The sequence below is a fragment of the Larimichthys crocea genome, chromosome XII (genome assembly GCF_000972845.2).
Source record: "Larimichthys crocea isolate SSNF chromosome XII, L_crocea_2.0, whole genome shotgun sequence".
Classification (NCBI taxonomy): Eukaryota; Metazoa; Chordata; class Actinopteri; family Sciaenidae; genus Larimichthys; species Larimichthys crocea.
The window spans coordinates 3,998,221-4,070,309 of NC_040022.1; the positions used below are offsets into that span (position 1 = coordinate 3,998,221).

Below are 72,089 nucleotides of genomic sequence, written 5' to 3' on the forward strand. Positions count from 1 at the left end.
ATAAATAAATTAAACAATTAAACCAATGCCTGCTTTATAGTAGAACACCACAACTCGCCAAATAAAGTGAAAATCTGAGTTTTGTTGACTGAAGCACTCACACCAGCGGATTTCCCCCTCGTATGAAATCTATCTTTCAAAATAAAATTCACTCTTTCTTGCAGAAGTCACCCATGGTGTGGTTGCACCAGCACTTTGAGGGGTTTGGATCCATTTTGTGCGCAGGAGCCATTTTCTAAAAACCAAGCGAGCGCAGGAGAGCCACGTCGCCTCCGGGCGCAGTACAGTGAGAGTACAAAGATCTACATGGAGCAAAAGAAAGAGGGGAAAAAATGAAGATTTTTATATATGAAATAAATCCACACTTTACATGGAGGCGTGAGATAGGCGCACACTGGACGTACACACACAGCGCCAATGTGAACCACACTGCATGTATGTGTGTGTTGGAAGAGGGGAGGTGGTGGTGGTGGTGGTGGAGGGGTAGGCCTGTGCAACAGTCACTGCCTCCATTTTGAGAAGCCTCCATCCACGCAGAGGGGCGCGCGGTGGTGTATAGTGCATGTGTGTGTGTGTGCGTGTGTGTGCGTGGCGCCGTAGCCAGGCGACTGCGCCATACTGTCACTTCCTCTGCGGCAGCTCGCAGAGAATAAATGAGAAAACGGGTGAGAGAAGCTAACATGGAAAAGGGGGGAGGGGTGGTTGGATGGGTGGAGGGGACACACACACACACACACACACACACACACTGCTAAAGTTGTATTTTAACTCTGGGGGGTGTAGTCTGTTGGAAGCCGTGACCCTTAACACAGCTACAACCTCAACTACTTCATAAGAAAAGTGCCCTATAAACAGAGGGGCGGTGTCAGTCAACTGTGAGCTGTATAGATCCCCGCCCCGCCGCAACAACAGCCTGGATGTGCTTGTGTTACACTGTATCTCCGCCATATCTGATACATTATTTCAGTTCAAGGGGGTGGGGGGCCGCCGTGGGTGGAAGCTCTAAAGTGTTTCCGCAGGTTCCAGGAGTAGTAACCCCCGCGGCCCCCCAAGGCAAACTTGGGGGCCCTCGGACCTTTTGTTCCCTTTTCCTGCAGCGGTTCACCGGGTCATTTATGTAACCTCATGACGACTCACTTCTCCACCAGCATCATATTCATCCATCCAAACAGGGTGGGAACAGCACAGGGGTGGTGGTGGTGGTGGTGGTGGTGGCGGCGGGGCTTTGCAAAGGCGGTGCCTTGTTATTTAAATGTGATCGTTTTTTCTACCACCTAGGCCTTCAGCTACTCAAGGAAAAGGAGGGGGGGAGGAGGAGGAGGAGGAGGGTGGTGTTGGTGGGGGTCGACTTGTAGCAATCAAAACAAATAGTTAGCTTTTAGCGTACAGTATGTGCGTGCGTGCGTGCGTGCGTGCGTGAGCACTAATCTTTGGGCCGCACGTGTGGCCACGTCGTGTTGCATGAAAAAAAAAAAAACAGCCTCAGTCCGAGCGCACGAACCAGCGCACGGCGCGCACGTACAGTACAGAGCGAGCGCAGGACGGAATTATTAAGGGGGTCTCGGCTTGTGTGTGTGTGTGTGTGTGTGTGTGTCGTGCACGCGCGCGCACACACGCGCGCGCTCATCTGGTGAATACCCTAGGATGAGAAAAAAGGGGGATGCCCCCTCCCCTTCCTCCTCTCTCTAACCTACTCCAAATAGACCACGTGGTTTCCTCTTTGCAAACAAAAAAAAAAAAAAAAACGTGAATTGGAGTCGGTGGAGGGGCGGCGTCACCACTTCACCGGATCATCGCAGAGAGAGAGAGAGAGAGAGAGAGAGAGAGAGAGAGAGAGAGAGAGAGAGAGGGCGGCAGAAACCTAGAGAGAGAGAGAGAGAGAGGGAGGAAAACATTTTCCCGATCTGATCCCGCCATAGTTTTTCCCACTCTTCCACCACAGACCCATCACCAAACCCACCCAGTACAACCCACCCCCTCCACACAGCGATAGAGAGGCTATAGGCTGCTGCTTTATTCGTCTGCTGGGGCCGGCTGCAAGTCAAGGATTTCATTTCTTCTCCTGCTCCACTTATTCAACTGGATTTACAGACAGATTCAACGTTTTTACACTTTGAAAATCTCCCGTTTTTTTATTTTGAGTTTGCCGCCGTGAATTATCGTTTGTTTGCTTTTCTTTCTTTTTTTTTTTTTCCAATTATCATTATTTTATTTTTTAATTTTTTTGCTAGATATTCTTGCCCTCTAGCGTGATTTCTACTTTCCGTTACTGTGACAGGCGCGACAATATCTTGTTGCGCTATTAGCAAAAAAAAAAAAAAAAAAAAAATTCAGGGGAGAAACTTTTTTTTTTTCGGGGCTTCAATTTGAGTTATTCCGGGCTTTTTTTATTCTGTTTTTTTTTGTTTTTGTTTTTCGGGTTTCGGACTTGGAGAAACAGTTTCCACCATGCACAAGCTTTACATTGGGAATCTAGGCGACAGCGTGACTGCTGAGGACTTAGGAAAAACCTTTGACGACCACAAGATCCCATACTCCGGACAGTTTCTCATGAAAACCGGCTATGCGTTTGTGGATTGTCCGGACGATCAGTGGGCCATGAAGGCTATCGAGACGTTTTCTGGTGAGTTAAGGTGGACAACTGACCGCCAAAGACCCCCCCCCCCGCCACCCCCTACACACTTCCACCTTTAGTTTCATTCATTCTGAGTGTGTGTGAGTGAGTGTGTGTGTGTGTGTGGAGGAAGCGCCGGTGTAAGAGCCACGGCTGCATGCTCACCGTCGGCGGTGTAACACCAGTTTCAGTGCCCGTCCACCTCCGGCTGCCTACTACATGAACATGCCGGTGAAAAACACATCCACACAATTATTTTATTGATGCTAGCTTTATGGTGTGTGGAGAGCTATACGCCCTGGGGAGCCATTCAACTTTTGCAGGGGGGGGAGGGACACACGTAGTAAAGCTATAGGCTACCGTATAGCCCCGAGCCGAGCACCACATTACACACAGCACACACAGTGAATATGAACAAGTTGTTCATGGAGTCATTGGTGAACCGGTGGCGGCTTTAGCTCGTGTGTCTCATGCTAGTACGTGCAGGAGAAGAAGGGGGTGAATTTGGATGTGTTGCACGCTAGCATTTGGATTGAGTACACTCTCCTGTGATATAGTATGAAGCCTCGCTGGCTCCCCTCCCCCTTTAAGCCGGCAGTCAGTCCACTATGACAAAGATAGCAGAACCATCTCACCCCCCGGTGTACTTTACCAAAGCAGGCCTCACGCCACCACCAATCCCGAAATGTGAGTGTGAGCAGCACACGGCATTATTGTTGAGCTTGCTTCATGTTTTGCAGCCTGTTTTTCTCATGGTTTCCTTTAACCCCCTCTCTCTCTCTTCATACATACACACTCACAGAGGGCTGTAACGTGAGGAGGGAAGGTCGCCATGCCTGTCAGCTCTCTACTCCTTCTACGTGAAACACCAAAAAAGAAAAGAAATTTTAAAAACTCCACCAAAACAGGCCCTTTATCACAACATGGCGACTTTTAAAAACACACACCAAGAACCCAAAGAGGCTAAATAACCTCGGTGTGTTCGTCATACGACATGTAAGAGCTCATTTTGGGACACACGTCACTTGTTCGGTGACTTTTTTTTTTTTTTTAGTAGCCATGTTTGGGCCCTCGTAACCTTTCACCTTCCACTCAGTTCACTTCCTCTATTTTTTTTAACTTACTGATTAAGTTTCAGGTTTAATAATAATAATAACAAATAAAAAGTTGTAGGCCTGCACTGTATATCCCCTCACAGGCCCTGCAGCAGCTAGTAAACAGTTAGCATGTAGCCACACAGTGTGTTTGAATCCACGCTTCTTCTGGTTTGTATCTTTCAGGTAAAGTGGAACTTCATGGGAAACGTATTGAGGTCGAGCACTCCGTCCCCAAGAAGCAAAGGTACTAAACATTATTGAGCACTATATCACACCCCCACCCAAGCACCAACCTCTCCTGAACACCCCCCACCCCTCTGCTCTCATGTGTTGCATCACCTTGTCCGGGCCCTTTTTTCTTTCATGGTGCAAGTGAACGCAGCGTTTATTTGGACTGGTTGCTCTGTAATAAGTGTTACTCTGAAATGTGTTGAAAGGCATCTGCAGGTCGAGGCTGTTCGACGCAGATAGTTTGTTTCACTTTGTGTGTTTTTTTTAAATATATGTATATGTGTGTGTGTGTGTGACATTGTTGAGCCTCAACTTGGTCGGCCATTGCTGTGAAAGTGAACTGTGACAGCGAAGCTTGACGCCGTGCTGCCTTCACGTTGCTGCTGTTGGCTGGACTGGACTCAGTAAAACATGTCGACAACATATTCTTTGCACAGTCCTCACGTAAGCACGTCCTGTAGCTGAGTGAGGGACTGTGGTCCTGTGGGTGCAGGCAGCAGGGCCCTGCCTGTCATATAACTCCACTTTAAAAAATATATATCTCTCACACAGTCTACATGGAGGAAGTGTGTCTCATGGTTAACACTCGGCAACTTTAAAAAAAAAAACTCCTGCTTTGCGATTCGCTTTTAGGAATCCATTGAAATTAGCACGTTTATTACGTAAACACGTAATTTCCACACATGTGGATTTAGTGTAGTTGACTGTGTGTGTGTGGACTTATTTGGATTAGACTACAATAATTTAAAAAAAGAATCGTCATGAAGGATCCACGTTAAACACACTCTGATAATTATTTATTTAATTAATTTAGGTTTGGTAAAACCAAAATGTAAAAATTTTGAAAGTTTGTGTGATTTGACGGAGGTCGTTGAATTAACGGACATTAAAATCTTTAAAAATAAATACAAAAAACTCAGATGTGTATTTTGAGTTTTTCTGGATAATAATCCTATATTTTAGAAATATTATTTTGAGCCCTTTTGTTTTCGTAGCCAGCTGTGAAATTAAAAATAGCTGTCGGTGTAAATATTCACGTCTTCTTTTATTTTGTAATTTTTTTTTTTTTGATCGAGCTCATGAACCTGTGGCTGTAGACTTTTTGTGTGTGTGTGTGGTGACTCTCAGGACGATAAACTGGGGGTCCACTGTGGATCAGCTGCTCTGTGCTGGGAGCCACACTTGACCTGCTTTTAAACACCATTATGGAATTCGCCTATAGATGATCATTCGTGGCTGTAACCTTTGGCACAGATACGAGGTGAGCAGTGAGCACACCTCTCTCCATGTTCCGCCATTTGGCCACACTGCGCGTGTACATGCGTGTGTGTGGAAATGTGCGTTTTTCGTGATTAAAACGACCAGTGAGCGTAGTTTCTGATCACATTGCTTGTTTGTTGGTTTTAAGAAATGTTAATATTTAATGTAATGTGCTATATGTTCATAACGAGGCCAAATATTTGAGTTAGAGCTGGTTTTTGGAGGCGCTCGCCCTGCGCCATGGAAGGAAGCGTTGCAATATGGCGCACAGATAGCAGCAGTGTGTGTGTGCTGTGCGTGCAGGTGAACGGCGTCACACTCGTGGAAGCTTTAGTTCTTACACACAGAAAAGTGCAGAAGCAGGGGTCAGCCGCCATGTCTGCCCTGTCATTCTTACACCCACCCTCAACAACTAACACACCCTTCCACTAACCCCCCCACCCTTTGCACATGATTCAGATGCGTGATAACCTTGAGGAGCCATAATCATAAAGATGATATGCGAGAAGGGGGTGCATGCAAGCTGAGGCCCCTTGCGTGGCTCCACTTAAAAAAAAAAAAAAAAAAACACGTGGTGCGTCCACGCAGAGGAGAGGAGTCACTCCACGTCAGGCAAAGCGAGGGCAAAATGGCGAAGCTGTGAGTGAAGCAGAAGTGTTCAGGCTACAGGCTGGTGTGTGTGTGTGTGTGTGTGTGTGTGTGTGTGTGTGTGTGTGTGTGTGTGTGTGTGTGTGTGTGTTGTTTTTTTCTCTCTCTCTCTTCCCCTCTCACTGATCCGGGTCTCCTTCAGCACCCCGGCTCAACTAAACTGGCCCACTTCAATTTAGTTTGTGTGTCCTCATGTTGAAACATTAAAATAAAAAGAATGGAAGTGAAGCTCGGGTGGAGACAGTCCCATCAACACCCCCCCATCTTAAAATGGCCGTTCATACACGAGCGCGAGGCCAATTATCCAAATGACGTCTCTCTCTCAAATATTGATGTCACACGCGTCCGCGCGCAAGTTTGACTTTAGCTCAGAAATGGTTGTGTGAACGTTTAAAAAAATAACCAAACACCAGCACCCTGTAGGCTCCGCCACATGTTTGTTTTAGATCAAATTATATATACATATATATATATATATAGATATATGATGCATATTAATATTTGAATCTTGAGCTCTCTGTAGTTGAGTTTGCCCATGCTTCATGGTGGGTGTGTGTGTGTGTGTGTGTGTGTGTGTGTGTGTACATGTCATATGTGTGCCTAAACGTACCATAAAGTTGCTCTGATGCAGTTTCTTAGTGGAGGAGCTGTGGAGGTGTGTGTCTGTGTGGGAGGGGCAGCTATTCAGAGTGGAACAAACCCTTTATTTGAGGAGGGTGAGGGGGGTGAGAGAAGGGGGGGAGGCAGGCCTGTAATGGGAAGTTCTATGGTTCAATTCCTTCTTTCTCTCCTATAAGTGTTTGTGCTGAACCCCCTATAGGCTGCAGGGGGCGCCGCCCATGGCTGCCCCTGACCTCTGACCACAGTGCGTCATGCTGGCTGTGTGTGTGTGTGTGTGTTCAAACGGACTGCTGTGAGATTAAAATTTTGGAGACAGTCGTAATGTTCGTCAGGAAGAGCTGATTGAAATGTGTGTCAGGCTGAGGTCAGGAGTAGAGGGAAGAGTCCTGAGGGGGGACGGTGGAGGTGGAGGTGGGGGTGGTGGCGAAGGGCTCTGAATTGTGTGTTTGGTGTGTGTGTGTGTGTGTGGGAGTGGGGGTGGGGGAGGCGTTCAGAGGAACAAGCCCTCCTCTCTGGGCAGGAAAAATGTATAGAATGTCTGTAGTGAGTGTAAAGCAAAGCTACAACGGCAGGGACTAAATGACAAGGAGGGTCCCATCTGAGGAGCATGTGCAGATTTCAGATTAAATAAAAAAACATCTGCAAAGAAACGCGAAAATACAATCAATTTTAATATACTGGAGGGTTGGTTGCACGTTTTTTTTTTTTAATTGTAAATCAAGCGCAACAAACCAAAAATAAAATTTAATTTAAGATTTTTAGAACATTTTCAATTTGATTCATTATTTTTGAGTCTTTGTGCTTTTTTAATCCTCAAACTTTTAACTCTGATATTAGGTGTATGCTTGAATACACACTTACTCTGTGGTTTTGGTGTGTGTATACAAGGTGGGAATTTAGCAGTTGATTGTGTGATATGAAATAGTTATAATGCAGTTTGATTGTAAAAATCAAACATGCTCTAATCTGTCAGCACTGTGGTGTCCAACTCTGTGCAGGACTGTCCATACGTTGTGTTTAGGTTCAGAGTATCGTGTGTTGTTGACGTCGTTACTGATGATGCTGCGATAAATCCGTGTCACTGTGGAAAAACACGTACAGGACTGTTTACTGCAGTGTACTGAACATGCTAACCTTCTCATCTCCTTCATAAGTGCCCGTAGGCTACTCGTGCACTTTTTAAAAAATGTTGTTTTTTTTTTTTACCTAAATATGTAAAGAATGTTGTCATATAGCCTGATTCCTAATGGACGGACACTAATAAAAAAACACTGTCAGAGAGCTCCTGGTCAGTAGCTGAATGGACTTTCAGGTAGAGCAGATTAATTTGTGTCCACTTTTAACGCACAATTAACCTTTTATCAGCCAGATGTGTTGTGACTTTTCCTAACTTTAGAAGGAGAAAAAATATTTTGAGCCTAGCTTTCAATTTTCTGTGGTAGGCGTTGACAGTACGGAACGGTAGTGCCCTCCCAGATAAATCTGTTTGTATTCTGTAAGACTGGACTTCAAGTACCATCAGTGCAGGACAACATGCTGTATATTATTAGCAAACCAAATAAATGAAAGTTCATGTTTAGCCCATATAACATATAGAAGACTTATTTGTTGTAATAACAAGCTTTATGTGTCATCTCATGATTTCTGCGTGCTGTGTTTTTTAAAGGATTTAGTTGGACTTATGAATACCCCTCACCTCACTGCATTCTTAGTGTGTAGGAGAAACACACTACACACTAGATAAGACGTCTTGAGTGCAAACTCAAGACGTCTTATCTAGTGTGTAGTTTGTCCATTCCGGGCTACGGTACAAACATGGCATGACATAAGGGGACCAAAATGCGATTATTCGTATTTTTTTTAAGTGGTTATACCCTCATAAAAAGATAGTTCTGAATATTATTAAACATTTCTGCCACATATTCTCCTAAACATAGTGGCCATTAGAAGAAAAGACCCTGAAAATAGAACAAAAGGAGAAAAAATTATTGTTTTTGCAATTATGTATTTAGACTTATTATTTTGACTTGGTCTGAGGAAGTCACGATGGTGACCATTAGGGAAGAAGTTTTGCATGTACAGGAAACAGAAACTAACGTGTGTGTGTGTGTTCAGCACAAAATACACCAACATGTTCTTAGCAACATGCATCTGTTATATAACAATATGATAGATAGATTTTAGATATATATAAAAGTGTATCCATACGTATCAGATCATCCGTGCGTCACCTCTCTGTGCCTCCATGTGGCGTTCATAGAATAAACACACCGTGTCCTTTTCTCTTCATTTTTTTGCTGTACCAGGCTCATTTTAAATCACCTTCCCTCCTCTCGTTTGTTAGCTGAAACTTTTTTAGCCAGAGCTCGTCTTTACTTTTGGATTTTGTTATTCGGATTAATTGCTGCATCAGTCTTTCAACTTTGCCTTTTGGTGTAGAAGACAGACCTCTAGTCACCATGAGTGTAGCAGGGATGGTTCCAGTGCCACTAACTTTGTTCAGAAATGTGTGTTTTTTAAAGCGAATTTACAAAAAAGCTAAAAACAGCCAGATGCCATTTATTTTTTGCTTTAAGAAATGGATAATTTTGTAAACTCTAAAAAATCTTGGATTGTAGGGTGAAAAAAAGGACATTTATTATTGGATTTAACATTTTCTACTTTGGTTCTTGAGATCTCAAGTTGTCTGCTGCAGCCAGTTCACATGAGTTCTATTATCACTCCAAGACCACCTTGCCACCATGTCACCATGACTGTGTGTGTGTCTGTCTGTCTGTCCTGACCCTTTGGTCCCATTCTTGGTCCATCGTGTTCCATATTTGCCCGCATAATGTACGGATGAAAATTCAGCCGTGGATCATCACAAACACTCTGTTCTGTAGAGTCGTTCCCTCTGTTAGGCTGATAGATTCTGTCACATTCGTGTCGACTTTTTTTTTTTTTTGCATTTTTAATATGTACTTTAAAAAATATATTTTTATTGTCACTTTTCAGCTTTTGCGGAATTAGTAACAGACAGAATGAAAAGCTGTTGTGGATCTTGAAAAAAGTAGGGCGCGTCAGCTGTCATCAGACTCCCTCTGATTTTTTTCTTTTCTTCTTCTTTTGTAATGAAACAAAACAAAAAGAATCATGGAGGACAGTTTTCTTGCCACTGAAAAAAGACGCTTGGTGATGGTCTAGCCTGTGACGTCACTTCCAAATAACAGTTTGTAGTGTTAACAAGCCACAAATATCCTCTATGAACCGCATATTCCCACACATATCATTTTAAATGTCAGACTGTGTGATGATATGACATATTTAGTTTCTGCTTTTTACACTGGATGAAATGCTCAGACACAAGATGTCATTTGACAGTTGCACTACGTATCATTTCTAGTCATTTTACAGGCATTCTGTTTGATAGCTACTGACAAATCTTCTACTTCTCTAGAATAAAAAAAAAAAAAACAAGTTGTGGAAAGTTAGATTGGAGTCTGCTGTGAATAACCCACAGTTGGTTTAAGCAGGGTAGAGGAAGAACCAAGTACGAGCTTGAATGGTTTTCTGTTGTTGAGAAGTTTGTATTCTCCAAGCCGGATGCGTCTCTGTGTTTCTGGGATTTAATAATCTCCCCTAGACAGTTGGCATCAGATTGCAGACCCGCCTTCCTCTGCTCAAAGCTCGTCATATGTGCTGTTCAGTTTTATGATTACAACGAGCCAAAACATGGTGGATTCCAACCTTTCTGGCCCCTGAAATGAAGCAATGTCTTTTTTTTTTTTAGCCTTGCAGATTGTGGACTTTTCATTCTTCATTTGAAGGATTTTTACACCCCCTCCTAGCACCCAATGTTTCATGAGAAAAGTAGAAGTTTAAATGAGAAACACAGTGCGTCTTGTCCCTTTAATCATCCTCCAGCTCTCGCTGTAAGGTCCACCACAATATACACTCAATTAGATTCTAATGTTATGTCTGCATATAAGATAGTTTCTCTGTATTTAAGGGTCAGCATTGTTGGTGTGCTTTAATCTGATTGGACGGTCTGGGTCAAGTTGACCTCACCTGGAGAGCCCGAATGCTTCCTGTTTGTCGTTCACACGCCCCTGAAGGAGTGTATTTGCTTTTTGCTCCAGAGCGTCCATGACATCCATCACCATCGCTCCGATAAGCTTGGAAAGATATCCTGCACGCTGAAGGCTAAAGTGTGATCCCACGCCGACGTCAGGGGGCCGTCTCAAAAGCGCGTTTTGAAAATGGGCAAACGAGCTCATCGGATCTTTTTGTTAAGAAGTATCTGGCTTCAGAGCAGCTTCACCTTCATGTGGGCCTCTCCATGTTATCTACACAGCCTCCAACTTTTGAAGAAAATGCAGTCCTGCCGTCTTTTCCCACTGTTACTGTTCTGTTTCCATTATTCACGTCCCCCCGGACCATCAGCAGTAACACAGCTTTTATTCAAAATCACTTCAGACCTACTTTCTTTTTGAATGTGGCGTTCGTTTTATATTTTTGTTAGCAGATAGACATATATTTTAGGAGTATACATTTGATTATCATGATACTATAAAGAGTATGATCTAGACCTGCTCTGAAAGTGCACAGGAATAACTCCTGTTGTGATTCGGTGCTCTATAAATAGAATAAAATTGAATTCAACCCAGAAAAATTGAGCAATTCTAAATTTGTAGCACCTTCTGACGTAGACCACCCCTCCCGGTCCCCACCTCTATCAATACGACATTTTTCTGCCCGGATCCAGATGCAGATCGTAGCTTTTGCCGCACTTTATACGTCACGCGCCCAACAAAAGAGTGTAACTGCTGAAAAAGAAGAATCGTCTCTGGCCGGAGCGTTTAGAGGACGCGTCCTTCTCTGTGTGACACCGCATGATTTATACCTGGTGGCTTCACTTTTACCTGCAACCAGGGTTTAAACACTGACTGACATAAGTAGCAGTTGTGTTAAACATCGTCTGTGTGCGTGTGTGTGTGAGCGTAAACACACTGCAAACACATACTGCCGCCTTCATTTGGTCCATTACATAGACGCTCGTTCTTCTTTTTGTTTTTTGTGTTGGTTCGTTTGCATGACTCGGCGTGTTTTACTTGATGTTCGGAGGAAGGTCAGAGTGGTGTGCACCCCCACGGAGCTGGTACAAGTGCGTTGCTCAAGGACACTTCAGCAGAGAGACCCCTCCCATGAAGAAACTTAGAATATGACGTCCAGGGTTGTCTGTAGTTGCCATCTGCATATGTGCATAACATGATTGTTTATATAAAATAATTATACTTGTTAGTAATGTCTACTCTGCTAGAAAAATGCTCCTCGGTGCCCTTTTCTCTGGTCAACATCGGTGCACAAAGTATTTTCTTGGAAGCGATAGATTTAAGTGATTCAATTTGTCTAAATCTCAGTCAGCCGTTCACAAATCTGTACATCCTTCCACTCAAAAGAACTGATCTGTTATGTCCTAACAGTCACATTTTAAAAAAACGTTTCTGTGCTGAGGAGAATTCCTGTTTTCACTTTCTGTCCTCTGAATCAGATTTTGTCACAACTTAAGCTTTTTTTAAAAAGAATTTAAATTTTTGTTTCCTCCTTGTAACTAACGCTGTTCTGTTCTCTGCAGCCAGGTTCCTTATTTCTCAGCGTTGTGTAAAGCGTGTCGTAACGTTAAACGCAGTCAAATTTGTATCATGCATGTGAGGAACTGTGTGTGAGTGTGTGCAGCTTTTACACAGAGAGAGGCTCAGAGGAGAAGTAGCACGCCATGGTTACTCTTCCTCTCCTCTGGTCTCATGGCTGGCGAGGAGGAGGAGGAGGGGTCGGTAGGCGGAGGGAGCAAAGGGGGGTGCGACCAATCGTCTGGCAGCAGCACCTGCGAGCAGCGAGGGGAGGCGGCCGCTCGGCTCGGAGACGGGAGGAGCTCAGAGGTCCTCCCTCTCTGGCTGCCTGCCTCCCTCGCCCGCACGCATGCTCTGACTTCATTCTCTCTCTCTCTCCATAATTTCTTGCTCTCTCTTTCTCTCTCTCTCCCTGGTACAGCATGTTCATTTCTCTCTCCCTCTCGCTCGTTTTCCCTCCCTTTCTCTCTCTCTCCCTCCCTTGGCATGTTTCCATGTTCTCTGCACCATGTTTCGTGAGTGAGCCAGTGGGTGACAGACAGACACACAGACACACAGACAGACAGACAGTGTCTCAAATACAGATGCATGTGTTTTAAATTTGACGTCAGCTGAACTGCATTTCTCCAGCGTCTTGGACAGAGTGTTGTAATCTGATTAGACATGTTGGTCTGTGGTCAGTGGATGCATTCTGTGGTTCTTCTATTTGCATTAAACCATCAGTTATCTCTGTTCTGAGATTTAGTGGAGAGGACACGGGCTAGATCTGTGCGATTTCACTGCTTAACCCGGACAGTTTGTGTGCGGCGGAGAGAGGTGGGATCAACTTAAAGAATAGATGTGCTGAATACATCAGCGTGGAGTTATGGGTCACTGGAATCATTCACACGACTACTCTGCAGGAAATGTGGGGCACAATGCACAGTCCGTGTCCTGAGTGTGTTCAGAAGTTTAGGTGACGTGAAGATGAGAGTTCTCTGATTTAGTCGAATGAAGTGTGTGTCTTCATCCTGGGTGTAACATAGGAGGATTTTATACTTTTCTTTGTCACTTTTTAATATTAATGTGAATATTTTTGACGTCACATCACCGTGGCTTGGAGGACATTTGTCACAGCTTCTGGACATTTTACAGAGTAATGATTAATTCAGAAAATAATGGACAGTTAATTCTTGATGCAGTAAAATGCTACGCTATACTGTGCTGTACTATTCAGAAAATATGGAGGTACTTATATTTCTCATTGTTTACTTGACACCTCTGTACTTCTGCAACTCTATTATATCTCTGTGACACTAGATAATAACACTAGTTATTGTACAGATGCAAACATTTCATATAAAACATGTCATCTCAGAGAATATGATGCATTTTTATAGATGAGATGTATTTGCTCAAGCTCAACCAGCTGCAGCATTCAGATATAATTAAATGCATCAATACTACTACTATAATAATAGCAAAATAATATGAACCCCTATATAATGTGTACTTTGGAACATATTGTTGCTCATACTTTTATTGAAGTAAAAGGGAAAAAAAAAGAAATGCAGTTTCTGAGTATTTTTCTTCCACTGCTGACTTTTCTTGGCCGTGCAGTCGTGTCAGGTTTGACCGCCTTGGATTCTGTCTGTAAAATGATTTTATTTCATATTTTATTTTTATTTTTCAAGTTTTTATTTTTTTCTGTTTTTAGTTGTGATCATTGCTGTTCATCTTCCAAGTGCTGCACTGTGTGTTTGTGTGTCACTTTTTGGTCACTGTGCAGAGGCATCCAAACTAGTTTCCCCTCTGGGTGTGAATAGTTATCAAATCTAATATAAAAATCTTCTTGCTTGCATTCGGTGTCAGCACAGAGAGTATTGCTCCCAGATATTTTATATCATAAGTGATTATTCTTTAACACACTAAAATGAGCCTTAACCTTAAAGGAACGCTACACCAATTTCTGCTGGAGCTTCGTTAGGTCTGATCATGTCACGGTGATGTCATGCGGGTTTGGACTACGACAGAAAGCCTACATGACAAAGTGAGGGCGTAGAGCTCGGAAAGGCAGGGATCTGCTGAACAGACGCTGTTGTGTTGCATTATGGGAAATGTAGGATCCAGCTTTCCATCTCTGCTGCCTCCCATTTTGATCATTTAAAAGAAAATTGAGTTTCCAAACTTGAAGTGAAATGAATTACATTAGTGACCCTTTGGTCATGGACAGATGCGTGATGGATGTAGATACACCACACCTTGTAGTTTATTATTATTATTATTTTATTGACTATACGCTAATAAAATATTTGGATTTTTAAAAAGAATAACCTAAAATAAAGAGCTGGTAGTCAGCATACACAGCGACAGCCTCAAAGCAAAACAGCAGATAGTGCGAAGAAGAATGTGATGAAGACAAAGGAGGTGAAAATAGACAAAGAGAAGGTGGGGAAAAAAAAAGTTGAAACGACAACATAGAGGAGGAGAGGGGATAGAGGAGATACACGGAGGCCTTATGTAGGTGAAGGGGTAAGGGAGTCCTGTCTCTTTAAGAAGACCCCCCCCACCCCCTCCTTCTTCTCCTCCTCCCCATCTTTCTGATTGTTTCTTCTCTCTGGTTCAAACCATCTGTCCTCTCTCTCTCTCTCTCTCTCTCTCTCTCTCTCTCTCTCTCTCTCTCTCTCTCTCCGTGTCTCTGTCTCTTGCCCTTGTTTTTTTTCCTCCCTCATTCTGGTCTTGCTCACTAAAAATAAATTGTGCACGCACACTCACACACACAAGCAGCGAAGGGGAAGAAGGAAAGGGCAAGAAATGAAGAGAAGAAGAAAAGAGAGGGGAGGGAGGGTGGGGGGGGCGTTATTGGGGCCAGGGGTCGGGCCTGCATGGTGGATGGGGCCCCTTGCGTATATATATATATATATATATATATATATAATATATATATATATATATAATATATAATATTATAGATAAGATATATATATATATATAATAAAAGAATATACATAAAAGAATGTGTGTACGAGAGAGTGCCGCCCTGCTCCAGTCATCATATGGTCATGTCACACTGCTGTGTGTGTGTTTTAAGTGTTTTAGTCAGCCCTGGATTTCAACAATCCCCTGAACTTTTTCGAAATCATGTGTTCTACTTTTGGAGCAGACTTTGTCATATGATTCAAACTCTTTTTTTTTGTTTGTTTTTTTTTTTTTTTCAAGCTGAGAAATCAGTTTGTGGAGCTGCTGAAGTCTTTTAATTAAAACACCTGAAATCCTGAAAAATAATGATGTCAACCAAAGAATCTAGAAAGAAACAATAGTTTTTTGATTTTAAAGTCCAATTTCTCTAAGTTTAATCACAGGACATCTACATCATATAAAGTTGAAAATTTCTCTAAATATATCATTATATTTCACTGATTATTTTTTTTAATTAATATTATATGCCTCAAAGTCATCAGTCAAATCCATGACACGTTCAGGAAAGCATGAATATATACATAGACAGTCCAATAATGACGTGGCTGTCAGTCCTTTCTGTATCAGAATGATTTCTGCCATCATGTATCTTTACTCTGCATTAAGGCTGATTTATGTTGATGTCTTTCATTGGCCATTTATGCGTACACACATCATGTACATGCAGTAGTAGATATTACAGTATGCATAGCATGAGTAGATTGTCTGAGTTATATTAACATATTAAAAGGGAAAAAACTAAATGTCAACAGTGGGAATAATAGTTTATAATTGACAATTAATTATAATTGTTGGCAGCAATACAATGGTAGTTCTGTAAGGCCAGGAAGATCATGAGCACCAATGCTAACAAACTAACGCTTAAATTCAACTTAATGTCACAATAGAAAAAATACCTGATTTCCAATTTCAAGGACTGTATCTTCCACAAGCAGAGCCCTTCTTGTTGCAGTGTTGTACCTGTACTCGACTCTTTGTTACGAAGACAAATCTGTACAAGGAGAGTCTTAGAAATCGCAAAAACGCTGCTCAGAACATACAAACGGTTCTATCTTCAGTTCATATGTTGGGTTAGGTGTGGTTAGGTTAAAGGTACTCTGTCGTAATCCCTCAGTGGCTTCCCAACTGCAAATAATATGTAGTGTATTTAAAATTATAACAACGTACAACATTTTTTACTCTTAACAGAATGTATAAATGTGAATATAAGTAGTTATTGTGTGTGATTGTATTTCAGGAAACCAGATGTGGGTAAGAAAAATGACATGGGCATGATCCCTCACTGGCTTCCCACCTACAAAGCATTTTTTTAAAAGATTTCCGCTGCTTCTTCTTCTTCTTCATGTACAGATTTTTCTTTTCTCTGTACTCTATCTTTTCATACTACTTTTGTTTTTGTGCTAAATGTAGCCAGTAAATTTATTCCTGTGCATCACTGTGATCTAGGAAACATAAATCAGCCCAAAGAATGGTTCAGAATCAGATATCATATAAGCCGTTTGATTGAACTGGACGGGGTTGATTGTTGTATAATCAGCTGTGGTTTTATTTCAAAGTATGCCTACAGTGTGTTTTCAAGGAGATGAAGAAATTAAATTTTAAAAGTAAATAACATTTGTCTCATTGTGTTTGACTTTTAACTGAACATATTCTAGCCAGATAAAATGTTTATTTGACGGCAGACGTCCAGACTCCAGCTGCTCATTTCACTTGATCCTCCTCGTCTTTGTCGGAACGTGTTTAAGCTCTTTCAAATCACATCCGTGTCACTAAACGCTGAGCGGAAATATGCTAACTAAACGATTCTGTCGAGCTGGAGTGAATGTTGGGAGGAGAAACGAAAGAAGGATGAATCGCTCTCGTACATTCTGTCATAGTTTTTTTTTTCAAAGTTTTGGGAGCCCGAGGGTCATGTGACTCATTCAACACATCCCTGACGGGGAGAACACTGAAAAAACATGTTGAAATGAGAGAAGTTAATCATTTTTATTATGGTCACGGGACAAAGTTGAACTCACAGCAGTCAATCGGCTAAAAAGAGAAGTAATCGACTAAATAGAAACAACTTGACGGGAGAACTTCTTCATTTCTAGCTGCTCTTGAAAGAAGCTTGATAACAGCCAAATTATTAAAGATGGATTTGTGAGTGGTTGCAGGTTCAGTCAGCGTAGGTTTTTGCATTCATAAATAATGTAAACAAAGGACCTAAATCCTGCCTTAACAGTTTTCTGTTAATTTGGATGGATGTATTGTTTTATATTTTTACATCCCGGAAGGAAAAAATGATGTCATGTCAAACAAAAATACTTCTCTGTCAAAATAATCGAGATGAAAAACACCTTGACTTTTACATTAAATCAGTGTTTTCTCCTCTTATATACTGACTTCTGCTAAAATGCACAGTTGCAGTTTCATACAATCATCGGTCAAATTTTAATCACTTTCTGCACTAAAGTTGATTATTCCACAAAGTGAACCATGTAGAAATATGAAATTTACTACTGGATGAAACTTTGTTTGTGACATGGAGCTCTTGCTAAGCTGCTTCAAACTTCGCTCTGCATTTCAAATAATTTTTGAACTTGTTTTGAATTAGTCTTAAGATTTCAGATTCAGGAAAACAGATATCTGATCAGGACTGAAATGCTGATCCGTCCCCAACGTTTCCTTTTTTGTCTTTTATTCTTTTTTCTGACCTCTCACCCATTACTCTGTCGGACCACCACAACAGTACCCGCGTGTGTGAGTGAGTGTGTGTGTGTGAGCGCGGTAGGGCGGTAGGGCATTGCACCTTGAACTGAAATTCTTGACATTTTTTCAGCAGTAATGAGAAAGAAACTGGAGATTAAGGAGCCTATAGAGAATCCATGCTTCTGATTGGCCAGGGGGCCCTTTCCATGCTCTGCTCTGATTGGCTGGCGAGGCATTCTATAGTTGCTCTTTCGCATATAGAACTTCCTGCCCCGTCCTCTTCCTGGTTCCTCTGTGTGTGTGTGTGTGTGTGTGTGTGTGTGTGTGTGTGTGTGTGTGTGAGCAGTTAACTGTCAGCCTTCCAGCAGTTCGACTGTCTTTGTTGTTTTTTTTCTCTCATGGTCTCGATCTTTTTAGTTTCCCCCCTTCACTAGCGATGACATCAGCAAATAATACAACAAAACAAGCAAAGAGAAACTTTTTTACTTTAGATTTAGATGAGAACAAATGAAACTCTTCTTCCTGCTCAAAGTTTCTCTGCCATAAAAATCATTTTTAGCATAAAGAATCAGTTTGTTCATCTTTTGTTAATCTGCCATCGATGGACAATTTCAGTTTAATTTCACAATGAAAACTAGTAAGTAAGTAAAAGTAAACACTGTGTGTAACTGAAGAAAGTGTGTGTGTGTGTGTGCGCGTAGGGCTTTTATTTTGTTGATACTTTAATTGTCCTAATCATGGGTGGTTTTAAAATTGAAACAATGATTCTTTGGGTTCTTTAACCAAACAAAACAAAAAACATAAAAACTAGGATACAAACAAACCAAATTTAATTTCTTCGATTTATTCCACCAAATTACACATAATAATCTATTTCTGTATTATTTATGCTCTTACTTTAAAAAATGATATTTACTCTGTCTCGGACAGTATTCACACATCCAGTCACAAACTATTAAATGAACAGAAATGGATGCAAAAACATGACGTTTAGTTTTAGACAACAAAAATCTTCAACCCTCCTGTGTGTTTATGTTTAAACAGTCAAATGTTGCCTGTATATTTAAATGGGCACACCAGTGATTTAACAGAAATAGAACAGAGGCAGTAGGCAGAGATACTGACTTTTAGTCACTTAGTGAAGCTGTAGAAATGCTAGATCCTACAGTCTCACAATGCAGCTCATTAGCGTCTTTAATTAGACCGTAATTTTCATTAGAGCCCAGTAAAGGTGAGATCAAATGGAGGCTAAATACAATTAGCTTCTGTTAAATATAAATGATGTATGTATATTTACACAAAACAAAGTTCATCAGTTTAAATATGAAATATTTTATCTTTGTGTTGAGATTAATTTAATATAGATGGAAAATAATTTGCAAATCTTCCAGACTACTTTTGGTTGTAGAATGTAAATAAAAACATGAAGTCACCAGAAAGTATTTCTTTAAAAAAAAAGAAGTCACATGACGTCACAGCCGTTCTGAGGAGAATAGAAACATGAAGCCTGTGAAATAAAGTTTATTTCAGTGCTTTGAAGCTCGAGAATCTGTGCGATTGGAGAACTCCTGCAGGACATAAAGACTTCTATTCATTTTTCATCAAAGATACTCACTTTCTCATGTTTTTTTTTTTTTTTTTTTTTGGATCACATGTCGTGGCGATCTCCTGCCTGATGGCTAAAACGGGTCCAAAAAGATGGCTTTGTTCTGATCCAACAGCTAAAATTACAATACAATTTTATTTTATGTAAATGAAAAAAAAAAAATTCTTTTGTTGTATTTTTACCCTGAGGGGGGTTCTTATTTTTACCAGTTCGACTGATGTTGACCAAAGACGTGAGGACATTTGTCCTGACAGCACTTTAGCGTTATTTCATTTAATATTTTCTTAAAGTTGTTTTTTTATTTGTCTCCTGTGAGTTCCCCAAACAGTCGCTGACTGGGTCTTTGTTTGTTTCTATCGACTTGTTGATGTGTTCTTGAGCAAGACACTGAAGCAAGCTTTGTGTGTGTGCTTGTGTGTGTATGTCTCTTTGGACAAAAGGCAGGTAACTTGTCCTCCGTCCCAAACGGCTTTGATAGACTGGACGCTCTATATTTAGACACTCAAAGATGTGTTCTTGAAGCGTTTTAGGCTTCGGCATGGAGACCTGACTCTCTGGCTGAGTCTGTCTGCTCCAGCATGCTTTTAGCATGACTGTCTGTTTGTCTGCACGCATGCATGAGCACAGGCTTCATCAGCTTCACATTTCCAAGAAGTACGAGAAGAGGAAATGAATTCAGTGTGGCTGTTTTGAGTTGTAAAGATGGAGTCTGTGGGAAGTTTATCTGCAATCTTGTTTACACGTGTGGAGTTATTTAGAAATAACATACAAGAGCCATAGGAGGGGGGAAAAAAAGAGATCAGCTCTGCACCCACAGGTGCAGCATGTAGACCAGCATGCACTGCAGTATGGCACATGTAAGGAGTCTGCGTTTTTCGGAGAAATGCTAAAGTAGAAGTGGATGAATGGAGCCGAGATGCTCATTATTTTAGTTTCAAATGCAGCGTGAGTCCGTAGTCTGTGCTCGTTTTTTTTTTTTACATACAAAGAATTTGTCTTGGTGTTTTAGTGCACAACAAACATTATGTAAAAATATAAGGTGGATAAAAATCTAAAAAAGATATATTTAGCCATATTTCTGTGATCTGTCTGTGGCCTATAATGTTACACAGACCGCTGAGGCGAACACTGGCGTTGATTAAGTCCATGTCATTTGTCCCTACAGTGATCATAATACTGGATATAATGGTCGAAATAGAAGCAGCTGAGTGTGAAATTATGCTAGAGCCTACATTTCCCCTAATGCAACATGGATGACCCTCTCTGCCTGACAAAAGATTCACGTTTCAAACGCGAGAGTCGTAAGATGGACTGAAATATTTTCTAACTTCAGAAATCTCCTAGGCAACAAAATCTGCACATCGTGGGTGAATGCAGAACTCGCTACACATCATTTCCTAATTTACCCTTCATGGCTTAATATTTCTCTTCCACTTAGCTTAGCGTTACAGCTGAAGGATAAATCTGTGTAGCATCTAGCATAGCCGATGGCGAGATTTGTTTTGGAAAGTTGCAAGACCTCCTACGTCCTGATTCCACCATCAGAGCGGCTGTGTGGGCGTAGTCTGAGAGGGAGGGTTCTAGTGGGTGGACTGGTGCAGCCATATTGAACCCACTGTATATGTAGCCAGTGTAAACAGTTTCTTTTAATATTGACAAGCTGTAAAACTAAATCGTCTCCCTCTTCGCTGCTGTAACTCATGGTTTGCTTTCCTCCTTGTGATCCTCTTCTCTCTCTCCTGGGTGTGCGTTCCAATCGCCATACTCTTTAGTGTGCCAGAATAAGGCTGTGTGTGTCTCAACAAAATCTAAATGTAAAAAAAAAACCCTGCGTGTCCTTCTGCATCCTGTCACGGCCGTCGTGCTTTTCTCGCACGATCTGACCCACAATCTTTTGCACAGGGGAAGATGCATCGCGTGGACAGATGACAGATATTAGCACTGCAGTCTATGCGACCGTGTGAAAGTTTTTGCAAATGAAACGTAAAGATTGCTCACGTGCAGACAGACCACATTACCAACAGGATGTTCAATAGTGACCGATAACTATAAACAATGTGTGGTTTTGCTGTGGGGAATATAACCTCCGTCTCTGATGAGCTCCACTGGCATTTTGTTGTCTCCATGGTAACGCTAAGTAGCTCTTAAATCACTCACTTTTCTTTTTTCTTTTTCTTTTTTACAACTTAATATAATTATATATAATAATGTAATATAATCTCACTCCTCATGCCGCTGCACGATTAACGGGGTCAAAGTTCAAGCAGCAGTGCGATGACCCAGCATGCAACAGCACGCGGGCTGTAATGCAGCTGCGGCGCCGCCAACAAGTATGCAGCATGGACGACTCTCAAAGAGTTAAAATGGAGGCTGTGTCTGCTGGTCACATGTCTGACACACAGGCATGTGCGCACGCACACACATGCAGACATGTATGTGCTGCAGGGAGAGAGAGAAGAAGGTGGGGCGAGGGGGAGAGAGAGAGAAGAGTCCCCTCCCCCCCAGCACACACTCTCTTCCTCCGTCTCTCCGTCTCCCCCTCCACCTCTCTGAAGTGGGTGTGTGCAAGTCGGGGGTGTGCCATATCACATCCACTGCACTCGCTCACGTGGTCTGGAGGTATGCGAGTGTGTGTGTGTGTGTGTGTGTGTGGAGGGAGGTGTTGCAGTAGTTGTACATTGTGGAGGTTGGGTGCGAGCCTTGGAGAAAAGTGTATGTGTGACAGTTTGACGGACTCGTTCTAACAGGATTCATTGTTTTGGGAGGGAAAGAAACAAATGCCAGCTGATCTGACAAGATGATTGACAACTCCTGCATGTATTTTTAGGTCACCGAGTGTCTGACAGCAGATTTTACAGACTGGTGTTTTGTCTTTTTGAATAATTCATGTTTGGAAATGATTTTATTTCAATGTTTTAAACACACCGGTCCATGCAATCATTCACAGTTTTGTAGTAGAAAGGGTTTAGTTGCTCCTCATTGTCTCAGACCCGCTGGCTGCTCAAAATAGCATTTCCTGTCATCGGTTTTAAATGTCATTGATGATGGAAGAATTCACTTGTGTGTTCTGAATTGAAAGATAAGAGATTTTCATCAGTTTGGGACTTTTTACAGCGTAGTTTCGCTGCTTAGGGCCAAGCATCCACTGAGTAACCCTGAAACAAACAAAACTGTACATGCCAGGTTTCCCTTTCATTTCTTGAAATGAGTGTTTGTTCATCAAAGACAAATCTCTATCATTTTTAATCTAATATTTCAACATATTTGCATATCTGAAAGTCCCTTTTTAAAACTGTCGATGAGGATTATTTTTGAGCATTTTGTTTGGTTCCTCGTGTTACTTTTCACTACGCCACAATGCCCCTATTGTCTGTCTGCCAGTGTCACAGTATTAACGCTCTGAAGTTACAGCTTGAGTTTGTACGAGTGGAGAAAACCTGTCTGTTACAAAGGCAGCGATTCTCTCACAAGCGAAGTGTAAAATCAGGCTTGTGCGTAAAATATGATACTAAGAAATGTGTGTAGCATTTCAAGTTTATTTAATGTCGTCCATTGATGACAGAGTGCAGTTTCTCACCCCATGTTTAATTTACTACTTCAGAAACCAGTCGTGGTGCAGCGTGTCACTAACATAGGTGTGTCGTTTACACACTGAGAAGTTATAGAAATTAGCATATTTACAGTCTAGATGTCTGTGTGACGAAGAATTGAACTGCTCTGAGAATGTGTTGGTGGAAAAGGAAACACATTGGACCCAAATTAGTTTTTAAAGCTGTTGAAATATTTTTTTATATGTCTCGATGGATTGAATCAGAAAAATTTAATTAATCCATGTAGGGAAATTGTGTTTATTACAGCAGCTCCCAAACCGTAAGTGAGATAGTAAGTAATAGCAAGAAAAAACATTTGAACACTATAGATGTTGGATAGTAACACCCCAAGAAAAAACTTTAACACTATACACCTATAAGATATCCATTTTAACACTATATACACATTTATAAATAACAGTTAAATAAAACCAGTAACGGTACAATGGAAGCCTAGTAACAGTGAACTATGCAATATGTAAATCTAAAACCTTATAAAGAATTTAGTCTTTGAGAGTCTGTACAGAGAATACACTGATTCTTTAAAGTGTAGTATGCATGTATTGAAGATTTCACTTATGTATTGCACAAGCACGTTTGGTAGCTACTGGACTTGACTTGGCGTGTCTGATATTTTGATTATCTGAATCTGATTATTTATAACAGAATATGTAATAAAACTATTTACAAACTTTGCGGAATAAACAAACATAAAACAAATGAGTGGTACACTATAGTAAACAAATAGTTTTTGCTCAAATAAAACAAGACCATCATTTTTAAAAAGGGCTTTACAAAAAACTAAAACACAAATGAGCTCAGACTCTAAGGCAACTGCTTAAAAACTCTAAAAAAAAAGCCAGTCGGCAGACCTTGAGGCGAGATCTTTAAGAGTGTTGTGGCTACATATCTAGACCTTTTATACTACAAATACAATTTTATATATATAAATAAATGGTTATACAACATAAGCATGTATGATGACAGCCTCAGAGGTTTGGAGCGGCCCTCTACGCTCACAGAAAAACCTTTTTATCCTCAAGAACCATCTTTTTCCTTTTTAAAGGTCCTATTGAGAACTGATTACTGCTTCTTTGAGTCGATCCTTTGTAGCAATGTGACTAGTTGTGATTAAAAACCAACAAAGAAACAGTTTGGACACTTTTAAACTGCATTTTCTTATGAACGTGAAAAGTACATAAAGTTTAACTAATGGCTGCTATATGCCTAACCTATTGGCTAACTTGTGACTGTGTAGAAATGATTGTTATGGTGTCATTTATAACAGGAAAGTGTAATATTCTACAACTTTTTTAGAGAGAGCAATTAATAATGTGATAATTTATAGGAAGCAATAAAGAACTTTTCTAAATCACTTGACCACAATGTTGCATTCAAATAAAATATTTTAATTCAAATGATTACGTTTTGCTCCTTGAATAAACTCAGAGACAAATACTATTTACACTAAATTCTGTGAGGAATTTGATAATAAAGAGTTCTTTGAAGAATCAATAGGTAAAGAGACGACAAAAAAAGTTCCCTTATGTCATCACTGTAGAGAACCACTTCATATTCTGACTCAAACCTTTATTTTGAAAGGTGTCTGGTCTGACTTTAACAATATGTGATACTTTGTTCTGCTAAACTGTGATGTTATGTTTGATTGTAGTGTTACTATCACTGTGTAACTAACAGTAGTAGCAGTTTAGTAGTTTAGTACTAATCTTCTGTCACTGTCCTGTTCAGGTAAACAAACAGAAGAAGACTTTCAAAATAAAGTTTCTATGAATTTCCTCATAAATCAACATGTCCTCAGTGATTCTGCAGTGAGCTGCTTTGCCTGAGTCGCAGCAGCACAGAGGAGCACAGTGACTCAGTCGGCCCTCTGCTGTTCGAAGCAGCAAATGAGGGGATGAAATCCAAGGAGGCGAGTGTGTGTGTGTGTGTGTTTGTGTGTGGGGAGACGGGCCCCTTTCCTTGCTGCTTTTCTATTGGCTGCCATTGGTCCCGCCCTGTTCCTCGCCGATTCAAAACAAAGTTGAGGCTGACGTCACACACACACACTCTCTCTCACACACACACACACTGGCTCTCCTTTAGACAAAGCAGGAACTCCCTCCTCTCTCTCTCTCTCTCTCTCTCTCTCTCTCTCTCTCTCTTTCTTGCCTTCCTCCTTCTCCCCCATTTTGTTTTTTAAGAGGGGCACACGGAGACCGGGCCCCTGTCCGCTTTCCATTCACTCAGTCCAGGAACTCGATGTAAAGCTTCTAGTTTTGATCTGGAATGACAGTGACAGTGAGAGAGTGGCAGGAGTGTGTCTTTTCTCTGGAGCTATCAAATGGTTGATCAAATCAAGATAATTAATAGTTTAGAATTCAGATCATTCAACTAGCTGGAAACCTTTTAAAAAAATTATATGTAAGTGACTCTGTGGGTCCAGCTGATGATTGCAAATGAATTAAAGATCAATTATCGGTTTATGTTTCTACAGTTTGCACTGGGCTGAGACTGTCTGTGTTGGGTGAAAATAAAGTTCAGTTCTGACCACACAAACATGATGAGCTTTAACACGTAGAGCCTGACATCACAACATCAGATGACATTTTTATACCTCGTTCCAAACTCCAGAAAAAAAACATTTTTCTTGCATATTTTTTGAGATCCAAGTACAAACCTTTTCAGTGTAGCCAACTGCACAGCTTTAACCCCACCACAAAGTCAGTCATATCTTTTTAAACTAATTGTATGAATTAATTTGTACACAAATTAGCTTTATTTAGCTTTTTCCATAGTTTCATCTTAAATCTTCAATCCAGTTCGAAGACTGGATTGAAGATTTAGCTTTTAACTTTCAACTAACTCTTTAGCTTTTAACTGTAAAATTAACAGATTTAGCAGATACATTATGAGGTAAATATAAAAATACTTATTTAGAAAAAAAGATTTATATCGACTAGAATAACTGCTGCTTTAATGTAGCAAATGTTATGTCACAGTAAAGGTCTTCTTGCTTCATTAAAATAAGTAAGTTTTGTTTGGTTATTCCTTGTTGCTCTCTAAAAAGTCGTTCCAGAATATTACAGTTAGAAATGACACCACAACAATAATTTCTACACACGGTCACATGTTAGTTTTAAACACATTTGTACCTGTTCATGAATCTTAAAAGAAATGAAATATTGTTCATACTATCATGAACTTATTATTTCCACAGTAAAATGCTGTTAATGAAAACACACTTATGTTACTTAACTAAAATAGTTAAACTTACCTCAAATCTATTGTTTACAACAAGCTAATCAAATAGCTAATTTAAAAGAACAAAATCTAAAAAAAACCACATCTTTAAATACTTCTGTTAGAAAAATGTCTTTTACATTAATGAGTCTTCTAAACATTTGTCATTTTTTTGTATTTACTAGTTTGCAGTGTGTCATTGTTTTATGATGGTGAGGGAATTACTCTTTTTTTCTCACATATGTATACACACAAATAAATGCTTTTGTTGGATAGAAGTAAAATAATTAGTTCAGCTGAAATGCTGTAAATAATTTTGTTCTCCTTTTTTTTTAAATCAGTTTTTTGTATGTAATATTTTTTTTTTGTCATGTGAGACATCTTTACTTTGTTTTAAAAACAGATGCAGAACAGGAGAATGTTCTTCAGCTTTTCACTCTTATAAAAATCCAAATAAGATGCCAATATTTAGCATGTTATTTGAAAAATACAGCTCATCCATTCTTGGAATCAGAATCACTGTGAATCACCTCTGGACTATACACTGTTTCCTTTCTAATTATCACATAGTGAGAATCTCTCTTTTTTTTGGAAACAACTGCTTGATTTGAGACCTTTTCCATTGATGGTTTTGTTCTTGTTGCAGCAGGGTGTGGCCTGTCTCAATGAACCTTGATGCTTTAATTAGGAAAGATTGATTTCCAGGACAAACGCTTTGAAATGTTCCAGTATCTTCAAATGATTTAGTGCTGTCACCAGCTCCTCTCTCTGTCATTAACTTATTTAAAAATCTCACATGTGCACGCCTCTGCCTGATTAGTTCCCAGCAGTTTTGGGGGTATTTGATGTCTCTCTTTTTTTTTGGATATGTCTCTTATGATACAAATACAGCTCGTGAGCTTGAGAACGTGGCACACTACTTTTGTTTTTAATCTCTTTTTAACCGACACACACGCTTCGGTTTCGTGCCACATCACAGCCCCGTAGGTTGGAGCCTGGAAATTAGAAACAAATGTAGTGTAAAGGGTTACAGCTCTGGATTTCAGCTCGTCGTTTTCATACAGGAATCTTATTAATCCCGCCGCCTTTACCTGTCGAGCACGGAGAGTGCCGCGGGCAGGAGCCGGTGTTCAAACCTACAGAGGAAGGCTCATATTTTTCCCCTCCTCGCTGCCATACTAACACCCCTCTTCTTCTCCTCCATGCTGTATTTCATGGCACACATCCTATAGTATAACCCCCCTCCCTTCCTCCCTCTTCTCTTCTCTTCTCTTTCTTTCTCTGCTCTCGCGCAGAGCTGCGCGCTGCCTCCAGCCCCTCCCACCCCTCGCGCCGCTGTAGTAACTCCAGAGTAGTTTGGACGCACTTTGTGAATGGAGGGGACGCGCTCGCGCTCCTCCGCTCTCTCTGAGAGATGAGGGAAGGTGCGCGCGAGTTTAAGGTGGACGTTGTAGTGAAAGAGGAGTTGTGACACCGGCTGTGCCGCGGTGGTGGTGGTGGTGGTGGTGGTCTTTATTAAACATGCAGCATGGCTTCTATCTGCCGTGGAGGACCTCCGGCTGTACCGGGTCTGTGCGCGCGCACGCATATGGAGGTGTGTCCCCGCGCGGCGAGTGGCGGCGGACTACAACTTCATTACACAGTGCAACTGTGTAGTAATTATATCTGGACGTGTGTAGCACAGCGGTGTGACTGAGACCAACATACCGCCTACATGTATGAGCCATGTTCATATAATGGCGCCTGTGACCGCCCTCCTCCTCCTATGTGCCCCGTTCTGCTCAATTCTCCGCTGTCACGTGACTGTACGCTCATTGTAGTAAATGGGCGTTGGTCAAGATGGCCGTCTACACATGTATGTGTGAGGGAGAGGGAGGGAGAGAAAGGGGGGGGAGGCGGAGATGGCGTGTAACTGAAACACAGTCTGGAAACAGCACATATGATACAAGCGGTCCTCAGAGCGACATATAAACCCTCCGCACTGTGCCCGGCTCTTTGTGCGCAGCTTTCAGTATGAACGAAGAAGAAGAGCCGCCTGTCAGGGGGCTGAGCGGTCACGTAATGAACGGCCTGTAGCCACAAAGACAACACTCTTATCACTTTGTTTGTTTGTTGTGAGGCTCTCGTCATATAGACTGAACACCCACATCATGTCCTCCCGTGTCTTCCACTGTAGTGACGTTAATTGTGCTGTTTTCAGGTGTGTAATTAAGCTGACCAACCGAGCACGGCTGATAATACCGCCTAAAGCCTTATTTAAAGTGCGTATGTCGTCAGGTTACACTACTGTACAAGAAGCCGTTTTTCAGTTTCTATAAGTTCCGTTCATTAAAGAAAACCACATAGACTCATTGTACCGCCGCCCAGCACCGTGCCCGTAACGTGAAATGGCTATAGGCATCACAAAATGGCGAGTGGAGCGGGAGGGAGGGAGTGAGGGGAGCAGGCAGCACAGCTGAGGGAAGAGCTGGTGGAGCTGGTGGAGGTGTTGAGTGCTTCACCAGCTCATCTCAGTTAACAGGCTCCAACCGGCGGAGATGTACGGTCCACAATAAATCACATAACCCGTGTCTTCTAAGTGACATTTAAGTGAACTTCCTGTAAACCGAGGGTTCGAAACCAGCTCGGAGCTGGTCCAGCGGACCACGACCCGAGTCACAGGCTCGGTTAAAACGTCACAGCATGAGCCGCGACTTGATTCCGTGCATTAATCAGCGTGTGAAACCGTAAAACGGGTGTAATTACACAACGGCCGAGGCTGAGTCAGTTTCTCCTCAAAATGGAGCTCGTCGCCTCTCCAAAATGGAGTCAGTGTGGAGAACAGAGCCTGAACTTTGGCCCGGACTGTTGCACCCCCCTACCCGCCCTCTCTTTTACTCTAAATGAATTCCAGAACAGAGGCCTCCCTCTCCAACACGTCGCCCACCCCACGTTAAATTAAACACTCTTCTTTTGGACAGCAGGACGATGAACGTGTGTTCAAGTGTCATTTAAGGAGGAGCACACAGCAAGAGACTTTACGCACGTATGTGTTTATATGCGTTTCTAGGCGTGTGCGTATTTATAACACTTCTATGTATACCGTGGTAGGAGCATCAATTCTAATAATTACCATTATAATAAAATTCTGTTAGAAATAATCACAGTATGTACATATTGTGACTGTTTAGGCTGAACAGATGTTTCTTTTCTTTTTTTTTTCATAAAGGGGGCATGCAGTAAAAATAAGTTGTTTTATTTTATTTAATCTTTATTTAATCAGACAGCCTCATTCAGATTAAGATCTCTCTTCCAGGAGAGACCTGAGAGCAAGACATATTAACAAAACATAATCTGCAGATTCAGTTACAAGAATCACAAGAAAAAACATCAGATAATAAACCTTAAATCTCCAAAGGGAATGCAGATCTCAAGTTTGAGGTCAGTTTGCTTTTTATTTCTTTCTTTAGATGGAATTAACTCCAAAGTACCTGAAACCAGTTCTGCCAAAATTAGTGCGTACATGAGGGATGTAAGGTGGGCCAGTTACTGGACTGTGTAATAAGTAGATTTACAAGAGACTATAGATATGAGATAGTTTTGAAGCTTACATAAGCTTACATAACATGAGATTCTTATTTCTTATTGACTGTAGGAAGTCCAGAAAACAGAAAAGATATTCAGAATTCTCTCTCACACATAGGTAAATATTGCATTGTGCCTTTGCAGATAGCATCAGAGCTGTGAGACCCCTCCACAATGCTCATGCTGGCATCATTATTAAATTCTGATTGGACAAGACTGATCCTTAAGTAGGGTGCAGTGGGCCAATGAGACTGCAGCAAGTGAGTGAGATGACCTTTCCTCTATAAATCTGAGCCAATCAGAGAGTGATGACAGCGATGATAGGGGGCTGTGTGTGTCTCCTTCTGTTACTCTGTGTAAGATTCCAGGTTGTAACACATTAAGCGTCATTAGTTCTAATAATAATTGTGATGTATAGGTGATGTTGTGCACAAGCTGAACGCTTTCAGAAATGGCCGTCTGAGAGATGTAGCAGAGCTCTGATCAGCGTGGCACCCGGGTACATTACATTTGTCTTATATTTGTCACAAAGGAAGTGGAGCGCATATCAATGGGATTTCAGGGATTGGTACTGTTCGTAAGGGTCACCCAGAGGTGTGAAATGAGCATCTCTCCTCACTCTTTCAACAAAACCTGTCCATCCAGCCTGCATCTCCATCTGGGATGTCGTGACTACACTTTACTCTTGACATCAGCTGTCAGACATGAGTGCAGCAGTTCTGTCTCTTTTTTAAAAACACACTAGCTCTCCTGCCTTGCTGTCTTCTCCACATATTTACAGCCTGTAGTACGCACTCTCTTTCACCGACTGACCAGCATCCAGTCGCAGCATCCCTGCCTCCTCCTTGAACTTCCTCCTCTTCCTCTCTTCTCCCTCAGCTCTGATCCCACAACCTCCTCTTTCTCCTCCCTCCCTCCCTCTCTCCCTTCTTCCCTCCTCCTGCCTGTACCGTCTATTTAAAGCCCTCATACAGTGTTACATCCACTGGAATTTTCCCTCCAGCCTTCAGCACCAGGGGAAGGCTTGGAGGAAAAAATTCCAGGAGAGGAAGGGATAGAAGAAAGAGAGGGAAAAAAAGGAGAGCTGCAGAAAAGGGTGGGAAGATGGGCAACATTGGACGAGAGCCGAAATGAGAGAGAAGAGAGTTTACACTCTGCAAATAAAATTCTTGGCAGAACAAGAATTCAGAACAATAAGCTGTTTGAGAGTAATGATGATGGACACCTTTTAAATCATGTGTTCATATAAAAGTAAAAAGAAAATGTAATGTCAAATATACAGAAAATAATGTATTGGATCAATCTCCCTCAAATGTAGCCAAATCCTCTCTCTAAGCTGCCCCCCTGGCACAAAAATCCTGGCATGGTTCTGCACAAAATTTGGCACCACAGATTTATAACTCCTGTTCATAATAATCACCTTTTCTCCCAACCCAGACTGGATTCTACATTTTCTCTGTGCTTTAAAAATATAATTTCCACTATTAATTATATATCTGAAAGATACAACTCATCCCATCTGTTCTGCAGCTAAAACGAGCAACCCAAATTTTCCTAAATCACCACTAGAATCCTGTATATGAAGCAATCCTGCACACACCATTAAAGGTTAATGAATTCATATCCCAAATATATTAAATTATCAACTCAATTACTGGGACTAATATTGTCAAAATGAAAGTGAATCATGAAAAAGAACTCAATGCAAGTAAACCCATTTCATTTTGGAACCAGGCCCTAATTATGGTCAATAAAAGCTAATTTTGTTTACAGTTAAATATATTAACATTTCATGTTACTGCATCGCCTGCAGTCCAAAATGTACTCGGTAACTGCAGAAGATTGTAAACACATGTTCTGGTTCTGCACCACAACAAAACAATATTTAAAGTCTTCTCAGAGTTCCTCCATCTAAATAATAGAAATAAAATAAAATATTCATTTATTATAATTGATGTGCATCTATGGTTTTCAGAAGATCAAACTTTAAACGATTTCTCGACCTGTATGGCACGTAGAGAATCCTTTTGGCTGTGGTCGAGGGATCTAGTGTTCTTTCAAAAATGTGACAAATTTAGTCTGATCATAAATCTAAAATAAATTCATAACTTGTTCAACCACTTACTTGTTTAACACCCTCCTGCAATTTATTTAGTTTTACATGGCATTTGGCTTTGTGCGATTTGTTCTGTTTTGGGGGGAATTTTGGATTTAGGAAAACAGAAATTTACAAGAATAAAGACAATTTAAAAAGAAAACATGTTCCCTTTTAACTACTATGAGTATTCAGGAGGGGACCCTAGAGAGTAACATAATAAAAAGTGAGCTTGATGAAAAGTGACTTAATAAACCTCAATGATTGATATATGTCCTGCACCTGTGTCACCTGTAGTACAATCAAACAGAGATTTTTTTTTTCTTTACCTGACTTCAACTCTCTCCTCCCTGCACCAATATTCATTCAAGCAGCATCTAATTTAGCAGCTCTGCAGTGCAGAGACCAGTGATGGTGGTCAGTGAGTGGAGCTCTGAAGGTGTTTTAGCTGATGGGAAGACGGGTCGGGGTGGTGGTGGGATTAGATGATAGGATAACCAGGTTAAGTGTGCACGCTGGATGATTTTGTTTGGTTGCCTCAACCCACTCGTTCCTCACCATTAGCAATAAAAAATTCATCTGTGATTTTTATGCTGGCTATAGCTCTTATAAAATATTAACCCCCTGTACTTCCTTTAGCCTGCAGCCAGCGTTTGCTTCGTACGAGGGGACATTTGAGAGCAAGCTGTGTTGTTGTAGGGGGTTTTGCAGGATATGGTCATACTGGACTGTGTTTCTAGACAGATGAAACCTGAGCAGTTCCAGTCATGTTTCTTTTAACTGCTCTAGCTCCAGAGACGTGACAGTGATTTCATTGAAGTGACTCAGTGTAGTTTCCCAAATTGCAAAATGTTGGACTGCTCATATGTGGTGTTTTAACTTGAGGTGGAAATTCTTCTCATTCTTCTGAGTTAAATCATTTCATCTCAGGGGAAGAGGACTGTGGTACCTTATCCTCTTCTAAACATTACCAGAATTGTTTGGCATCAGCTAACCAAGAGCATTTGGAACGTTTCTTGTGGTGCAGGCGGCCTATGAAATTAGCCTGAGTGATCAGATATTGTGTTGTTTGGTCATTTCTATCGATCCAGACTAACTAACTGATGACGTTGTGCGTGGACAATAAACTTGCAACTTTGAAGAGAGAATGTCTTCATTCACCAAAGAGGGCCGCCTTGAAATTGTGCACAGCCTTGAATTTATGCAGCGTCCTTTCACTTTGTTTATTGAGTCTGTTATGCTGATTTGTTTAGCGTGGACCGGAAGCGCTGTGGTTTATTATGCTGCTTGTTGGTGAGGTCACTTGAGACCCTAGCAGACGATGACTAATGCTCGGCGCAGTGAAACTGTGGATAAAAGGCTTTGCGATGTATCGATGAGCACTTGTGTAGCCGTCAGTTGCAGCAGTTTGTGAACACTTTGTTTCTCCTTTTTACTGGGAGAGCGTTTGTCTCGGCGTCAGGGAGTCAGGCTCGTCCAGCTGCATCACCCTGACGGTCTGTTTCACTGAATGTGCAGCCTGTTATCTGCTGGAGACCTGAAGAACACAGTGTGGCTTCTTGTTGCCCTCTTTATGAGTTTGTTTTGACGCAGCAGATTCTTACCCTATTTGACAATTATGGATGCATAAGGCAAGGCACGGCAAATTTATTTATATAGCGTGTCTCATATCTAAAGGCAACCCAAAAGTGCTTCACAGGGTCCCTTCTTTCCCTTGTACACTAAGGACTTTCCAAATATGTCTCATCAGTATGTCTGAATATTTACCTGATTTAGCACCTGGAAATAGTAGTCAACACCTGCCATCTGGGTTGCACACGCTCGGCTGGAAAAGATGTCAGTCATATCCGTCAAACTTGCTTTTTTGTGCCTTTGAAAATTCCCACAGGGAGTGGTAAGATACTACCACACACACAGTCACAGTCACGCATTATCCCTCCATTTCATCGTCTTATTTGATCGAAGATTTTGGACCACATTATGTGTGGCTTCATGCCCATGTTACTCTGTGTGTGTGTGTTTATTATATGAATGTGTGTCTGCTGGGAACAGTTTTCATTGACCTTTCAGCTCGTAATCTGTCTCTGTCTGACTCTCAGATTTAATCAGCTTAAAACAAGCACTACTGCTAACCATACTGTAACACACACACACACTTCACGTTTCCCAGAAACTTTCGTGTTAGCGTTGTACTCATTAAGCTTACGACACCGAGCGGATGGATGCAGAGCTTTATAGGAGAGCCAGTGAACCAGTTGCTGGTGCCTTACTGTGTATTTATAGTGAGCGACATGATGATCAATAAGTCACCAAAGGTCTATTCACGGCCAGAAAGAAATACTCCACTTCTAACTGCCATTAGTTATGACAATGATAAATCTAAGCAAACATGGATTTTGTTGCTTTCCGTTGAGATTTTAAAATGTTTAAATAACCTGAAAAATTAGGTGTTCATTTATGGGCTGAAATCTTATGAAAACAGTGTAGTTTTTGTTTTTATAGATACATGATTTTCACAGGACATAGCTGATTTGTTACACATGAATGTCAAATTAATATATGTTCTAATAATTCTTAAATTCACATGTAAAATGTCTAAAACGCACATGTGTCTGTATTATGTGAATTATTTCACATGTAAAACTGAAAGTAAATTGATCACATCAGCAAAAAAAGTTTTTACATGTAATATCTCACATTTTATATAGAAAATATTATAAAATCTTTTTTAGGCGTTCTGGCTGCTATCTGAATATGTTTCCCTGTAAGCTCTTTACCCTACTGGCTGATAAATGGACTTAGTATTTGGACCTTTTTTAAGTATTTCTTTGGTGGTACTTGGGAATTTGCTCATTATGCCTAAATGGACTATGTTGCATAACATTTCATCCAAGACAAGACTGCATTTGTGGTGTTGCGCCACAGACACAAAGTGGTGAAAGTAACTGTGTGAAAAACAAAACAAGACCTCATCAACACCTGACTGGTTGAAGCATACTTTGGATTTTATGAGCTGACTGGTTCCACCCGGATACTAGGGCTGCTCGATTATGGAAATAATCAATATCATGATTATTTTGGTCAATATTGAAATCATGATTATTCAAGAGATTAATTTTGAGTTTCACAATGCATTTATTCAGCATTTCTCTCCCTCTCAAAAAACACTTTGTTATTGATGCTTTATGCAAAATATTCAAATTGAAAATACATTTTGGCTACAAATATGTACTTTACAGCTGTTTTGCAATGTATAAAGCATTAAATCAATAAAATAAATATACTTTATGGAACATTAATTAAGGCATAGAAAAACATAAATGTATCCAAAATAAACTAAGGATCCAGCTGCTCTGCAAATTCTCTATATTTATAGAACAAAATAAATATAATAATAAGCATAAGCATCAATAAGCAATAAGCTTACAATCTTCAAACCCTCACCCTCGACTGTATTAATGGGTTGCATATCTTTAGCTAAGAAATATCCAAGGGCAGCTGTTAGGCCCCCGTTTACACGTACACGGGTATTTTAAAAAAGAGACATTTCCCTTTGTTTGTATCTTTTACACGCAAACGGTGAATTTGCCTCTGAAAACGAATCGAGTTTTAGGCAGCTGACGCACCAAAAGTGCGACCAGTGTTTACCTTTTGCTATGATGATGATCATGGAAGCAGCCGCCCATTGGCTTGGCGTAGTTATGATGGCGCTCGATGGCGTATTTATGCGGGTTGATGTAAATGAAAACTTTTTTGAAAACGATGCTATGTGCACGATGTTATTTTGGAAAACGGAGGGAGGGAAATATTTGTTTCTCAACATACCCGGCTATGTGTAAACGTAGCATAATGTCTTGTGCTTCTCCGAACTTGTCGGATAAAGAGTCGCATTAAACAATGTGTCTGTGATCGATGACTGAGTTTGCGTTGACGTCTTGCTGGTTGTGGCACTGGCTTTGTCTTTTTGTTTCTTTATTAATTTGTTGTGAGTGACTTTGTGCTTTTGTTTGAGATGGTTGAATAAATGTGTAGTGTTACCAAGAGGAGCAGCTATTACCTTGTAGCAAATCTTGCACATTGTGTGCTGCTGCTTCTCGTCGGCTTCTTCTCATTTGCTTTCAATCTCACTCGTTGTTTTTGAACACCAAACGACACACCTCACTCTTCAGCTGCGTGAGGGAGTATGGGCTATCCTGTGAGTCAGCGGAAATTCTCTCAGAAATTGTGTAATGAAAAGTGGAAAATAAATCGTTTAAACTCGATTATATGATTTTTGAGATCGTTTGACAACAAAATCAAAATCATGATCAAAATTCGATTAATTGCACAGCCCTAATATCAACTGCATCAAATGCAGCGTGAAGACCCTGTTAACATGCCGACCCCTTTTGATTGTTGCTGTCAGGTATTAATATTTGGGAGGGCAAGGCTCTCGATTGTTGGATGTCTTGTGTCGGTTACAGTTGCTGGTGCAATTAGTCTTTCAGCAGCACCGAGTGTGGAATTAGCAATTAGTTTCATATCCTTGTGTCACTGTCGTAATGAGTGTGTATCACTGTGCAGATCATTGGGTAAAAGAGTGAGCTGGAACCTGTTGATGTGGTCAGGACTAAATTCAGGTGTAGATGTTAAAGGAAGCATTTACCTTCATAAAGATCTGAAAGGAAGGTGATGCTGATATCATGAAATGATCGTACTGATATGTTTTACATATTGTATTGTTGTATTTCATTGCTATGAAAATGTGAGGAGACTGCCCTCACACACACTGACATGCCTCGCTGTGGTCCCGGGGCCCCTTCTCTCTGGTCCAAAGGGCTCTAACCCATGGCCTTTGACCCTCCCTAGAAGCAAAGCCTTTCTTTCCTGTCCTCCACCTCCTCCTTGAGGACCACACTCTTTTCATTCTCTTGGCTTCTTTTCTTTCTTCTGCTCTTTCTCTTCGGTCCTTTGTTCTGCTGGAGGCTGGTGCTGAGCATGGATTTAATGCCTTCACAGCTGAGGGAACCTCAACAGCTCCAGTTTTTACGTTCGACTTAAGACATTTTCAAGCTCTATTGACAATGTGTTTCCATCTTTGCATATCAACAATGTGTCAGGGTTGGGGCTCTTGGAGCAGAATTCTTTCTTGTTTTGCTGGTGCAATTTTATTTTACATTATTCATTTCTAATTCTATTAATCCATGTTGTAATATGACTTGATACAACATATTGATAGTCAACATTAAGGCATTATATACGAATACACTTGAGGTTAATGATGTTGCGTTGATTTCTTGATGGTAATTCAGAATTGTAGAATTTTTACTGTGTAGTTTGTATTTTTAGGCTCAAGCTGAGGGTGGGGGGTCTAATAAGGCAGGTCACTCCCATGTTAGATGGTTTAAATGAAAAAAAGATAACTGATGAGTGAGTGAGCGCGTAAGCTAATGTGAAGCATGTTGTTTTGTTGTCCATCCGCCCGCCCATCCATCTTCTTTGCACGCCCATTTCTGACCTGTTGCCATGGTTTCAGCCAATGGGGTAGGCCATGGGTTGGCAGGCGGTGGCGGTAGGGGTCAAACAAGTTCACTGTTGGTGGCTTGATGGGGGTTGGGATGCGTGTGGGTGGGTGGACGGGGTATTGGAGAGGATAATAGGGAGTTGATGTGTTGATAAGGTGGAACTGTGTCTGTGTATGTGTGTTGGGGGTCATGAAGGTTTTGACGTGTTTGGTAGAACTTATGCAATTAGACATCTGTAAAAGAGTCCTGTTTTTATGTAGGTCTGGCAGGTTGAGAGGTGGAGTTGGTGATTATAGCAGAGTATTGATCGAGGATCAAAGGGCTCTTCCATTTTTTTAAATGGGGGATGTCAGGTATTTCAGATGCACAAAAGCCTATTCATGTGTGCTGGAGCCTCCTGGGGGTTTGGGTGGGGTTTAGAATGTGAGATGGTGATGGGGGTTGGTTGTTGTTGGGGTCTAGGGCCATTGATCCTCAGTTGGGTGGGGTGTGGGGTTGGATAAGGAGTGGTTAAAGATGGTAATGGGTGGTCAAGATGGAACGCTGCACTGGTTCACATTTCTACATTTCAATGCGAGCAGCTTCAGCCAAAAGGGCGAGGGTCAAAGGTGCAGCGCAAATGCAACAAATGGAAAACTGGTCTTGTGTTTCAAGAACTGGACACATTATTCACATTGATTTTTCAGGAATCCTTTAGCTGCAACCTTTTACGAATCACCTAGATGCCCTGTTCGTTTTTATATGTGGGACTTGAGCTATGATACAAATGAAAAGCAAGTTGTTCTGGTTCTGTTTATATATGATACTTTCATTAAGATAACTTAGATTTGTACTACAGAGATTAAACAATTTAAACCTGATTGACCAAACTGGGACTGACCAGGGCAAAGCTACAGAATCTGATTGAAAAACCACAATTTATAAAAATTTTCATTGTAAAATATCCAAGTCTGACAGTTCTCATGCGATCACAGGAATCAAAACCCAACAAGCTCACAAGAAAATTAAGCGTGGCTTTGTGTTGTTAATGTATTGAATGCTTAAGGGGGAGGAGGGTTGTTGTTGTGGACGTCCATATGCAACAGTGAAACGCAGCCAAGAAAACACATGCATCTGCATGGATATGGTGATAACAGGGAGCTGCATAACCAAACCTGCTCACACATGGACATGAAAACTGATACGAGCATGTTAACTGGCAAAAATACAGTTTTAAGACGCACTTGCACACATACATGACTGCCACCCCTCTATTCAGTGGACTATCCTTCCCCCACTGCGTGGGTGGGTGGTTGAGCAGGAAGCTGTCTCACTGCTTGCTGTTGATTCAGTGGTTTTCTCCAACAACTGGAGCTCAAGCCCCACAATGGTGGACTAAAGCAGATGGGGATGTAGGGTGAGGGGCGTTGGGGAAGTAGAGACGAAAAGCCTGCTGAAAAACGTGGGGCCCTCCTGCCCATCCACCTACCTGCAGAGATGTTTCGGTGGTCATGTCAGAATTGGAATTCGCAAAGCAGCCAAGAACAAAACGTTTCTAGCAGTTGATCTGGGTTCAGAGAGATAGTGGTACAGATGGTGGAGGGATAGCAGGATCTCATGGGCAACACATCACGATGATTAAAAACACAGAATCCCAACCCTGTTTGCTCATACTCAACTGCTCCATCTGTGAGCAGTTGAGATGGAAAAAGGTTTGTTTCCAAAGAAGCATTGGGCCTCAAATTGAGTTTTAAATCCCAGTAGCCAAGTTAACATTGAGTCATTGGTGTAGAATGAGAAACCGTGAGTGTTGGCACTACCAGAATGGAGGAGCAAAGCCTGGTTGGGCTTCACCTGATGTCTTATGGTGAAGCATGTACATTTATTTGCTAGAATTCCATAAAACTCATTTTAAGTCGTAGGTGTAAGTATATGGGGTACTATTTTTGCCCATGGTCTTTTGTTGGCAACAATTATGTTTTTGTTGATGCAAGTAGGTGTTTCTTTGTGCTGAGATGTAAAAAGGAGTGTTTAGTTTCAGTAGAAAATAAAAGGCTTCAGTAACGCCTGTAGCTCACACTGGAGCCAGTGTACAGCTGCTTTTCTGGAGCATGGCCATGCATCGACACTGGGGGAAAAGGATATTGCTGTATCCTGACACACTGACATGCATCGGCCCGCAAAGAAGCGTGTCAAGACATTACTGGTATGTGCTGAACCCTTTATACAATGATCGAAATAAAAGTAAAAGAGATGGCGCTTTTACTACAGTCACGCAACAAATGAACATAGCCATGTGTCGAGTTGCACTTGCACGCCTACACAAAATGACAAGGCTGAGTTTGGGCTATGCCCATGACTGAGACTTCATCAGAGAAGGCAAACCCCATCTCAGACAGCCCCGGTCTAGTATGGATTACCCAGTTCAGTCCAACTCTGAACAGACAAAGAAGCTCATACCTGATTGTATTTTTTATCTTTTCATGAGGTGTGAAAACAACATTTCAGCAACCCATATTAATGATGCCAGCCCGTTTGACACAGCGTAATGCAGCTGACTGTGTGAGTGGAAGCGACTGGGTCAAACATAGCTGGACGTGTGTTCAGCGCCCCGTGTCATACACAGGGCCTGTGTGTAAGAATTAATGGATGGAGTGTGGAGATAGAGTTGATTTAGTGTTCGTATAAACAGACTCTCTTCAAATCTCCACCTGTTTGTCTCTCAAGACACGTTCTGGCATCATTCAGCAGCCTCTTCTTCCTTTCACTTGCTTTCATCTGCGTACCCTCAGCTTAACACAACCGGCAAAGAGTTGGACCTATCATCGGTGCACACACATTCCTCATCTTACTCCACTAACATGCTGTTTTTCTTCATTCTTCATGTGACAAGCTTTAGTTCTTTCTGAGTCCTAAATGTTTCTCTTTCTCTGCACAGACTTGGCAACTTGCTAATATCCTCTTCTTCTTTTTCTCTCCACAGGACCAGGAAACTGCAGATCAGAAACATTCCACCTCACCTGCAGTGGGAGGTTAGTTCCTATTTCCTCTTATTTTTTTTCCCACCACATCACATTTTCTACCACTTACAGCATAGTATGTTTAATGTTTTGTGAAATTAGCTGCTTTCAACAAAAAAACCCTAAAAAACCCAACAAAAAACGGATGTTAGCGTCTGTGACTACAGTCGGTAAGGCTAACAACTAACAACTTATCATCTTTCTGTAGCCATCCAGTCACAAGCTGTGGTAGTATGAGTGAGCATTTTAGGCAATAACATTACAAGTTTAACTATATACAGCAAGGATACTAGTAGTAGTAGTAGTAGTAGTAGTAGTAGTAATAATAATAATAATAAGAATAATAATAAGAATAATAATAATAATAATAATTAATAATAACAACAATAATAGAATAAAATAACAATAATTATTATTATTACAATATTCATGTACCCTTTAAACAACCTACCTGAAACACTTCTAAACTGACCAAGAACAAATGTCCCACAAAACAATTAGCTTACATTTTTATCAACATTTTACCTCTGCAAATGTGGTAGTATCATTTAGATTAATTCAGACTTTTCAGTAGTGAACCCCAAAAGAATGACCTCTAAGAAGAGACCAGGTTCATATATGTATTCAAAAGGTTTTCAGAACAATGACTATTCCATTTTGGGTATTGTTTTTGGACTGAAGTGATTTTTGAGTGAGCATTAAGGAGCCAATATACTTTGTCAGAACTGCTTGTCAGGTATTTGAATATATTTTCAACGTAGCATTAAGAGTTTGTCTGACAATTTCTTTAACTTTAATTAACTCTGCAATGGCCAGTCTGACATTCAGAGCCACTTCCTGCAGTGTTTAGTCAGCTGTGGAGGTGAGAAAGGAAGCAGGGTTTGAACACTTCTCTATTTCTCTCTTTTTTTCATTCTCTACCCAACTATTTCGTGGTAGGACAGTAGTTGTAGGAGCTCATAAAATTTCTTCCAAAATCCCCCCAGAAGCCCCAAATGTTCTTAGCAGCTTGAATGTGTAGTTCATCCATTTTTTAAAAAGTTATTATTTGCGTCTTAGTCCCACTCAAGATCTCAGTGTGTGACTTGAGATGTTCAAATGATGGTCAATATCTGTCTTTGTGAAGTTGAGGGAGAGGAATGAAGGAAGCAATAAAGGCCTTACTGGGTCTGACTCGCAGCATGAAGCAGCGGCATCAGTGTCAGGATGATGTGAGATGTTCATGAATCATCCGTTAAAGTAGTGATAACCTTGGCAGTCATGTTGCTCTGAACTGGCTCAGATAGATCACCCGCTGCCTCCTTCACTCTGAGAATCTGGTCCAGTGTCTCTGGTACTGGGAGGTTTGAATGTTTATGAGTCATATTTACTTTTACCCCTGTACCGACTGTGTGGATGTATTCAATCTGTTGCTTTGTGTGTAAAAGAATGACTTCGAGCTGGAGCTGCAGCTGAAAGATGATTCTAATGGGAGCCTGGCGATTAGAATCAGACATTAACTAAAAGTCATGTATTGATCAACTTATGGGCTAACTGTTGTAAGCTCTAACCTATCGACTGTTGGTCGCTAATTGCTGCAGTTATGTTGTCACTTCAGCTGGATGTCTAATACCAAGTAAGGTAACATTTAACATCCGCAAGAAGCTGATTGGGGTATTGATGTGCATGTGGACCAACCACTCCCTCACAAAACATGAACATCTGATGCCCTCTGTGCTCACAATACAGCCATACATAATACAGCACTATGCACAGCCATTACCACAGCACTGCAGAAGCAAAGTCATTTAACTACTTCAGAGTACTTGATGGTGAAATTTAAAGCAACATTGCATATTTTTGCAATTTATTTTCAGAGTGTGAGTACCACTAAGGACAGCTGTGCATGTGTATTTGTTGCCAAACATCAAGCAAGTGAAAAGACATAGCAGCCAGCTAATATTACTGACTAGTCCAACAGTAAGAAGCCCATTTTGGTGTCTGTCTTTCAGCCTTTTATCTCACCAAGCTCTCACCAACGACGACAAGTCAGTCCCAGATTTACTCTTGTCTGGTGGCTTCTCACTCTGTCACACCAGAATCAGTTAAATAGTTGGTTGTGTGTGACTTAGTGCCAGAAAGTGTTGATCATACCCGGAGCAGAAAGTTATGTAGCCCAGAAACGGATGTACGGATTACATTTACCTGATTACACGTCAATGTAGCATCAACACGATTTAAAATCTGTTATTTCAAGGAAGACTAGTTCTAAAAAGGACCTTTAAATAATATATTTGCGGCGCATAAATGTTTTACTTTTAGTCTTTCTAACTTCAGTTCACTTTGCATCGTAAAATCATGTCACAGATCGTATCACCTGTTTTCTTGCGTTTTTTGACTGAATTTAGACACATTTAAACATTTTTATATCAATTGTAAGGTATTGTGATTTTAGTATTTAAACCAAACCACATCACAAAGTTTTAATGAAGTAAATTAAAATAAAATGTTTTTTTTTGTTTGTTTTTAACAAAATCTAATGAAATCCCATTTTATCAGAGAGACTCTGAGGCTGTGTGACAGGTTCAGACAGCAGCGTTAAAACTAGTGGAATGTTCTATGAATAACAGAGCACTGGGTTTTCAAACTGTGGTACGAGTACCACTGGTACTCCTTGGGTGGTCCACAGAGGAATCTCTAAATATATATTTTTTAATTAAATAAATTAAAAAATATTTTATACCAACAATTCTATTTGAATGACTTTTGTTTCAATATCATTGTGCTCCATAGTCACGTCACATTCATGCAAGTACTCCAAACCTGCCTCCTGTGTGAACTGTCTGTAGACGAATAGGTTCGGCCTACTGTATTTTCTTCCCGTAATATTCAGAAGGCAGTATGTGGTGTAGTGAAGTGTGAGAAACAGTGCTATAGACTAATGGTTTCCATAGGGTGGGAGGATCAAAAACTAAAACACAAAGCGCCATAAATACTGTGATACTGTCAAAACGTCTGCAGATATATCATCATTTCTGAAGGCTGTGAACGCTACACAAGCGCTTTGAACAAATCAATGTCACATTTTTCTCGGATCAAACTTAAAGCCGCCGGCAAATCTTTGGGTGTGTGTTTTGAATGCATCGTTATTGTATTTTGTGAGGGTGTGGCACACTGCCTGCTGGTGCCTGTGGGAGTGGCTGTGTGTGTGTGTGTGTGTGTGTGTGTGTGTTTGAGTGAATGAGTGTGTGCCATTTGAATATGTGCCAGATTGTCTCTTCGCTGCTCAGATCCTGCCTGCTGTGTCCACACGAGGGCGACGTCTCTCCGCAAAAACGGAATGAAATATGTCATTTACATGCGGCTGAACCTTAATGAGCCTCAGCTTCCAGATAATACATGAATAATCAGATAATAAGATTAAAGAGCCAAGCCTGAGGACAGACACAGGAAACATTCTTTACTTCAAAATAAAAGCATGTAGGTTAGGTAGAAGAAGCAAAGGTCATGATATATCATGAATTTCTCTATATATACTCACTGTGTGTTGTTTACCGTTAGTACAACACTGCATATATATGCATGCTTTTTTTTAAGACTCAAAACTCCAGAGGAAAAACAAAGATGTCTGCTCTTTGTGAAAGCAAAATGCAGCTTTAATCCACAGCAATATTTATTATGTTTACATGTAACTGTATCAAACTGTGAGAATGAGAACTGTAGTCTTTATTTGTCAGCTGCTAACAGTTCACTTTTATAAATTTGACTCATAAACCCAAAAGCTCCAATCAAAAATACTCCAGAGGTGCTGTAGTCTGTTATTTTCATCTGATTATCAGCGTTAAAACATGGGTCATCTGTTCTCTGGTGTTCCAGCTGCAGACTTTATTTCCTGCTCCTGTTAGGTTTCCTTTTATTTCCATTTCATGCCAATTAAAATCACACATGTTTCAAAGAATGAACAATGGAACGGATGTTGGCCAAATCCTCGCCTCTGATTGGCTGCTCCAGCTACATGTGACAGACTTTTCCTCTCACACGTCACTGTAATGAGGGCAGCAAGTCACTTGATGAAAATATCCTCATGCTTTGATGAACACGGGCTAGAATCTGACCACAGCTCCACTCTGGATCTCTGGCCTGTAGTATGAAAACATCAACACTTGTTTTGGTATTTTTAAGTGGTTAATTTGCAGTTGTTTTATGATATCTCTTTGTCTTTGTGTCAGGTGCTGGATGGTCTGTTGGCTCAGTGTGGAACCGTAGAGAACTGTGAACAAGGTAAGATTTTTTCTTTTTTTTTACATTAAAACTGAAGAGCAGGAACTGTACATGTGAGGAGGATGGCCTGACGGCAGTTGATTTGAATTTATCTCTCAAGCCATGAGCTTTAGTTTGTAACTGAAAGAATGTGAGAGTGTGCTTTCTGTTTGAAGAGTTGTGTTAGCCCACACATTTATATAAATCCTGTGCCATCAGGAGAGGTTTCCTGCATGGAAAACAAACTTTCAGACATTGTGTGACATTTTTTTTACATTTGGTTTTATCTGAAGTCCTTTGAGTCTTTACGTTCTTTCTGGTTTTTACTTGCATGTGAATGTTTGTGTGCATTTGTGTTCAAATTGAGGTTGAATAAAACAATTAAAATGGAGTTGCACTGGTAAAAAGGCTGTTGGTCCAAAGTATTCAAAGTTAAAGGCGAGCTCTGGGCCTCGAGACCTGTATCAGGATCTAGCCTTTCAACAACCCTGAAACCTGTAGTCATTAATCATATTCATGGGCATGATATCACAATATAATAAATTAAATGAGGGTGAAACTAAAGCTCAATGTCTAATGATTTATTGTATTAATGTTTTACTGCTACAAGTTTGAGCTTCAGTTTACGGAGATCTGATTTCACTCTAACGTGTTTGATGCATCATGTCCTGTCAAAGGATTTCTATCAGAATTTAATATTTTAATGGGCCAAATCTGGGAATATTCTTACCTGAATTTGTTTGTACTTAATTATGTAGTTTTGTGTGATTAAAATTCTTAGACCACGAGTAAGGCCCGGCTGTGTTAGAAAACATAAACACACACCTTTATTAACTGAATGCAAAGATTATTAAAATCCTTCATTTAAAAGGCTTGAACAGACAACAATAATTAAAACTGTACATTTACTAATAGGTTGGTCACATGTATATAAAGACACGAGATTGACTCCCTTTCATCCTCATTAATATTGTCAGAATTAAAACATTCATCTGTATAAACAGACTGTCTCAGGCCAAGCTTAAAATATCTGCAAATATGCATGATAAGTTTTGTTTTTTCATTCTTTTTATTGACTTGGCGTGTAATGAACGTCCACTCTACCAATTTATATTGAAATGAAATGACACGTACTGCGTGAATCTAGTTTTAACATTATGCAGGATTTATAAAAGATTCAGTGTTAAGATGACAGATCTAGTCCTTCAGCTTCAAGCTTCCTTTGTTATTATTATTATTATTATTATTATTATGTTATTTAAATAATATTTCCTGAAGAAACATTTCATTTTCTGAAGTCTTCCTGGCCTTTACCTCAGACGCTCTTCTTTCAATTTCTTTAGTCTTGAAATATGAATGTTTTTACATTTAAAAACTCATCCATTCAATCTGTTTTTATGTAGTGTTGTGTAATTGTATGGTTTCAATATTTATACTTATTTCATTTATCATTTTCATTTATTATTATTATTATTATTATTGTTGTTTTTATTATCATTATTTTTTTAACTTAGTTTGTTTAAGCAATGTTTTTTGCTGTAATCACTTCATTTTGTGTCACATCATTTTATTTAAATTTTATTGATATTTTTATTCTCTTAACTTCTCATCTTTAGTGTTATTTCATGAAATGTATTCTTTGTTTTTAAAAAGAGGATTAAGAGATTACTGCACGCAAAAACAGTCTACATCTTGTCAGACGCTTTAAACGCTCTTTGAATCACATTTGATTAGTTTGAAAGTTGTTTTAAAGTTTGATTGACTCACTCCATGATACACCTCTATGCAAACATAACTCCTAAATTATAACCTCCATTTAGAATCATTCAGATTCACAAATCTAACAAAGCCAGCTGTGCTTCTGCAGAAGAACTTCCTTTGTGCACAAAGTAAAAACATTTCTTAGTGAATGAGGCCCAATGTGAGGGAGCTGTCTTGTTTCTTTAGCTGCTTATCTTTTGATATTTGTTTGGTACTGCTGGAGTAAAGAAGTCAGCGCAATCCAAATGTTATTAAATGTCATTGATATATGTTAATATTTGAATCTAAGAGCGTCTTTACTCTCTTTCTCTCAGTGAACACAGACAGTGAGACTGCAGTGGTTAATGTCACATATGCATCCCGGGAGCACGCCAGGCAGTAAGTCCCCCTAACCCTCTTTAATCTCTCTGTCTCTATGTGTCTTAAACAATCTGTTTCTTTCACTGTCGTCTCTCTAAAAGTCTAAAAGTTGTTTCATTAAAGAAAATGATAGTGTGTCACAGATATTGTTTTATGCATTTAACCAATCCTCCTATGTAAAAATATATATGCCTAGAAATGTAATTTATTTATTATTCTTTCTATACGTTTCGTCAGCTTAATCAAAATACAAAAATAGTTTTCCTGTGAGTTTTTTTCAGAGGCGCTTGTTTGTTTGTATGTACGGTCCACTTGTGACACCTAGTGGTCATTTAAAGAACTATGACTTCAAACTTGAGTCTTAATAGCAGCATAATATTAAAGTATAAGTACTCATTAGGCAACAGAATCACAGTGTTATGTTCTATAATTATTAATACTGAGGCATGAAGATGTAAATAGCATTTTACAGCTGGGGCTTGTGGTCAACGTAATTGTATGCATGCATATACATTCATATATTTTATATACACACTCACCATTGGGTAATACTTTTTCTGGAAAAGTGACAAAGACAAGTGACTTGACGTAATCTCATTGATTTTATGTACATACGTTTTGAATACACCATACCTTATATAAATATATTATGCATTTTATAAAAACAGTTTCTCTTCAAAGTAACTAGAGCTGTTAGATAAATGTCATGGAGAGAACATTACATTATTTGTTTGAAGATAAGTGCAGTAAATGTATAAAGTAGTTAAAAATATACTTCAAAGTTTTGCAGTACTTGAGTTATTTAATTAGTTTGCACTCAGAGAAAGATATATAATTCATAAATAACATTATACAGTTAGATAGATAGAAGATAATTTAGATAATAAAGTGGGAATTGTCAAAACTCAACTGGTCACGGCAGACGACCGTTTACCATGTTTGTCCTTGCCACTGTCGCCAGGTGCTTGCTCATGGTGTGAATTGTTGAGCTGCTGTAACTAGCATGATAAAGAGGACAGTCTAGATCTGCTCTATATGAAAAGTGTTATGAGATAACTTTTGTCATGATTTAGTGCTATTTAAATCAAACTGAATAGAACAGTACAGCAGCGTTGTTCATCCTGTGTGCTGTTCTATTTGCTGCATACACCCGTTTCCTAACGTTAGTTTGATTTAAATCATAACTGTAATCATTACTATCACTATAACTAAACAGATTTCATAGTGATTCTACCTGTGCAGTTCATGACCCTCTGCTCATCTCGCTCTCAGAGCCATCCAGAAGCTGAATGGATACCAGTTTGAGAACAACGCCCTGCGCGTTTCATACATCCCTGATGAGAACTCCGAGCTAGAGGGAGGCCAGCGGGGGCCCGATAACGGCCGGCGCCCTGGCTATGGACCCCGAGGTGGACCCCGCGGTGGCTCCCCGAGTTCTGGGATGCCCTTCAAACCTCCGCATGCCGACATCCCTCTGAGACTGCTGGTACCCACGCAGTATGTTGGAGCCATCATCGGCAAGGAGGGAGCCACCATCCGCAACATCACCAAGCAGACACAGAGCAAGTGAGTGCCCTCTTTACCTGTTTGTGTGTCAGTCCACGCTGTGTTCCTCTTGTGGTGTTTGTTTCAGAATGAAAACAACTATAATGTATCATTTTCACTAACATACAGTATGTATAGACACACTCACAGTTCAATAAAGCAGCGTGATCCACCTTGATTGTAGAAAACTGCTGAGGAGATAGTAAAACCACTCATTTGACACACTTCCAATTCCACTAATATGCATAACACTGTTAAAAATCAATGACTAAACATTCTGGACGTGATGCTGACATGTTGTAGTTTCAAATATTGAGTACAAATAAATATTTAAATATTAAAAAAGAAGTTGGAACATTTTCATTTGTAAAAGCAAATTATTTAAAGGGCCGGTGTGTCAGATTTGGGGGGGCTCTTACATATTATGTTTTCATTAGTGTAAAATCACCTGAAAATAAGAATCATTATGTTTTTGTTACCTTAGAATCAGACTTTGTATCTACAGACACTGTTGTCTGGCTCTGAACAGACAAAGTAGATGAGGCTTTTTCCTCTGATTGACGTCAACTATAGTTTGTCCTTTAGCCAGGAAGAAGAGGGTGAAGCCCGGAGGTTGCAATCAACAATACTGCTAGATGTTAATAGAGTCTACATGCTTGATTTAAATAGTATGTCACCACCAAGGTTATACATGTAAAAGTATGATTGAGTATTTCTCAATAAATGAATGACACCATAGACTTCAGAAAACATCTGCATGTTTTAAAAATAATGACTGTGCAATAAAATAAAATAATATATAATTTTCTCTCAGTTGCATGAAATAATGCATGAAAATACACATAATACCATGAACATAATTTGTGCTTTTAGAATGAAGTTGAGATCTGCTCCAGTGAAGGACAGAAGTGTGTTCAAAATTAAAGCGTTAGTCGTCGAGTCATGCACAATATCTTTATCAGGAGCTGTGATCATTTGATTTATTACTGGGTGAATTTGGTCGAAATCTTTTATTTATTGTTTTTGTCAGTCAGGAGGGATTTGACACACACAGGGCACTGATGTCTGGAAAAAAGCTTCATCTCACATCAAATGTTATTTATCAGTCACGGAATGAGCCGCCTTGTTACTCATTCTCTGCCACTCCTCTTTGATCCTTTTAATCTGAGAGATGGTTTCTTTATTTCTTTATTTATGGATCAAAGCATTATATACAGTATGTTTAAGTGAAAATGCTCATTATGTTGGGGCTTCTAGAAAAGTCCAAACATATTAATGCAATCTAAACCGCCCAAAAATACATTTACAGCTATGTTTTAGCTGTCAGCCCACTTTACCACTTCAAAATGACACATTTTAATTTTAACTGAAGTTATTTGCTTAATTTGTCTGACTGACAATCACAGTCACAGATTCATGTGGTTGATCGTGTTAACTCCTGCACTCTGTAAGTACCGAGGCTAATGATTCTGCTCTGTTTCCATTGCTGCAGGATTGACGTGCACCGCAAGGAGAATGCAGGCGCTGCTGAGAAACCGATCAGCATCCACTCCACCCCTGAGGGCTGCTCAGCTGCCTGTCGCATGATCCTGGACATCATGCACCAGGAGGCTAAAGACACCAAGACGTATGTTTTCAAATAAGGGAGCATGCCACTGCAGAAGTCATACTTTGAATATTTTTGTTCCAAATGATCACCGTTTTTTTCTTTTTTTATTTTCCTTTGTTTGCAGGGCTGATGAGGTTCCTCTAAAGATTCTGGCTCACAACAACTTTGTCGGACGCCTGATTGGAAAGGAGGGACGGAACCTGAAAAAAGTCGAACAGGACACAGACACCAAGATCACCATCTCCCCGTAAGACACACATACACAGACAAGACCTAATTCAACATAGTGAATCAGGATCACAAGGCAATTTTATAGATGATGCATGGGTAGAAAAATATATACATGCATCAGGACACTTTACAGCAGCTGATCACTTTCAAATAAACTGATCACGGATCAGCTTTAAGCATCAGTAACCACTCCTCTTTGATTGTGTGCAGTCTTCAGGATCTGACCCTGTACAACCCAGAGAGAACCATCACAGTCAAAGGCTCTATTGAAGCCTGCGCTCTGGCCGAGGTCGAGGTCATGAAGAAGGTCAGAGAGGCCTATGAGAACGACATCGCTGCTATGAATGTGAGTCTGCACACCTACGTACACATACACACACATACACACACTCTTTTGTGAACTTCCAGGTGATTTCTAACCTGCAGCCTCCTTCTCTACAGCAACAGACTCACCTGATTCCTGGCCTCAACCTGGGAGCTCTGGGTCTCTTCCCCTCTTCCTCCAACATGCCCCCACCCCCGCCTGGGAACGCATCTGCCGGCGCCCCCTATGGTTGCTTTGGGGTAAGAATACCCACTCTCAGAGAGAGTCAATGGTCAAGCATGGTCTTTAATGTATTGCTTTTGTCCTTTTGAAATGTAATAACTCATAAATTAATCTTTTTTTTAACGAATACAGAGGAGACAGAAGATGCCAACTGTTTTATGCTTCTCAGTCAGAAACTCAAACTATCATCTGGGCTTTCTGTAATTTTGGTCACAGATTAGCTGTAATGCTGGCTGACGTAGGACTGATTATGTAGTATTTTCTCAATTATTCTCCTCCAGATATGTTTAAGACATAAATAATACTCTTAGTGTAATACTTTAGACAGTAGCTTGTGTCTGATGTGATTTCTCTCTTCAGTTGATAGTAATGAAATGTTTGCTTTGTGTGTGTTCAGGCTCCAGAGCAGGAGACAGTCCATGTATACATCCCAGCACAGGCAGTGGGAGCTATCATTGGAAAGAAAGGACAGCACATCAAACAGCTGAGCCGCTTCGCAGGGGCATCCATCAAGGTCTGTACTTTACAACATTATCAGAATAGAGAAACATGTCACAATCATTTCAAAATCCTATTGTTGCTCCAGCCACATTTACAATTTTGATTTCTCCACTAAAGTAAAAGAATAAAGCAAGTAAATTCTTGTATTTGACTACCAGCGCTATGAATAGCCCAATAATACATTTTAGTTAGAACCCATGATGCCTACACCCTCAGTATTGAATGTTTTTTCTCTCCCAGATCGCCCCAGCTGAAACTCCAGACTCTAAAATGAGGATGGTGATTGTGACAGGACCCCCTGAAGCTCAGTTTAAGGTAAAAACTGACAAGACTTTGCCAGCTAACATGTGTCCCGTGTAATTTGCATATTATCTTTATTGGTGCCTGATTGGCATCACAAACTGCCATGAGACAATGCTGAAATGAATTATTAACTTTTTGTCTCCGTCCTGCAGGCTCAGGGCAGAATCTATGGCAAACTGAAGGAGGAGAACTTCTTCGGGCCGAAGGAGGAGGTCAAACTGGAGACTCACATCAAGATGGCCGCTGCTGCTGCAGGGCGGGTCATTGGCAAGGGAGGCAAGACGGTAAGCCACGTGGACCACACTTGAGTCCTTTTCTGTGTTGCATACATTCATTGCCACAGCAACTTTGTAAACTCACCTTTTTGCCATGAAACCTACAACAGTTTACCATAAAATCATGAACTTTGTCCTTAAGTAACCAAAATGTCTGTCTCCAGGTGAATGAGCTGCAAAACCTGACAGCAGCTGAGGTGGTGGTCCCCAGGGAACAGACACCTGATGAAAATGACCAGGTCATCGTCAAGATCAATGGACATTTCTACGCCAGCCAGGTACTCCTGCTGCCCTGTTGCTTTGTCAATCAGAGCATGTAACTAGTGGCATAAATCATTTTTTAGCAAAAACATATAAACTGCATAACCACATCTTAGTAGAAAAAGTAAGTTTTTAAACAAATTACCACTTCTTAATATCTTTCTGGACATTTGACATGCCAGTCAACATCTAGTTAGCATTAATGGTTAGACAGTGGCATGTTGCACGGTTAACACTGCAGCTGCTCACTGTAACATACAACAAACACAACAATATAAAGATAATTCATCCAAAATACAGTTTAACATTTCTATAGGTTTGTCACTTGTAGCCGTGTACTTAGCCTCAATGTAGATGTACTTATTTTAATTTCCTTGTCTATAGAACTGATAGAACACCACTATGCACCACTAACATTATTATAAATTCATAAAGTTATATGCTGTCCAGTGGCTCATTTACAGATCGTTTAAGATTTCTGCCCTATATTCACTATATTTCGCTCTGGTTTGGTCTCCACCAACTTACGAGAAGTACTTTAGCTTCTAAACAAATGACGATTCTTGTTGTAATGTTGTCTTATCATGACTACCACAAATTATTCTCCTTTCTCCTCCAGTTGGCTCAGAGGAAGATCCGGGACATCCTGACCCAGGTCAAACAGCCACAGAAAGGCGGGATGGGCTCTGGCTCTGGCCCTAATCCCCAGGGCTTCACAGAGATGGGCAGCCCTACACAGGGACTGACTCAGGACCACCAGCCACGCAGGAAGTGAGGGTCCCCACACCCTCCTCACATACCGTGGCCACCACCCCACCCCCCCACCCCCACGCCTGACGGACAGACACAGACACATGCACGGACGGACGGACGGATACAGGAGAGCGACACACGGACCCAGCGATAGACAGGGAGAGATATAAAGAGGGAGGGAGTACGCCCGATAGCCAGAGAGAAAGATCGGCGTTTAGAGAGAGAGAGAGTGAGAGAGAGAGAGAAGATGAATAAAATCAAAAGATGAAATGAATAAAAAGAGGATTAAGATTAAAAAAAAGAAACCTGAGAACAGAAACCAGATGCCAGGCCAGAAGAGAGACTGAATGAGGATGGAGGGATGAAGGAAAGGAGGGACAGAGAGAGGGAGGAGCCGTGTCGTCCTAGTGTGCCTTGTAGGGCTGCAGTCAGCTCCTCCTCTGCTGCAGCATGATACAGATCCTGATCAGACAAGTTTAAACAACATGGCTGACGTTACTCACCTTGTAAGGATAGAGCCTTACCGCTGTTGTTTACACCTGTCCACAGGTGGACTGCAGAGGGGAGGGGCTGGCTGGACAAATCTTTGTTTCCTGAGAGACACTAGCGCACACACACTCGTTCCTCTGTCGCCCTCTACGGACCTCTCCAGCCATCTGCAGTCAGTCCTATATTTTAAGGGTGGTTTTTTTAAACATAGAGATATATGTATAGAAATGTTTTATTCAGAGCTATTATTGATAGAATGCAGTGAGGCAGAGCCGGGAGAGGGAGCAGGGAAACTGCTGCAGCGGCACGGGACGGATAGGTCAGGGGTCTGGCGTTAGCCCAACCCACACCTAACCTCCCAGCCAATGAGAGTTTAGAAGAGGGGCCGCAGATGTTAACACTGCTCTTTAAAGACTCTCTCCGAATAGCGGAGAGGTTAGAAGAAAAAAAAGGAGAATATGAGGTTGTAAATATATAATCTTCATGTAAATGTTAAGAAATGCTGTGTCTGGCCGCCTTGCCTTTCTTCTTAAAGGGGTCTTCTGTAAATTTCCCAGTCCCCTTGTCTATATGTAGCATAATGTAGCCTACAGCGAGGCTCGGGGCTGGGGAGGCACTGAGCTCCCCCTTCCACGTTTAGCCGTGTGGCGGAAGGCGCAGCAAGAGACAGTAAGGGGTGCAGAGGTCGCAGCTGGTCCTGCAGTTCTATTGCAGTGGCTTAGCTCACGTACGTTAAACCATTTAAAAAAAAAAAAAAAACAACTTTATACAAACAGCCAGCAGCTATGCTAGGTGGCTAGCGGCCCGCACCTTAAACGGCATATTTTATATATATTATATATATATGATATGTGAGTTAGCCCGGCCCCTCGGGTGAATGTATTGAAGGCAGCGAGTCTACACCTGTATGAATAAGTCCTGCAATGACAGACAGACAAGGTGTGTCTGAGACTTTCTGCTCATTGCCTTCCTCCAGCGCTCGATACTCAAGGCCAGCCTTCTCCTCAGAGGAGCTGGGGGTCCTTAAGACCATCCCTGCATTGACGCCATCTTTGCTCACAAACATGGCCTCTGATGCGTGTATTATTAAAATGTTTAGGACTGGTCTTGGCCGAGCGCGGGAACCAAAAAAAAAGGCGAAGTCTTCCAAAGCTCCTTGCCTTGAGCTCAGAGAGGGTAAAATCAGTCGGAAGGGGAGCGGCTTCCTCGTTCTCTCTCCCAATCTGCCAAAGGCCTGTGGGCGGAGCCTCCAGACCTTGCCTGCGTATGATAATGAGGGGCGGGGTCTACGCCTGGATGCTCTCGCCAAGATTAGAACAGATTAGAGAAGAAATGAAAAAGAAAAAACCTACCTCAGGGTAAAGTTACCTCAGTATTCCTAACTTTTTTTTGCTTGCTGGTGTTTTATATAAGAAGAAAAAAAGAAAAGAAGAGCTGATAGTCCTGAATATTTTTTATTTTTTTAAAAGAAAAAAAGTATTTTTTTTTAGGTATTGTCTTGTTGCTTTGGTTATTTTTTTCTGTTTTTTTTGTTGTTTTTTGGTGTGATGATGGTTGAATGAGCTCAGGATGACGAGGCGGCTGTGTTCTTTCCCAAAGCAGAGAGAGATAAAATGCTGGTCTAGTGAGGAAATGGGTCAAGTGCCATTTTGCCTTTTTTTAGGTGAGGAAACATGCCCTCTGTCTTCCTGAAAGTGTGATTGGAGCAGCCGTTGTCTGAAACGGAAATATTGGCCAATGGGGAGTGGTGTTAACTGGAGAGGGCGGTCCTAAAGTGCACACGGCGACCAAACTCAGAGGGGGCGACACTAATAACCCATCCTCCTCGGGTCACATGCGACTTACCGTCCTCGTGGCTACCGGCTCACCTTGTGCCCCGAAGGACCGCTCTCTCCTGCCTTATTGTGATGACATCATCATGAAGCCAAACATTATGAGAGGGCTTTAAGTGTGCAAGAGGTTACGATTCTCAGCCACAAAGAAGACACATGAGAGCGAGCTTTGAAGCCAGTTTTTCACCCTTTGCCTTTCTCAGCTGGAGGTGGGGAACTTGTCATATCAGAGTTGTGTTGAACGCAGCAGCAGAGGGCATTCTACCAACACCCCCCACACACACACACACACTAACACACACACACACACAGACACACACCCACAAGCCTGAACTAGCTCTGACTTCTCTGAATGTGAATATTTATTACCTGTGCACTGACCACGACACCTCAGATGCTCCCTGTTGGCTACATGTGTGCTTGATGAATGTGTGCGCACGCGTGCGAGAGCGAGAAAGCAAGTGCAAGCGTTGTGTATGTGCGTTTGTGTTCACTGGTTTTAAATGTTCATTTTTTGTCAGGGGATGTGGTTGGGTGAAACTTTAGAAAAAGCAGAAAAAAAGTAGGACGAGAACCTATGGCCCTCCGTCTGCGTTCCAACTGAGGGAGGAGGGAGAAATCCAAGAACCTTTGAAAAAAAAAATGGGAGCAAAAAAAAAAGCAAGAGAGTTTAAAAACAACATTAACACAGCTGAGTGATAGATTAAAAACCTGTATATAAGATGTTAAAAAAAGGTGATCACAATACTTTTTTGTATTTTTGGAGAAATATAAAAAAAATCAGAATGGGAAAAGCCGTGTAGACAGGAAAGATTGCGCTAAGCCAAGTCACTGAAGGACACTGCCAGATAACTCTTTTTAATGTCTGACCTGCACTCGGCGTCATACACCGCCAATCTTCATCAAACGGCAAAACCCACCAGCTCACCATCAGACAGGGAAAAATCTATTCTATCGAGTCTATGCTTCCATTTTTGTCCAGAGGGGGTAACTTCACACTGCAACATGGTTGTCCCGTGTTAGGTTTCCACCTCTTTCCAAACCATAGAGCTCTGTTCACAACCACCAAGACACGCTATTTTAGGATTCATTATTCAGCCTGCAGCCATTTGGATTGGTTAGGATTCATTTCTTTTGTTTTATTTAGTTTATGACAATACAGCAAGCTTTATTTGGACGTGACATCTGGGGACGTACTGTTGCACTAATTGATGAAATATGTCGACAACGTCAAACTTATCAAAACGACTGAGAACCTCCTGTAAAAACCGCCTGATGCAATTCTTAAGAGAAAAAAGGTGGAGAGTGAAGGAAGGAGAAGGAAAGGGAGGGAGGAAGGAGAAGGGAGGTGGTAGGATGTTCTGGGATGAAACGTTAGAAATAAAAACACCTCCTTTCTTACTGTCCTCCCTCTGTCCTCACACAAAACAATGTAATTCCTTCTCCTTTTCGGTTTTTCTGTACTCCAGGAGAAGAGTGAGATGTTTTTATTTCTTTTTATTATGAAAAAAAAAAATCATTTCATTTTTGGAGCGGGCGGGAACATAAGGGTCCCTCGCCCTCTCTTGCGCTGGTCTCCATCGTGTTCGTTTTGCTCATTTCTGTTCAAGACCTTTTTTTCGATTTTCTTACTTTAACCACCTTTTTTTTTTTTCTAGAATCGAAGTTCTGAGAAAAAAAAAGAAAAATAGTTGAATTGATCATGTTTTTGTTCTTTTGTTTTTGAATGCACAAATCTATTAACACAACAGCTACTAAATAGGAATGAACTACTAACATGTAGCTCAGTACATGACAGTAACTGTGCCAAACACACAGGAAGGTGCTCAGTCCAAAATGCAGTAGGGAGCCATTTTGAGCAAATAACCTGTAATCACAGAAAAGGTCTTAGATAACATGAGTAGTACTCAGAGTGAAGATTACTACATTCAAATGGTGATATCTCATCTTGGAACTGAACTCTTCTCTTCTTGTTTTTGTATGTACAGTAGAGACGATACACGTTATGGTCGTTGTGTCTTGGAGACGCACACCATTCATACTACTCCTGCTCTGTGGCAGTAAGACTGGCTCACACAAACCTAAGCCTGCAGCCCGACTGGGACAAAAAAAATCATCAGACCTTATGTTTCATCTGGTTTTCATCAGATCTGGGTCACTTCTAGGCCCAAAAGTGAACACTCTGTCCTTTTTTTTATGCAAGTTGAGTGATGTATTGATCAGCTAGGACAGAGTTTGGCGGTGTGAGGTGCCACCCAGTGGAAACGAATCATTATAGGTGCCAGACACTAAAATATAAGCATCGCGCTAAAATGATTTTGTTGTATCAAGCTTATTCCAAGACTGTTTAAAGGACCATGTCAGTGCATGTTTAGTCCCAGTTCTATAAATTAATGCTGACCATTTTCTAAAACATCACTAGAGGGGTTCGATCGTGTTTGGATTAACCTGTTAGCAGGTGCTAACTGTTAAGCTGCTAAACATCCACTATGACTTACAGTTGCTTTATGAGAGCCGTGAGACAGAACCAAAACATTAAAGCTGCAGCCTGTAAAAACAAAACAGTGAGCTGAAAGGGGCTAAAATAGAACTGGATGCTAAAATGCTCCTGCATGCTTTAGAAAATGTTCAGCACTAATATATAAATCACATGTTGGGCTACAGATTCACTGGTGTCGTCCTTTAAAGATTGGAAGCTTTGAAATTCAGAGTTTTGGGCAAACTATCTTGCCTAGCTTCTTGTTTGTGGCAGCAGAGTACATCTTTGCTTTATAGACCTCACAACATGTAGCTCAACCCTGACTGACAGTAAAAAAAACAGACATGACAGACAGACAGACAGACTCCGAGCTCTTGCGAGGACAGTTTGCAATAAAATGGCGCAAACCTCCTCCTTTGTCGTGAAACCCCTCGTCCCTCAGCAGAGACAGGCTCCGAGTCTTGACAAATTTGAAACAAAACAGAGAGCCAGCAGAGGGACACCATATGAGACGAAACAAACAAACCTCTTGACACATAACTAGGAACGCTACCTCAAAACATAAGCAAACTCAGCCGGAAGATTGTTTCTTTTAGTTTCTTTTATTACAAACAGACAAGAGCAAACAGTCAGTCAGTCAGTCGGACGGACATGCAAGACAGAAAGGACGGACAGTCTATATGTTACAGTCACCGTTTTGTTTTTGTTTTCCACTCTACGACTTTAATTTATTTTTCGGTTTTTGAAATTTTACCTTCCAGCTTAGTGATGGGACTGTACAAAATAAATGAGTAAATAAGAAAAGAGAAAAAAAAACAACAAAAAAAGACAAATAAACCCCAATATGGACACGTTGTGGTGCGGGGGTGGCGTGGGCAGCCGGGACGAGGATTTAATTCACCTGTCAGGTTGAGTAACTTGATTGGTCCACATATTGTGGCCCGATCATAACGAGGTGTTAACTTTGCTCTGGGAACAGTTTCTATTTCACAAAGTTCAAGCTGCTTCTAGTCAGTCAGTCACTTAAATCTGAACGTAGTTTTTTTTGTTTGTTTTTTTTTTTCTTAAAATTCACCTGCCTCCGACTGCTAACATTACCCACAATCCTCCATCAGCTCCGCCGTGCTGCTCCACTTCCCCTCCCTGTGATTTCACCTCCTGAATCAAGGGGCACGACACCTGTAACCATGTAATTGTTTTGTTGATCTACCTCTTGGGAAAAAAATAGGTAAATGGTAAAAAAACAAAAAAATTCTTTTTGAAAAAGGACACAAAAATAACAAAAAAAATAAGTTGCTCGAAAGAAATATAGGTAAATGAATAACTGGGTAGCGGCATCTCCATATACTGTAGTGGATAGTCTATTAAAGGAAAAAACTTTTACTTCTTCCAAAGATGATTTTGTTTTCTTTCTCCATTTTAGTTATTTTTCAAAGGATTATGAAATTGAAATAATCTTAAAGGGGGAGACAAAAACTTACCACCTGTTTTTCATTTTCTTCTTTAAAACAACCCAACATAAATGAGATTTCTTAGCTGAATTAGCATTCTCTTTCGTTCATTTCGTTAAACTTACATCTTTTTTTTTAACTTCAAAATATTCTTCATTTTTTATTTTGGTTGACTTCAAAAAAATTTTTCTCTCTTTTGTTTTTTTATGACAGCAGATTGTATCTCTTGTGTTTGGGTGCATTTAGCATTTTCTTTCTCTCTGTGAAAAGCCTACATGAGTTAGAGCGCCCTGCGAGGACCTTCTACACTGATCCATGATCTATTTTCACTTCTAATGAGTCGTTTGAAAAAGCAAAAAGGACCTGTTGTTTTAGCCGACTGTGTAGCTGCAGGTGGAAGGAGGGAGGCCCCTGGATCGCTTTTTTTTTTTTCTTTCTTTTTTTTTCTTCTGTTTTTCTCATGCCGCTCTCAGCTGGATAAAACAAGACTAATCTGATCTGGGCTCAGCCTCCAAATCTGAAAATTAAGATCTCCATGTGCTTTGATCGTGCGGCCATGACGACACAGCTGCTGAGATGAGTGTGAGAAGGTGTCGAGTCTTCCTCCTTCCACCAGACGGCGCCTTTGGTCTTTACAGTATATGGACTTTCACCTCTGCCTGCCTGATTCCTTTAGTCCTCATCAACACTTGTTTTAAACTCCTTGTAAACAAAACAGAGCATAGATATGAATGTGTTATTAAAAGATGAGAAAACGGACCCTCGCCTCCTTTTGGTCTTTGTTTGTAATAATGAAGTGTCTTTAACCCTTTAAATAGCAAGCATATATGTCTCTAGGCCAAAATTACACTAACATTTTCTAAATTCAATTTTTTAACAAACAAGCTATTTCTATCTTTCCATGCATCATCTATTAATGCTTTGTAAGTGTGTGAGGGCCTGGAGCTGACCCCGATTCCCTGTGCTGCCCCTACACTAGCAATAACTTATCAGCGATAAGATATTAGGAACTATACTACAATTTTATATTATTACAGAAGGCAACCTGTACAGCAAAACCTTTAGATCTTCATAATAATTTACAGTACTCTGGTTTGCTCCCTCCTCTGCCTCATCACCAGAGCTACCATTCAAATCCTCACACTGTTCCTGTAGGTACAGCTCATTTTCCTTACTCGCCTTTTCTTGAACTTTAAAAAAACGCCCATATATATAGATTATCTGTAGAGTATAGGCCTCAAAACACAAGTATGTATGTGAGCGAATAATGATCCTACTAAGAAAAAAAGCAATGTAAAAATATTGTTTATCAATTTATTATTTTTTGGGGCATAAACAAGACTGACAAAACTGATCACACAGTAAACTGAGATTTATTTTTTTACAGTAAAAGCGAAATAAGACATCACATGTGAAACATGATCAATAAAACAACTGGGTAGAATATACACAAAACATTTTAAGATGAATACTAATACTATTAGAAAACTATTTGTCACTTTAAAGTAACATGAAGTCAGATAGTATGTAGGTCTTTGTAGAGCCAGATCACACCCACACCCACAATTCAAGGTTTTTCTACTTACAGCGGAATAAATTCACAAAATGAGGTTTGTCACAACTGTTCTTGTTCTCACACTTGCCCTCACAATGGATCTCCTCATTATTACTCTATTGTCAAAAAATATACTTGTATATCATGATAATATTATAATGACATGGTGATTTCAACAAATATAGAATGGAATAATATCAGATTTATTATTGTGACAACAGTTTCTAATTAGAAAACTTTGTGTTCAGTTACCGTGGCTTCGCTAAGAATAGTCTCCATCAACTTGAACATATTCGAAATAATTACACTGTCACAGTTCACGCTTCATTGACGTCATTCAGTTCAGTCAGCCCTTTCACACCATATTCACTTTGAAAGTGTGAAAATGTGCTCTACTGGGAAGAAATACTCAGATCCATAGTATATTTAAGGCAAGATCAGTCAAGTTTTATAGTCAATGTGTAACCTAACAGAGAATCAGTTCTGGTAAAAGAGATGAATAAAATAATTATTCTGGTCAGACTAATAGTAAAGGATTTACAACCAGACTGATTGATGCTTAGAAGACAAAAACCCTGGACCAGCAACAAAGCCTGTTGATGAATAAGCAGCCTTGTTTATCATAAAACATGCTGGTATGATTTGCTTTTGATGTCTGATTTATCACCAATAATGTAAGGCTTATAAAATCATACATAAACCTGTTAGAGTATTACAATCAGTTTGATTTGTCTCGCTACAACACGTCTGAGTGGACAATGCAGGACAAAAGCTCAATATAAATATTACTACAATCACAGCACTGTGGAAACCTGCTGCAAACTCTGACCTTAAAAGCAACGTTTGTCCAGGAATGTTTCAAAAGATGTGTTTTGGTCCTCTCAGTGAAACTCTGCACTTGAGATCTAGAGTCTGCTTTGTGTTTCATAAGGGCTTAATATGTGTCCACCCCAGAGGATGGCTGTGTCTCACCATTAGTGCAGGATAGCCGCCTTGGCACACGGATGCATAATTCATCAACAGCTACGGTGCAAACTGGGTCAGACACAAAGAACAATCCAAAGTAGTTGTTTTGTGTCAACAGAGATCTCTTAAATGCTGCCAGTGTTCCTGTGCCAAAACTGCACTGATGTTAAGGTCGATTGAGGGTGAAGGATTGATGAATCTGCAGCATGAAGTTGGCCTCAGGCGGCCTCTTGTTTGTACATTATTTAATACTTCTGGTGGATCTACCTATCATACCTGCTGAGGTGCAACCATTACACTACATGTCAGATTTGAACCAGAGAGGCTGCTTTTATTTGATGCATAAAGTGAGTTTACATCCCAACCCTCAAGGCCTGCAAACTGAAACTCTGAGGTTTGACCCCTACCATCCACAAGATGTCACTGTTGTGCACACTGTTACCTGCTAATATGGATGGGAAATTATAGACAAATCAAATACTGTTTAGCTCTGTTGTGCTCATGAAAATGAATGCAGCGACTGGTATACTGACCTTATATGTACATATATGAAATCAAATTGGACTTGATGAAAATGTTCTTCATCCTGTAGACTTAAATATCACATTAGTACTGAGGTTATTTCCCTACTGTGAAGAGATATGTCTTTACACACTATGCTGTGTCAATATGTAGCAATGGAACTTAATAAAATGCTTTTAGAGACAGCGTGAAGAGGACAAAGGAACCAAGTATCAGCAAAAGTGTCCACTGCAGTGCTGTGAATGTTGTAAAGCTGTACACAGTATGTCTAATAGCTATCAGAATCAGCTTCATTGGCTTGTGAACATATACATACATACATACAAGTTATTATTATCATCATTATTATTTACATAATGGCAAAGAACAGACAGGACTACGTATTACGTACACATGTTAAATGCATTTAAATAGTCTTCTGATGAACTTGGAACTGGATTTAATGGACTGTAGGTGGACATGGTGGGGAAGGGGCACCCTATAATGACAGCTGATAACAACAGAGAGGAGAACACATTTAAAGTTTGACATCAATGACATGATTGGCTCACGGAGATCGAGACAAAATCGGGTTGGTTTTATTGAAAAAGTAAAGGCCAGCTGATTAAAGGTGGAGTTCACAGAATGTTGCATTAGAACGAGCCTTTTATATCTACAGGTCTCATATATAGAAATACAGAAAGCACTAACTGACCATTATGTAAACATGTCTATATACAGTATATACAGCAAGCAGGATTTATACTGACAGTGACAGCGCATGATCACATGTACATGTTAAAAAATAAACTGCTTTTATCTTCATGTCTGGGTATGACAGCTGCATTTTAGAGTTCATAAAGCTGATAAAAAGAGTTCAGATCCTTTTAGAGTTTTCTTCTTCTGTTTCCACCTAACCTCTAACATTTTAAATGTACAGGCACATGCTCACCACACTTCCTTTTGAATCATGGGCAAGTTACATCCACCCACAATTTCCTTTTTAGCTTTGGTGACTCACATGATCACACTTGAAAATCTATTAGTTAGTTTTGCCAAATGGACCATATGGACAACTTCTTGTGAAACATATTAAGCATAATTCAGCAACCCAATATAAGAGAAATAATAATAATAATTATAATAATAATATATGACAGAACACGTCTGAGGAGAAAGTGAAACATTTTACAATGAACTTTTCTGCTTAATTTAATGAATAGTTTTGTTTTTGTAAAGAACATTATAGTTTTCCTTCTTTTCTATAAAGTATCATGAGATAACTTCTGTTATGATTTGGCGCTATATAAATAAATTAAATTGAACTGAAATGGGTATTTTTACTTTTGAATACATTTTGTCCTTCACCTTTAATCTAAATCTGGGACCTTAACTTGTAACTGAGCATTGTAGAAATATAGTGTGACATGCCTGCTGTTTGTGAGGTTTGAGGTTTTTGTTGTTGCTTTAATCGGATGTCTGTGTGGTTTACTTTGCAGACATAAAGAGGAAATGAGAGTGGCAGCATTCTCTGCATAGCTCTCTTTCTGTATAGTCAGTCAGAGACACTGGAGGAACTCAGGCTGACAAAGTAAGTCTTTCATCAATCCTGTTTCACTCTCTTATGTTGATTACAACGAATGAATTTATTTTCTTTTATTCCATACCTGTATTTCAATCTCTTATTTTTGCTTATGTTGATTTACTTGATGAAGTACGAGGCTTTTTGCCTGTGTGTTGCTGTAGATGATGATTTTATAATGTTGCTTTGATTTGATGTAAAAAAAAAAATATATAGGTCTGAAAAATACAACATAGTAGATCATAATGTAGATATACTAGTTGGAGTTAATGAGCTTGTTTTGGTTTATAATTCTGCTCCAGTTCTAACTCTGTAATTTAATTAGAGAGCAACACAAATTCAGCTCTCTGTGCCCGAGTCTGCTGCTGCTGAGTAGTTCTCACAGTTATTGTGCACCACCTAGTGGACACTTGGTGTACAGGCCTAATTTTGCCCTGAACTGAACAAAACAACGCAAACTAGAAAGAGACTGAACTTAGTATAAGTGACTGAACTGAAGACAACTGGAAACATTGTGAATACTTATGCTATGTGAAATACTTACTTATTAGTGAGATTAGTTAGTTACAGTACCATTCGTAACTATGGAAACACCTTCTAATTCACTGTTTTCTGATCAAATCAAATAACTGAAATAACACACATGGATTAATGTGGGAGACAGGAAAAAAATGTAAAAGCAAAATATGTTTTATGTTTCGATTTGATGACAGCTTTGACAAATCAGCTTCATGTGTATGTCAGAGTTTGGATTGTTTATGTAATTTCATTATATTTCATCATGTATTATATACTGTATTTTGCGTTTTACTCATAGGAATGACTGCAGCTACTTTATTGTAAAGTCCAGTGTGTTGCCATAAGAAGTGTAATACAGTATGGATCTGTGTGAGGAGAGAGACTATGACACCCCACCTCCTGAAATCCAACATGGAAGCCCAACCAAAGCTAAGAGGTGAGATTGAGGTGGGATTTCCGACTCTTTACGCCTGGATTCCATGTCAAAGCTAAGATGTGAAATCAATAACCAGTCACCAGTTATCAGTCAAAAAGTATTCCTCTTTTCTGATAAAGCCTAGTCCAGCAGGAAAGACCAGACACCCCTGAACCCAGCTGTGTGTCTATGGAGAGTAACCAATCCATGCATCCACCCTTAACCTTTAGAGATAGAATTCACTCTACAAAGCAGAGGTGAAAATATATTAAATAACACTAAGTATGCACATGAAATAACCTAAATGAAAACAACACACTTTAAATGATGATCCTTTTTGTATTATTTTCAGAGTCCAGACAAAACCAGACCAACCTGAACCCAGCTGTGTGTCTATGAAGAGTAACCAATCCATGCATCCACCCTTAACCTTTAGAGATAGAATTCACTCTACAAAGCAGAGGTGAAAATATATTAAATAACACTAAGTATGCACATGAAAAAACCTAAATGAAAACAACAAACTTTAAATGATGATCCTTTCTGTATTATTTTCAGAGTCCAGACAAAACCAGACCAACCTGAACCCAGTTGTGTGTCTATGAAGAGTAACCAATCCATGCATCCACCCTTAACCTTTAGAGATAGAATTCACTCTACAAAGCAGAGGTGAAAATATATTAAATAACACAAAGTAAACATGTGAAATCTAAATGCAACATTTTAAATTATGATCTTTTTCTGTATTTTTATCAGAGTCCAGAGGAAACCAGACCCCACTGTACCCACTTCTGTTTCTATTGAACGCGAGGACTCTATGAGGCAGCCTGTGTCCTTTAACCAAAGGCAAAACTTTAAGTTACATGAGTTTGTACTCATGCTCAGATGACTTCATTTGACAACTGAATTTACTCTCACTGAACGTCATTCACTTCATCTAATTTGAGGGCAAATATTCATCTGGTTAGGGTAGTTTCTCAAATTTGTTTGGTAAATGGCAGGTGTGTATGTGCTGATATCTCTTGATTAATTTCTATTTCATATTTCCTCACAGAGTCCGCCAGGAGGGATCAAAGATTGCTACTGGTCACAATGAGCACAATGAAGCAGCAGATCTGGCCTCCATATTCACGGTGTGTAAATAGTCAAAATAACTGAAAAACAACTGCTCTAATGTAAGTTATAAATCTTGGCATGCCTGACTAAATGCTGAGGGAAACTGCAGAGTCAGGTGATAATTCTCCATGGGTTCATCACCACCAATTACCCCTTTCACACAGACTTGAGTCAGACACACAAAACTACCTCTAGTATAACCAAGTGAAACACCATGAATCCCTTGGAGGAGAATCCACTTATTTGGTTCATTGCGTCAAGATGTCCAGGATATAGCCAGAAGAAGACTATGATGGCAGGTGTTTAGCCACGCCCTTGGGTGTTGACATTTAGAATAAGTGCCTTTGCCTTTAGAGATTGTAAGACTACAGGTTCTTAACTATATCCCGTTAATTCCAAATGTAATTTTATGTTTTACATATTATTACAGACTCTAGAGGAGAACATCATCACATTTGTGCGGACTGAGCTGAAGAAGTTCCAGGAAGTTCTTAGTACAGAATACCCAGAGTGCCTAGAGAGCCAGAAGAAGGATGAGAACGTGGTGGATGCTGGTGAAGAAGAACAGAGAAAAAACAGCAGACAGGCACTTTTGAAGATCACACTGCACTTCTTGAGGTCAATAAAGCAAGAGGAGCTGGCTGACTCTCTGCAGAGCAGTAAGTTTTTGACTGTTACAATCTCAGTGGTACTATGGCAATCCCCACTTGCATACATAATCGAAAAAATATGGCTACCATTACAGTCCCAGAGTTAGTTGTTGTAGTGTTAATTCCCCCCCAAATGACTACATTGTTCATAAAGTTTAATTTGTTGATTTCCCTTTTAGGAACTCTTGTTGCAGTGTGCCAAAATAAGCTCAAAAGTAATCTGAAGGGGAGGTTCCAGTGTTTTTTTGAGGGAATTGCTAAAGCAGGAAATCCCACACTTCTGAACGAGATCTACACAGAGCTCTACGTCACAGAAGGAGGGAGCAGACGGATCAGTGATGGACATGAGTTCAGGCAGATTGAAACAACACCCAGGAAACCACCAAAACGAGAAACTATGATCAAATGTGAAGACATCTTCCAACCCATAATTGGCAGCAAACATCAACCAATTAGAACAGTGATAACAAATGGAGAAGCTGGCATTGGGAAAACAGTCTTAACACAGAAGTTCACCTTGGACTGGGCTGAAGGAAAAGCAAACCACAACATACAGTTCACATTTCCATTCACTTTCAGAGAGCTGAATCTGCTGGATGGAAAGATATACAGCTTGGTGGAGCTTCTTCATGTCTTCTTTACTGAGACCAAAGAAGCAGAAATTACCAGATTTGACAAGTACAAGGTTGTGTTCATCTTTGATGGTCTGGATGAGTGTCGACTTCCCCTGGACTTTCACAACAATGAGATCCTGACTGATGTTACAAAGCCAGCCTCAGTGGATGTGCTGCTGACAAACCTCATCAGGGGAAAATTGCTACCTTCTGCTCGCCTCTGGATAACCACAAGACCTGCAGCAGCCAATCAGGTCCCTCCTGAGTGTGTTGACATTGTAACAGAGGTCAGAGGCTTCACTGATACCCAAAAGAAAGAGTACTTCGAGAAGAGATTCAGAGACGAGGAGCAGGCCACCTCAGTCATCTCCCACATCAAGACATCACGAAGCCTCCACATGATGTGCCACATCCCAGTCTTCTGCTGGATCACTGCTTCAGTTCTTGAACATGTGTTGAGAGCAGATGAAAATAAGGAGTTACCGAAGACCCTGACTGAGATGTACGTCCACTTCTTGGTGGTTCAGTCCAAAGTAGGAAATGTCAAGTATCATGGGGGAGCTGAGACAGATCCACTCTGGAACACCAAGATCATCATGTCTCTGGGAAAACTGGCCTTTGAGCATCTGCAAAAAGGCAACTTGATCTTCTATGAATCAGACCTGATAGAATGTGGCATCGATATCAGGGCAGCTTCAGTCTACTCAGGAGTGTTCACACAGATCTTTAAAGAAGATTGTGGACTGTACCAGGACAAGGTGTTCTGTTTTGTCCATCTGAGCATTCAAGAGTTTCTGGCTGCTTTGTATGTGTTTGTGACATTCATCAACACTGGTGTCAACCTACTGTCAGAACCAAGGTCAATATCCAAGAGGTCTCCACTGTTGAGGGAATCTAAAAAGGTAAATCTCTACCAAACTGCTGTTGACAAGGCCTTACAGAGTCAAAATGGACACCTGGACTTGTTTCTTCGCTTCCTTGTTGGTTTATCGCTGGAGACCAATCTGACCCATTTACAGGAACTGCTGACACCATCCAGAAGCTTACAGAACTATCAGGAAACAGTCAAATACATCCAGAGGAAAATCAGGAAGAATCCATCTCCAGAGAGATGTATCAACCTGTTCCACTGTCTAAATGAACTAAATGATCATTCTCTAGTGGAGGAGATCCAGCAGTACTTGAGTTCAGAAGGTCTCTCCACAGACAAACTTTCTCATGCTCAGTGGTCAGCTCTGGTCTTCATCTTACTGTCATCAGAAAAAGACCTGGAAGTGTTTGACCTCAGGAAGTACTCTGCGACAGAGGAAGGTCTCCTGAGGCTGCTGCAAGTGGTCAAAGCTTCGAGAATATCGTGGTAGGTACACTAATAGATGGGCAGACGTATTACATTAAATTAAACATTAAACATTCTTATCTTTTTGTGATAAATTCAAGCATTTTCAAAGTTTTATTTTTTTATGTCACTCATTCTACTTCAGCCTGAGAAACTGTAAGCTGTCAGAAAGAAGCTGTGAAGCTCTGGCCAGTGTTCTTATGTACAAGTCCTCCAATATGAGAGAGCTGGACCTCAGTAACAATGACCTAAAGGACTCAGGAGTGTGGCTTCTGTCTGCTGCAGTGGCAAGTCCAAACTGTAAATTGGAGACTCTACGGTCAGTTGCTATGAACCAGTTCAGTACATGATCTTTTGGGCAAGTGTTTAGGCATTCACAGTGTGTAATTTAATCTTTCACTGAATATTCCAACATTGACATTCTTGTCTCGTGATGTTGGTTGGTTGACTTTCAGAGAAAATGTGTTTTTGTGCCCAGAACCTGAAACCTCTAGTAATTTGTGATTATTTATAACTGGTTAAATAAATTAGATCAAAGACAGATTAAAGAAGCATTAAGTATTTACATCTCATTATTATTCTTCTTATCAGGTTGAGTGGCTGTAACTTATCAGAGAAAAGCTGTGAAGCTCTGGCCGCAGTTCTCAGCTCCCAAACCTCCAATCTGAGAGAGCTGGACCTCAGTAACAATGACCTGCAGGATTCAGGAGTGAGGCTGCTCTCTGCTGGAGTGGCCAGTCCACACTGTAGGCTGAAAACTCTACGGTAAGTAGTCCTGATTCAATTCAAAACAAGATCAGTAAAGCAGGATCTTTCAGGCAAGCATTTAGGCCTTCACAGCTCTACACAAATGTGTTTGACTTGTTTGAGTTCACATTGGACAATTCTTAGGTCGCAAATTATGTCCAGTGCAAACATTCAGTGTCAATATACAAAGTAATGTACATTTTATGTAGTGATGTGAAAAGTTAAAGAAAGTTCAAGAAAAGCTGCCATTAATCTGTAAAAACATAATCACGAGTTTTGCTAATTATTACAATATTTACATTCTTGCTTGGTGATGGTTGGTGGTTGATTTGATTTCATGAACACAATTCATTTTTAGAGAAAATGTACTTTCGTTGCCAGGAGTTGAAGCTTCTAGTAAATATATGATATATAAAGGGTTAAATCAAATAAATCAAAGAGAGATTAAAGAAACATTATACACTGCCTACATCTCATTCATATTTTTTTCATCAGGTTGAATGGCTGTAACATATCAGAGAGAAGCTCTGAAGCTCTGGCCTCAGTTCTTAGCTCCCAGACCTCCAGTCTGAGAGAGTTGGACCTGAGTAACAATGACCTGCAGGATTCAGGAGTGAGGCGGCTCTCTGCTGGAGTGGCAAACCAACACTGTAGACTGAAATCTCTACGGTAAGTAGTCAAGAACCAATTCAATACATGACCAGAAAAGCATCTTTTGGACAAACGTTGAGACATTCACACTTCTGACTTTCCACGGATGAGTTTGATCATTTTTGTGCAGTGCCAATACGGGAAGTACTGTTTCCTTTTTGTAGTGATGCAAGAAGTAAGCGAGTGAAGGTGGGGGTGGTTGATAGGCATGTGCTAAGTTAAGGTAGAATGCTGCTTGGGGTTGCTTCATATTTACCATACAGACATGAGAACGGTATATATCATACTTCTGACTTCCCAAAATGCTGATGCTGTTGAAACTGATGGTTTAGAAATGTTTGCTTTGATTCCTGATTCCAAAAAAGTTAGGACGCTGTATAAAATGTAAATCAAAGCAGAATACAATGATTTGCAAATTATTTTCAATCTATATACAATTAAATACAGTACAAAGACAAGATATTTACTGGTTAAACCTTATGTTAACCTATATTGTTTTTTATGAATATACTGTACATTCTTTTAAATTTAATGCCTGCAACTTGTTTCAAAAAAGGGACAACAAAAGACACCTATATTTTAATACTTGTAATAATAATAGTCATCTGTTACCAATGAACCTGTTTACCTGTGGAATGTCCCAAACATCTAATTTTTGCTGCCACTGTCCTGACTTTTCAAAACTTGTGTACATTTACAAAAAACAATGACGTTCACCAGTTTGATCAATTCCTATCAGTAAATCAATTGTTTGTATTAAAGCAAATGTGTCCATTACCAGTTTGTTACTTTAACATGCAAGACATGCAGTATATGTCTGTAATACATATATATATGTCCAAAATATATACAGGTTGTCAAGATGTTTGGTCACAGAAGAAGGCTGTGTTTCTTTGGCGTCAGCTCTGAGCTCCAACCCCTCCCATCTGAAAGAGCTGGACCTGAGCTACAATCACCCTGGAGCCTCAGGGGTGAAGCTGCTCTCGGCTGGCCTGGAGGATCCACAGTGGGGACTGGACACTCTCTGGTTGGTTATGTTAGTGTTAGTTACAGCTTATTGAGTGTGTGGATTTGTTCATATGTATTTTTTCACATTATTTCTTGTGTCACTTCTGTCTCAGTGTTGACCATGGTGGAAGGCACCGATTGAAACCCTTCATGTGTAAGTTGAGCTTTTTGTTCTATTCTTAAAATGACCTTCTGCAATTAGATATGTTCAACATTATAAATCCACATTGCATAATTCAGTCTAGATAAGTGTCGAAAGCTCAACATCAACCTATTTGGCATATCTAATCTTCAATTAATTGAGCTAAAATATATCTCCTCTGTTGCTCATTCTCTCCATCAGATGCCTGTGAAGTCACACTGGACCCAAACACAGCAAACAGGATGCTGCGTCTGTCTGAGGACAACAGAAGGGTGACAGAAGTGAAAAAAGAGCAGCCTTACCCTGACCACCCAGATAGATTTCACCCTCGGAAGCAGGTTCTCTGTAGGGAGGGTCTGAGCAGCACCTGTTACTGGGAGGTGGAGTGGAAAGGATGGGTTAATGTAGGGATGACATACAGAGGAATCAAAAGAAAAGGAGAGTATGATGAATGTTGTCTTGGCGAGAACAACAGGTCCTGGGGTCTCTTCTGTTCTGGTACTGGTTACTCTGCCTGTCACAATAAGAGAACAACAGACATACGTGGTGTCCTCCCCTCTGACTGTGGCAGAGTAGCAGTCTATCTGGACTGGCCAGCTGGCACTTTGTCTTTCTACAGGGTCTCCTCTGATACATTGATCCACCTCCACACCTTCAACACTACATTCACTGAACCTCTCTATCCTGTGTTCAGGTTCAAGTCACAGTCTGTGCCTGGTTCTTATGTGTCTTTGTGTCAGTTTGGGGAGACAGAATCAGTTACAGTGTAGAGAAAGCTCCACAGTGCCTACAGCCAGAGAGCCTGGCCGTGCATGTTGTAGTTGATCTGATTTTGGTACGTCCTGTTTTCCTGACCTAGGGGCAATAGGTCTGACACCAGCTTTGTCACCTGTAGTAAAAAAAAAAAAAAAACACGTCAAACTATTTATCCTTTTTTAACATTGCATAAGTTGTTCATTGATTTTGTGGCTTTTCTCTACTTGTGTTGCTGTTATGCACGTCACATATGTAAATGTGCTTTTATCAAAAAAAGTGAAACAAGAAAGTAAGAACTGAAATTAAGATCCTGTTCCTGGTCCATTTGACCTCCCAACAATCATGTTGTGTAATGATAATGTGGAAAGCAACTGAGTGCAATATAACCAACCCTTAGCAAAGGTTACACACTCTTGCTTTAACGACAGTGTCTTATAAGGATATGAATATGTTCTGAAGTTTTTTCAGTAATGAGTCGTATAAAATGGAATGTAAAGTTCAGTAATTACACTGCAGTTACTAATCCCAGTACTGCCCAGTACTAATCAGTTAACCTTGCTACCTCTTT

At 40.4% G+C, this 72,089-nt stretch overlaps 2 protein-coding genes across 9 annotated transcripts in view; both read left to right on the plus strand.

The window, feature by feature from the left end:
* Positions 1-1,743: 1,743 nt before the first annotated feature.
* On the plus strand, positions 1,744-56,966 carry igf2bp1 (insulin-like growth factor 2 mRNA binding protein 1). 4 transcript variants are annotated; one of them, XM_027285363.1, is made up of 15 exons: positions 1,744-2,623; positions 3,895-3,955; positions 40,291-40,339; positions 44,536-44,587; positions 46,642-46,705; positions 47,960-48,253; positions 49,725-49,859; positions 49,966-50,088; positions 50,283-50,418; positions 50,514-50,636; positions 51,017-51,133; positions 51,361-51,435; positions 51,576-51,707; positions 51,863-51,976; positions 52,579-56,966. In XM_027285363.1, the coding sequence occupies exons 1-15, from the start codon at positions 2,449-2,451 to the stop codon at positions 52,732-52,734; spliced, it is 1,806 nt and encodes a 601-aa protein (XP_027141164.1). In that variant the 5' UTR covers positions 1,744-2,448; the 3' UTR covers positions 52,735-56,966. The 4 variants fall into 4 exon arrangements, with proteins under 4 accessions (XP_027141164.1, XP_027141166.1, XP_027141167.1 ...); XM_027285365.1 differs by having other exon boundaries at positions 50,520-50,636; XM_027285366.1 differs by lacking the exon at positions 1,744-2,623 and adding an exon at positions 2,775-3,301.
* Positions 56,967-63,471: 6,505 nt separating this feature from the next.
* LOC104930770 (NACHT, LRR and PYD domains-containing protein 3) overlaps positions 63,472-72,089 on the plus strand; it is a 9,587-nt gene continuing 969 nt past the window's right edge. Inside the window, exons 1-15 of one of the 5 annotated variants that reach the window (XM_027285121.1) lie at positions 63,472-63,576; positions 64,385-64,522; positions 64,642-64,758; positions 64,854-64,964; positions 65,060-65,170; positions 65,258-65,347; positions 65,556-65,634; positions 66,048-66,276; positions 66,447-68,238; positions 68,363-68,536; positions 68,809-68,982; positions 69,460-69,633; positions 70,469-70,642; positions 70,737-70,777; positions 70,967-72,089. The exon at positions 70,967-72,089 is cut by the window's right edge and continues 969 nt beyond it. In XM_027285121.1, coding sequence (XP_027140922.1) covers positions 64,446-64,522; positions 64,642-64,758; positions 64,854-64,964; positions 65,060-65,170; positions 65,258-65,347; positions 65,556-65,634; positions 66,048-66,276; positions 66,447-68,238; positions 68,363-68,536; positions 68,809-68,982; positions 69,460-69,633; positions 70,469-70,642; positions 70,737-70,777; positions 70,967-71,535 — 3,912 coding nt within the window. In that variant the 5' untranslated portion in view covers positions 63,472-63,576; positions 64,385-64,445 and the 3' untranslated portion in view covers positions 71,536-72,089. Of the gene's footprint in view, positions 63,577-64,384; positions 64,523-64,641; positions 64,759-64,853; positions 64,965-65,059; positions 65,171-65,257; positions 65,348-65,555; positions 65,635-66,047; positions 66,277-66,446; positions 68,239-68,362; positions 68,537-68,808; positions 68,983-69,459; positions 69,634-70,468; positions 70,643-70,736; positions 70,778-70,966 lie in introns of those variants that run through there. The other 4 variants (XM_027285123.1, XM_027285124.1, XM_027285125.1 and 1 more) reach the window with 4 other exon arrangements.

Coding starts and splice junctions, on each gene's coding strand:
- igf2bp1 (XM_027285363.1), top strand. CDS start 2,449: ATGCACAAGCTTTACATTGGGAATCTAGGCGACAGCGTGACTGCTGAG. Junction 2,624..3,894: donor GGCTATCGAGACGTTTTCTG/GTGAGTTAAGGT, acceptor TGTATCTTTCAG/GTAAAGTGGAACTTCATGGG. Junction 50,419..50,513: donor ACGACATCGCTGCTATGAAT/GTGAGTCTGCAC, acceptor CCTTCTCTACAG/CAACAGACTCACCTGATTCC.